Source organism: Nicotiana tomentosiformis, chromosome 4 (genome assembly GCF_000390325.3).
Source record: "Nicotiana tomentosiformis chromosome 4, ASM39032v3, whole genome shotgun sequence".
Taxonomy (NCBI): domain Eukaryota; kingdom Viridiplantae; phylum Streptophyta; class Magnoliopsida; order Solanales; family Solanaceae; genus Nicotiana; species Nicotiana tomentosiformis.
In genome coordinates, this window is record NC_090815.1 from 114,899,405 (window position 1) to 114,971,493 (window position 72,089).

General features: G+C 37.1%; 5 protein-coding genes and 1 long non-coding RNA gene across 6 annotated transcripts; all 6 read right to left on the reverse strand.

Annotated features, from left to right (window-relative positions):
• Positions 1 to 25,489: 25,489 nt before the first annotated feature.
• On the reverse strand, positions 25,490 to 25,966 carry LOC138910388 (uncharacterized mitochondrial protein AtMg00810-like). The gene is made up of 2 exons (XM_070201625.1): positions 25,816 to 25,966; positions 25,490 to 25,698 (listed from the first exon to the last, which is right to left on the reverse strand). Exons 1-2 carry the CDS (start codon positions 25,964 to 25,966, stop codon positions 25,490 to 25,492), a joined length of 360 nt encoding a protein of 119 aa, XP_070057726.1.
• Positions 25,967 to 31,182: 5,216 nt separating this feature from the next.
• LOC138910389 (uncharacterized) lies at positions 31,183 to 32,579 on the reverse strand. Its single transcript, XM_070201626.1, has 4 exons — positions 32,301 to 32,579; positions 31,910 to 32,252; positions 31,655 to 31,850; positions 31,183 to 31,546 (listed from the first exon to the last, which is right to left on the reverse strand). The coding sequence occupies exons 1-4, from the start codon at positions 32,577 to 32,579 to the stop codon at positions 31,183 to 31,185; spliced, it is 1,182 nt and encodes a 393-aa protein (XP_070057727.1).
• A 1,507-nt stretch (positions 32,580 to 34,086) lies between these two features.
• On the reverse strand, positions 34,087 to 34,563 carry LOC138910390 (secreted RxLR effector protein 161-like). Its single transcript, XM_070201627.1, has one exon. The coding sequence runs from the start codon at positions 34,561 to 34,563 to the stop codon at positions 34,087 to 34,089; it is 477 nt and encodes a 158-aa protein (XP_070057728.1).
• A 5,989-nt stretch (positions 34,564 to 40,552) lies between these two features.
• On the reverse strand, positions 40,553 to 43,268 carry LOC104093742 (probable strigolactone esterase DAD2). Its single transcript, XM_009599547.4, has 2 exons — positions 42,732 to 43,268; positions 40,553 to 41,453 (listed from the first exon to the last, which is right to left on the reverse strand). Exons 1-2 carry the CDS (start codon positions 43,100 to 43,102, stop codon positions 41,018 to 41,020), a joined length of 807 nt encoding a protein of 268 aa, XP_009597842.1. The 5' UTR covers positions 43,103 to 43,268; the 3' UTR covers positions 40,553 to 41,017.
• A 5,917-nt stretch (positions 43,269 to 49,185) lies between these two features.
• On the reverse strand, positions 49,186 to 55,046 carry LOC104093743 (uncharacterized). Its single transcript, XR_685709.4, has 3 exons — positions 54,883 to 55,046; positions 54,692 to 54,815; positions 49,186 to 50,304 (listed from the first exon to the last, which is right to left on the reverse strand). It is a non-coding gene; the product is annotated as an uncharacterized lncRNA (long non-coding RNA).
• A 2,405-nt stretch (positions 55,047 to 57,451) lies between these two features.
• On the reverse strand, positions 57,452 to 71,292 carry LOC138910391 (uncharacterized mitochondrial protein AtMg00810-like). Its single transcript, XM_070201628.1, has 4 exons — positions 71,236 to 71,292; positions 71,075 to 71,152; positions 57,884 to 58,081; positions 57,452 to 57,736 (listed from the first exon to the last, which is right to left on the reverse strand). Exons 1-4 carry the CDS (start codon positions 71,290 to 71,292, stop codon positions 57,452 to 57,454), a joined length of 618 nt encoding a protein of 205 aa, XP_070057729.1.
• Between the last annotated feature and the right edge of the window lie 797 nt (positions 71,293 to 72,089).

Here is a 72,089-nt window from a genome sequence, read left to right on the forward strand (position 1 = left end):
AAACGTTAATTTACGGTAATTTTCGGCCTCTTCTATGGCCTTTTCCCCTAAATATTTGAAAAGGTATAGTTATAGTTGTATCATAATTAATGTGAAGTATTTATGTAAGGTAAACTCTTCATTGATTTTTAAATTTAGTTTTTTTAGAGTTTAAATAAGAAAAATATAATAAATAGAATTTTAGTTGGTGTAAAAGTCCTAAATATTACGAAGATAAGTAAAATAATAATTTTATTCAATGTAAAATCTATTTTTAAAGGATAAAAAAGGCGAACGACATTTCGCTAAGGGCCTTCGTGCTTTTAATATATATATATATATATATATATTATTCTGTATCTTATATACAAAAAATTATATAAAATTTTATATACTTTTTCGACTATCAAATGTAAATAGTTTCTGGCGCGGGCTAAAAGTGAAAAAATCCGAAATGAACCTTAAGATGACGTATAGCTGTCACGACCCCAAATTCCCTCCGTAGGATGTCGTGATGACACCTAATCTCTAAGACTAGGTAAGCCTATCAATGCGGAATAATAATAAATATCTGAAATAAATAAACTACAATTCAAACAATTTCAACTCCCAAAACCCGGTAGAAATAAGTCACAAGCTTCTAAGAATTTATTTCCAATGTCTCTATATGTCAAGGTCTAAACAAAATATAAGGAAGCAACATAAAATGATAGAAGGGGACTCCGGAGTCTGCAGACGCTGGCAGATATACCTCGAACTCTCCGTGCGCAGGTAACTCACTAATGTCTAGGCTGGTAAAATGTACCTGGATCTGCACAAAAAGATGTGCAGAAGCGTAATATGAGTACACCACAGCGGTACCCAGTAAGTGCCAAGCCTAACCTCGGTAGAGTAGTGACGAGGTCAGGTGAGGCCCTACTGGAATATAATAATGGCATGGTAAAATGTTTATCAATGTAGTAAAATAAAATGACATTGGAAATAAATCAAATAGTATGTCACATTTAATGAATCAAATAATTACAAATAATATCTCGTGGAATCAAAACAGAATTTCCTTCAACTTTATGAAAATCACAACAATTAATCGAAAGCAACTATGGCCATAAATCAATATCAACAAGGGCACTCACGAGGTACCGCCTCGTAGTCCCAAATCATAAATAAATTCACAATATCTCATTTCCTTATATCACCGCGGGAGCCTTCACAATTTATTTAAAGAAAATATTTTTTTCCGAAATAGCATCCCGCGTTTTAGCCACCCTTATCACACCGCATGACTTCTAGTAGTTTCCTACTAGCCACGCGTATCAAGCCACCCTTATCTCACCGCATGCGTTTCAACACCCAGACCTTATACCACCGCATGCGTATCAATATCACAATATATCATAATTTGCACCACAAGTGCTCAAATAATTTAACTTGCCAAAATAATTCAACAACAATATTTTTTCACAATAAAGAGCTCATGGCTCCCTCACAATGAGTATAAAAAAAACATTCAGGAGTAAATAATTTAGGAAAATAATATTTCAAAATTTTTACTACGTTGCTTCAATATCAAGTTTAAAAATGTCAAATACTTCATATTAATAATATTTAATTTAAAGAAAATCAACCTTCAAATAATGCACAGAATAAAAGAAATCAAGTTTCAACTAAACATGTAAAACAATTAGTAGGAAAAGGTCGAACAAATTTGAAGTATATATCTCATATCATTGATGAAAAATATAACAAGATAAAATAATTTAATAAATGCGCAACAACGATCTACATAATTTAAAAATATAATCTTTCATATTTAGCCCGTGTACACACTCGTCACCTCGTGTACACGACTTTCAATACATTTCAATAATCACATTCATATTAATTCTAGGAGAAATTTTCCCCACACAAGGTTAGACAAGTCACTTACCTCGACTTGCTCCAATTTAACTAAGTATTATGCTTTTTCCTCGAATTTCTGACTCCGATCGACTTGTATCTAGTCATAATTAATTCGATACAGTCATCAAGAATTATAGTAATCAATTTAATAAGAAAATATTACGTTTTCATTAAAATCCGAAATTAGCTCAAAATTTGCCCGTGGGGATCACATCTCGGAATCCGGCGAAACTTATAAAATCCGATAACCCATTCAATTACGAGTCCACCCATACTAATTTTACCAAAATCCGATAACAACTCGACCTCCAAATCTTAAATTTTCGTTTCTATGAGATTTTCTAAAATTTTCCAAATTTCAATCTCAAAACACTAATTAAATGGTGAAAATAATGATATATTCGTGTATATTGACCAAATCCGAGTTAGAATCACTTATCCCAATATTTTTCCTTGAAAATATATCAAATATCGCTTCTGCTCAAGCTCCAAGTTGTTAAAAATGGCGAAATGGACGAAGCCTCCCTGTTTTTATAACTTACAGATCTGTCCAGGGTGACCTCGATCATGGAGTCCGATCATGGAGTCCGATCATGGGGAGTCCGATCATAGGGAGTCCGATCATGGGCTGCCTCGATTTGTAAGGGACCTCGATTTGTAAGGGACCTCGATTTGTTGTGGACCTCGATTTGTAAGGGACCTCGATTTTGTCAGGGACCTCGATTTTGTCAGGGATCTCGATTTGTAAGGGACCTTGATTTGTCATGGACCTCGATTTGTAAGGGACCTCGATTTGTAAGGGACCTCGAGTTCTTAGGGACCTCGATTTATAAGGGACCTCAATTTCTTAGGGACGTCGATTTGTCATGGACCTCGATTTGTTATGGACCTCGATTTGTAAGAGACCTCGATTTGTTATGGATCTCGATTTGTCATGTACCTCGATTTGTTATGGACCTCGATTTGTCATGGACCTCGATTTGTCATGGACCTCGATTTGTTAGGGACCTCGATTTTGTCAGGGACCTCGATTTTGTTAGGGACCTTGATTTTGACAGGGACCTCGATTTTGATAGCAGCCCGATTTTTGACAGCATTTCCAACAGAAAAATTGCAGCAGCTTTTGCAGTAGCTAAGTCCCACTTTTGATTCGTTAACCATCCAAAACTCACCCGAGGCCCTCGGGACCTCAACCCAAAATACCAACAAATCCTAAAACATCATACGAACTTATTTGAAATCTCAAATCACATCAAACAATGCTAAAATCACGAATCATGCTCCAATTCAATCTTAATGAAACTTAGAATTTTTAACTTCTACATTCGATGTCGAAACCTATCAAATCAAGTCCGAATAACTTTAAATTTTGCACACAAGTCATAAATGACATAACGGAGCTGTGAAAATTTTCAGAACTGAATTCCGAGCCCGATATCAAAAAGTCAACTCCCCGGTCAAACTTTCAAACTTTAAATTCCTATTTTAGCCACTTCAAGCCTAATTTTACTACGGACTTCCAAATAAAATTCTGATCACGCTCCTAAGTCCAAAATCACCATACGGAGATGTTGGAATCATCAAAACTCTATTCCGGGGTCATTTGCACATAATTCGACATCCGGTTACTATTTGAACTTAATCTTTAAATTTTTCATCAAAATTCCATATCTCGGGCTAGGGACCTCGGAATTTGATTCCGGGCATACGCCCAAGTTCCAAATCATGATACAGACCTACTGGAGCTGTCTAAATACTGATCCGAGTTTGTTTTCTCAAAATATTGACCAAAGTCAACTCAATTGAGTTTTAAACATCAAATTCACATTTTAATCTATTTTTCACCTGAAAACTTTCCGAATTTAAAGATGGTAATGATTCGAGTAATGGTAAATAGTGCTTAGATCACATAATTAATCATTAAATTTAAAAATGACATTTTGGGTCATCACATTCTCCACCTCTAAAACAAACGTTCGTCCTCGAATGGAGTTAGAAAAAGTACCTGAGTTGGTGAATAAGTGTGGATAACAGCTGCGTAAATCATGCTCGACCTCCCAAGTCGCCTCCTCGACTGGATGACCCCTCCACTGAACCTTTACGGAAGCAATGTTCTTTGACCTCAGCTTTCGAACCTGCCTATCTAAAATAGCCACTGGTTCCTCAACATAAGATAGATCATTGTCCAACTGAACCGAACTGAAGTCTAACACATGAGACGGATCGCCGTGATATTTCCGAAGCATAGAAACATGGAATACCGGATGAACCGCAGAAAGACTAGGTGGTAGTGCAAGTCTATAAGCCACCTCTCCAACTCTCTCAAGAATCTCAAAAGGCCCAATATACCTAGGGCTCAACTTGCCCTTCTTCCCGAACCTCATCACACCCTTCATAGGCGAAACCCGTAGCAATACCCGCTCACCAATCATGAATGCAATATCACGAAACTTCCGATCCGCATAACTCTTCTGTCTAGATTAGGCTGTACGAAGTCGATCCTGAATCAACTTAACGTTTTCCAAGGCATCCTGAACCAAATCTGTACCCAAAAGTCTAGCCTCGCCTGGTTCGAACCAACCCACTGGGGACCTACACCGCCTGCCATACAAGGCCTCATACAGAGCCATCTGGATGCTTGACTGGTAACTGTTGTTGTAAGCAAACTCCACAAGTGGTAAGAACTGATCCCAAGCACCCCCAAAATCTATTACACACGCACGAAGCATATCCTCCAGTATCTGAATAGTGCGTTCGGACTACCCGTCCGTCTGAGGGTGAAATGTTATACTCAACTCTACCCGAGTACCCAACTCACACTGTACTGCCCTCCAAAACCATGAGGTAAACTGTGTACCCCGGTCAGAGATGATAGATACTGGTACACCGTGAAGTCTGACAATCTCGCGAATATATACCTGAGCCAGCTGCTCTGAAGAGTAAGTAGTAATCACAAGAATGAAATGAGCTGATTTGGTCAGCCTATCCACAATCACCCAAACTGCATCAAACTTCCGTTGAGTCCGTGGGAGCCCAACAACGAAATCCATAGTGATCCGCTCCCATTTCCATTCTGGAATCTCTAACTTCTGAAGTAATCCACCCGATCGTTGATGCTCATAATTCACCTATTGACAATTTAGACATCGAGATACATACCCCACTATGTCTTTCTTCATCTGTCTCCACCAATAGTGTTGTCTCAAGTCCTGATACATCTTTGCAGCACCCGGATGAATGGAGTACCGCGAACTGTGAGCCTCCTGGAGAATCAACTCACGCAAGCCATCAACATTAGGCACACATAGCCTGCCCTGCATACGTAATACATCGTCATCTCCAATAGTGACTTCCTTGGCATCACCGTGCTGAACTGTATCCTTAAGGACAAGCAGAGTAAGTAGTCATCATACTGGCGTTCCCTGATACGATCATAAAGAGAAGACTGAGAAACCACGTAAGCTAAAACTCGACTCGGCTCGGAAACATCCAATCTAACAAACTGGTTGGCCAAGGCTTGAACATCCAAGGCCAAAGGTCTCTCTGCTACCGGTAAATATGCTAAGCTGCCCAAACTCTCCGCCTTACGACTCAAGGCATCAGCCACCACATTGGCTTCCCAGGATGATAGAGAATGGTGATATCATAATCCTTAAGCAACTCCAACCATCTCCGCTGTCGCAAATTAAGATCCTTCTATTTAAACAGATGTTGTAGACTCCGGTGATCGGTGTAGATTTCACAATGAACACCGTACTAATAATGCCGCCAAATTTTTAAGGCATGAACAATAGTTGCTAACTCCAGGTCATGTACATGATAATTCTTCTCATGCACCTTTAACTATCTGGACACATAGGCAATCACCCTACCGTCTTGCATCAACACTGCACCGAGACCAATACACGACGCGTCACAATACACAGTATAAGATCTTGTACCTGTAGGTAATACCAATACTGGTGTTGTAGTCAAAGCTGTCTTGAGCTTTTGGAAGCTTTCCTCACATTCCTCGGTCCACCTGAACGGAGCACCCTTCTGGGTCAATTTGGTCATAGATGCAGCAATAGAAGAGAAACCATTTACAAATCGGCGATAATACCCAGCCAAACCAAGGAAACTCCGGATTTTCGTAACTGAGGACAGTCTGGACCAACTCTGCACTGCTTCAATCTTCTTTAGATCCACCTTGATCCCCTCACACGAAACTATATGACCCAAAACTCCCACTGAATTAAGCCAGAATTCACACTTTGAAAATTTTGCATATAACTTCTTTTCTCTCAAAATCTGAAGCACAGTCCTCAGGTGTTGTTCATGATCTTCCTGACTTCGGGAATACACCAGAATGTAATCAATAAACATAATGAAGAAGGAATCAAGATAGGGCTGAAATACACTATTCATTAAGTGCATAAATGCTCCTGGGGCGTTGGTCAGCCCAAAAGACATCACAAGGAACTCATAATGATCGTAACGAGTCCTAAAAGCAGTCTTCGGGATATCTGGATCTCGAATCTTCAACTGATGATAGCCTGAACGCAAGTCAATTTTTGAGAATACCCTGGCACCCTGAAGCTGATCAAATAGGTCATCAATACGTGGTAATGGATACCTGTTCTTCACTGTAATCTTGTTCAACTGACGGTAATCAATACACATCTGCATAGAACTATCCTTCTTCTTTACAAATAATACAGGAGCACTCCAAGGCGATACACTGGGCCGAATGAAACCCTTATCAAGCAACTCCTGTAACTGTTCTTTTAATTCTTTCAACTCTGCTGGGGCAATACGATATGGTGGAATAGAAATGGGCTGGATGCCCGGTAACAAATCAATTCCAAAGTCAACATCTCTATCGGGCAGCATACCCGGAAGATCCGCTGGAAATACATTAGGAAAATCCATTACTACAGGAACTGACTCCACATTAGGAGTATCAATACTAACATCTCTCACATAGGCTAGATACACATCACACTCCTTCTCAACCATTTGTTGAGCTTTAAGAAATGAAACAACCCTACTAGGAACATGATCTGAGGTACCTCTCCACTCTAGCCGCGGTAGACCTGGCATAGCCAACGTCACCGTCTTGGCGTAACAATCAAGAATAGCGTGATAGGGCGACAACCAGTCCATGCCCAAAATAATATCAAAATCCACCATACTGAGCAATAATAAATTAGCTCTGGTCTCAAAACCACTAATAATAATTAAACACGACCGATACACACGATCCACAATAATAGATTCGCCCACGGGTGTAGATACATAAACAGAAGAACTCAGGGAATCACGTGATACGCCCAAATACGGGGCAAAATAAGATGACACATAAGAATAAGTGGAGCCTGGATCAAATAAGACTGACGCATCTCGATGACAGACCGGAATAATACCTGTGATAACAGAATCGGATGCAACAACATCTGTCCTAGCAGGAAGGGCATAATATCTGGCCTGGCCTCCCCATCTAGGGCGGCCTCTACCTGCACGACCTCCACCTCTAGCTGGCTGTGCAGGTGGAGTGGCAACTGGTGCAGAAATCATGGCCTGAGAAGACTGAGGACCCTGTGGAATAGGTGGGGCCTGAGAAATCTGTGGAGGTGCACCCCTCCTAAATCTGGGGCAATCTCTCATAATATGGCGAGTGTCACCACACTCAAAACAAGCTCTCAGAGGACGTGGCTGCTGGGACTGGCTCGGGCCTGATCGACTAGACTGTCCGCTGAAAGCACCCCGTACAGGAGGTACAGAAGACACGGGTGGTGCATAATATGGAACCTGAGGTCTGGGAGTAGTAGGAATACCACTGGAAGCTGGAAGTGCTGAATGAATAGGACGACCCACATAACCTCTACCATGTCGGGCTGCAACTGGGGCACGAAAATTATTATATGTGCCAGAATCTCGGGGTCTCTAAACTTCCCTCACTTCCCTCTCTCGAGTCTGCATACCTTCCAATCTTCTAGCAATTGACACCACCTGTTGGTATGTGATGTCCATCTCTAGCTCTCGGGCCATACTGTATCTGATACTAGGGTGAAGACCCTCAATAAACCTACGAACCCGCTCTCGAACAGTAGCAACTAAGGCTGGTGCATGCCTAGCCAAATCACTTAATCGGACCGCATATTCTGACACGGTCATAGAACCCTAGCGCAGCTGCTCAAACTCTGCGCGCCAAGCATCCCTAAGACTCTGAGGAACATACTCCCTCAAGAACATATCTGAAAATTGAGTCCAAGTACGTGAAGCTGCCTCAGCCGGACTATCCAACTCATATGCCCGCCACAACTGGTAGGCTGCTCCTCTAAACTGGAATGCCGTGAAAGAAACTCCACTAGAATCCACAATACCCATAGTACGAAGGATACGGTGACATTCCTACAGGAAACCCTGAGCATCCTCTGAAGCTAGACCGTTGAAAGTGGGAGAGTAGTACTTCTTATACCTCTCGAGCCTGAGCCGCTCTCCCTCTAAAACTGTTGTCCTAATCTCAGGCCGAACTGGGACAACTGGTTGCACTGGTATAACTTCTGGGGCATGGTCAACTTGGGCACGTGGCTCTGGAGTATGGGCGGCAGGAGTCTGCGCTCCTCCCCCAGCCTGAGATGTGGCAGGAGCAAGTGGAATTAATCCTGCCTGAGCTAAAGTGCCAAACATGCTCAAAACCTGGGCAAGAGTCTCCTGAAGTGCAGGAGTAGTAACAGGCGTCTCAGGTGCCTGCTCTCCAACTGGAGCTACTGGTGGCTCTGGTACAGCAGTTCGTGCAGATGCTCTGGCTGCACCACGTGGTCTTTCTCGGCCTCTGGCTCGGCCTCTGTCCCGACCCTGGCCTCTTGTGGCTCCAACAGGGGGCGCGGGTGTCTGATCATCAGATCCAGTTGTGTGTGTCCTCACCATCTGTGAGAGAATAGAAAGACAATTGTTAAGAACTTTGAAATCAACAAAGGCGCACGATAAGGAATCAAAAAAAGTAAATAATTCGTAACAGTTCCATAGCCTCTCGAAGATAAGTACAGACGTCTCCGTACCGATTCGCAAGACTCTACTAAACTTGCTTGTGACTCATAACACCTATGAACCTAGTGCTCTGATACCAACTTGTCACGACTCCAAATTCCCTCCGTAGGATGTCGTGATGGCACCTAGTCTCTAAGACTAGGTAAGCCTATCAATGCGGAATAATAATAAATATCTGAAATAAATAAACTACAATTCAAACAATTTCAACTCCCAAAACTCGATAGAAATAAGTCACAAGCTTCTAAGAATTTATTCCCAATGTCTCTATATGTCAAGGTCTAAATAAAATATAAGGAAGCAACATAAAATGATAGAAGGGGACTCCGGAGTCTGCGGACGCTGGCAGATATACCTCGAAGTCTCCGTGCGCGGTAACTCACTAACGTCTAGGCTGGTAAAATGTACCTGGATCTGCACAAAAAGATGTGCAGAAGCGTAGTATGAGTACACCACAGCGGTACCCAATAAGTGCCAAGCCTAACCTCGGTAGAGTAGTGACGAGGTCAGGTGAGGCCCTACTGGAATATAATAATGGCATGGTAAAATGTTTATCAATGTAGTAAAATAAAATGACATTGGAAATGAATCAAATAGTATGTCACATTTAATGAAATTAAATAATTACAAATAATATCTCGTGGAATCAAAACAGAATTTTCTTCAACTTTATGAAAATCACAACAATTAATCGAAACCAACTATGGCCATAAATCAATATCAACAAGGGCACTCACGAGGTACCGCCTCGTAGTCCCAAATCATAAATAAATTCACAATATCTCATTTCCTTATATCACCGCGGGAGCCTTCATAATTTATTTAAAGAAAATATTTTTTTCCGAAATAGCATCCCGCGTTTTAGCCACCCTTATCATACCGCATGACTTCTAGTAGTTTTTCTACTAGCCACGCGTATCAAGCCACCCTTATCTCACCGCATGCGTTTCAACACCCAGACCTTATACCACCGCATGCGTATCAATATCACAATATATCATAATTTGCACCACAAGTGCTCAAATAATTTAACTTGCCAAAATAATTCAACAACAATATTTTTTCACAATAAAGAGCTCACGGCTCCCTCATAATGAGTATAAAAAACAAACATTCAGGAGTAAATAATTTAGGAAAATAATATTTCAAAATCTTTACTACGTTGCTTCAATATCAAGTTTAAAAATGTCAAATACTTCATATTAATAATATTTAATTTAAAGAAAATCAACCTTCAAATAATGCATAGAATAAAAGAAACCAAGTTTCAACTAAACATATAAAACAATTAGTAGGAAAAGGTCGAACAAATTTGAAGTATATATCTCATATCATTGATGAAGAATATAACAAGATAAAATAATTTAATAAATGCGCAACAAAGATCTACACAATTTAAAAATATAATCTTTCACATTTAGCCCGTGTACACACTCGTCACCTCGTGTACACGACTTTCAACACATTTCAATAATCACATTCATATTAATTCTAGGGGAAATTTCCCCCACACAAGGTTAAACAAGTCACTTACCTCGACTTGCTCCAATTTAACTAAGTATTATGCTTTTTCCTCGACTTTCTAACTCCGATCGACTTGTATCTAGTCATAATTAATTCGATACAGTCAACAAAAATTATAGTAATCAATTTCATAAGAAAATATTACGTTTTCATTAAAATCCGAAATTAGCTCAAAATTTGCCCGTGGGGATCACATCTCGGAATCCGGCGAAACTTATAAAATCCGATAACTCATTCAATTACGAGTCCACCCATACCAATTTTACCAAAATCCGATAACAACTCGACCTCCAAATCTTAAATTTTCGTTTCTATGAGATTTTCTAAAATTTTCCAAATTTCAATCTCAAAATACTAATTAAATGGTGAAAACAATGGTATATTCATGTATATTGACCAAATCCGAGTTAGAATCACTTACCCCAATATTTTTCCTAGAAAATATATCAAATATCGCTTCTGCTCAAGCTCCAAGTTGTTAAAAATGGCGAAATGGACGAAGCCTCCCTGTTTTTATAACTTACAGATCTGTCCAGGGTGACCTCGATCATGGAGTCCGATCATGGAGTCCGATCATGGGGAGTCCGATCATAGGGAGTCCGATCATGGAGTCCGATCATGGGCTGCCTCGATCATGGGCTGCCTCGATTTGTAAGGGACGTCGATTTTGTAAGGGACCTCGATTGTTATGGACCTCTATTTGTAAGGGACCTCGATTTGTTATGGACCTCGATTTGTAAGGGACCTCGATTTGTTATGGACATCGATTTGTAAGGGATCTCGATTTTGTCAGGGACTTCGATTTTGTCAGGGACCTCGATTTGTAAGGGACCTCGATTTGTCATGGACCTCGATTTGTAAGGGACCTCGATTTCTTAGGGACCTCGATTTGTAAGGGACCTCGATTTGTATGGGACCTCGATTTCTTAGGGACCTCGATTTGTAAGGGACCTCGATTTGTCATGGACCTCGATTTGTTATGGACCTCGATTTGTAAGAGACCTCGATTTGTTATGGACCTCGATTTGTTATGGACCTCGATTTGTCACGTACCTCGATTTGTTAGGGACCTCGATTTGTTATGAACCTCGATTTGTTAGGGACCTCGATTTTGTCAGGGACCTCGATTTTGTCAGGGACCTCAATTTTGACAGGGACCTTGATTTTGACAGCAGCCCGATTTTTGACAGCATTTCCAGCAGAAAAATTGCAGCAGCTTTTGCAGCAGCTAAGTCCCACTTTTGATTCGTTAACCATCCGAAACTCACCCGAGGCCCTCGGAACCTCAACCCAAAATACCAACAAATCCTAAAATATCATACGAACTTATTTGAAATATCAAATCACATCAAACAACGCTAAAATCACGAATCATGCTCCAATTCAATCTTAATGAAACTTAGAATTTCCAACTTCTACATTAGATGTCGAAACCTATCAAATCAAGTCCGAATGACTTCAAATTTTGCACACAAGTCATAAATGACATAACGGAGCTATAAAAATTTTCAGAACTGAATTCCGAGCCCGATATCAAAAAGTCAACTCCCCGGTCAAACTTCCAAACTTTAAATTCCTATTTTAGCCACTTCAAACCTAATTTTATTACGGACTTCCAAATAAAATTCCGATCACGCTCCTAAGTCCAAAATCACCATACGGAGATGTTGAAATCATCAAAACTCTATTCCGAGGTCATTTGCACATAATTCGACATCCGATCACTATTTGAACTTAATCTTTAATTTTTTCATCAAAATTTCATATCTCGGGCTAGGGACCTCGAAATTTGATTCCGGGCATACGCCCAAGTCCCAAATCACGATACGGACCTACTGGAGCTGTCAAAATACTGATCTGAGTCCGTTTGCTCAAAATATTGACCAAAGTCAACTCAATTGAGTTTTAAACATCAAATTCACATTTTAATCCATTTTTCACCTGAAAACTTTCCGAATTTAAAGATGATAATGATTCGAGTAATGGTAAATAGTGCTTAGATCACATAATTAATCATTAAATTTAAAGATGACATTTTGGGTCATCACAATAGCATAATTAAAACTTGTTCCTAGCTTTTAAAAGAACTTGTTCATAGCTTAAAATATATGTGAATTTTTCTAATTAAAAGAATGACACATATAAGGATATGAGAACTAAAAGAAATGAACATCAATGCACACTGATAAATAGAGCATACCTTTCTATTCCTTCACCTTATTTGGTCATTTGTTTTCATAGTTTACATTGATTACTTACAATCGGTGATTGGCTATTATATGACAAAAATATTTAAAGCTATTAATTAATAATTACTTTAGAAAAGATGGTTCCTGATTCATCAACTAATAGTAACTTATTTCAGCATATAAAAAATAATATATCATAATCCATAGTAAGCTGGCCGAAAAGTGGCGAATGAATCACAAGTTTGTTGACGAAAAATAAATAATAGTATCGGTTTAACGCTCTTTGTAGAAAGCTCTCAATTTGTTTTAGCGAAAATATCAAAATCCATAAGGGACAAAACGCATCAAATGGAGAAAAATTCCTTGGGATAATCACTTTTTGGGCCGGCTATGAGATTTTAGCTACAATTTGATAACTAATAGGAAAATAGCCATATTTTCATGCGAAAATAAAGTTTGAACAAAAATACCGTCACCTACTTAAAACATGGAAGAACCCCATGAATCGGTAACAGGGTTTGAACTTATAAACCCTCGAATTCAAGAAATTGTTCTTGGAGTTTGGAATTCCAGTAAATTTTACATACTTAGTTGTGAAATTTTTGAACCCCATGAGTCTTTCATGAGGTTTAAACTTATAAAGTTTCGAACTCTTGCAATTGTTGTTGGAATTTGAAACAATGAAACTCCAGCATATTTTCACACTCAGTTGTGAAACTTTTAAACCCCATGAATCGTTTATGGAATCCAACAAATTTCATATATCCTTCGAACTCTAACAATTGTTCTTGGGATTTGAAGCTCGAGCAAATTTTCATATTTAGTTTTGGAATTGAAGTCCTAATCTATGTAGAAGTTAGAAATTGTATACTTACAGAGTTAGTTATTGAATTCTGTAGTCCATCTATCTATGTATAAAAGAGAGAAAAGTTGCTGGAAAGAGCAGAGGCAGTTGAATAAAATTTGTTGCTTCTTATTTAGTTTTAGTTCGTGTAACTTTTTTGTGCCCAGTGGAATTTTTGAACCCATGAATCGTTCATGGGCTTTGAACTTATAAAACTTCAAGTTCGAGCAAATTTTCTCACATAGTTGTGAAATTTTTGAACCCCCAGAACCATTTATGGGACTTTTGCCCCAATTTGTTTCGTGTAATTTTTGGTCACTTTCTAACAAGGCCACAAAATTGACCAAAGAGAGGAGAGGGAGTTATAGGAAGAGAGAATAAATAAAGAAATAGGTCTTTTTGGGATTTGACTATCCAATATCAATTTATTTTGGACTGTCTTAGCCCATAATCTAAGACTAAGATTTTGGCAATTCCTAATATATCTCATCACTCAGTGTCAATTTCCCTTACTTTTGAGCCTCCTTCACTTTATTCGTCGAGTTACAAAATGCAATAAATGAGCTTAAACATTAGCCTGATATGCAAAGAGAATTGAAGCCCATAGATTTTAAGCTAGATTTCTTTCTTATTTGTTAAATTTGTTGAGAAAATTCTGTTGATCGCAAAAATATGTCATAAGATGGTGAGTTAGGATGAGGCACAATGTAGATGCCAATTTCTACTAATGACTACAGAAATTAGTGCTCATGTGTTTTTTAAGTGCTTCTTATTCAATTTCTAATCCGGAAAAAGGTCAAAAATGTCCTTGAATTATTTAAAATAGTTCAAAAATGCCATCCATTTATTTTTGGTACCAAAAATATCTCTGTCGTCTATGTTTTGAACCACAAATGCCCTTAAACCGTTAGCATTGCCATTGAAGGTGACATGGCAGTCCAACTTTGTCACCTTCAATGGCAAAACTAACGGTTTAAGGGCATTTGTGGTCCAAAATATATACGGCAGAGATATTTTTGGTACCAAAAATAAATATAGGACATTTTTGAGCTATTTCAAATTATTCAAGGGCATTTTTAGCCCTTTTCCGATTTTTAATCTCCTAATCCAATTGGCTAATAACACGCTTGTTAACAACTTATTGTTGCCTGTGTAAAAATACCACCAATCACCAAAAACAAAAAAGAGAAATACAAGAATAATGGGTCGATTGTATACCTAAAATTTTCAAAGAACCGTTATTTTTTATTATTAAGCATCAATGTTCTTTGGAAAAAAAAGGCTCGGTACTACAATTATTATATGTTGATTATTAATTATTAATTTAATCCTTAAGCAAAAATAATATTACAGTTACGCTTTTTCTCTCTCTTCTCTCTCTAAACAGACCCATAACGGCTATTTTCTAACCGCAATTCCACCACACGCTCCAGTCTATGGACCCGCCGGACGGCATCGCTCCGGCGCGTCTGGAAGGTCAATCAACCCCAAATCCATCAGCGAACCAGTCTACTGAGTTTACAGATGGAAAGTTGTCTTATGCTACAAAAGTCATCACTTCCTCGAATGTGCCGATTCCCCCAAATCGCCATGGCAGAGATTGAGTTGTTGCTACTCACACCACTCACAATGGGATGCCGGCGGTGCCCTTCAAAGCATCGGATTACTACGGTATTATGGCAGAAGAATGCAAGCTTTCAATTGTTGGGCGATTTCTCAAACCACGGCCACAAATTGACAAAATTAGGTCAAAATTCAAGGAATTAATCTCGATTAAGGATTCTGCCAAAATTGGGGTTTATAACAATTATAATATTTTTCTGGACTTCACCAACGAAGAAGACTTTAATTCAGTTTGGTTTAGAAGGGTTATTGAAATTGAAGGCCAACAGATGTGGCTGCAAAAATGGTCCCCTAATTTCAAACCTGAAGAGGATCTGCCTATTGCTCCGGTAGGGGTCCTTTTTCCTGGTTTACCTTTTCATATGCACACATGGAACTATGTTAAACAAGTGATGAGTGCAATTGATACCCCCCTCCCCTCCCTCCCCGAAATGGATTTGGCTACTGGAGGAAGGACGAGGCCAAGCATGGCAAAAGTTAGAGTCGAAATCGACCTGCTTAAAGACCAACTAGACTCTGTTTATGTGGGACAAATATACGAGAATGCTCCTCAGAAAGGTTTTGTTCAAAAGTTGGAGTTTGAAGGTGTTCCAAAATATTGTAAGTTTTGTAGAAAGTTGGGTCATAATATGATCAATTGTAGAGCTCTAGAAAGGAAGGAAACTGCTGAAACTAGACAATTGGAAGCTCAAAAAGCTCTGGCAAATCAGAATGAAGAAGCAAATGGAAATGAAAAAGACAACAAACTGGATGAATCAGAAAATGGTATTGCTATAGATAATGCTCAAACTAGTGCCAATATGATAAAGAATCAATTGTACCAAAAGAATGGTGCTGAACTGGAGAATATCATACAAAGGTTATCAAGAAATATCAAAGACAGAACCAACAGAAAGATTAAGAAGCACAAACAGAAGAAACTTCCCAAGAAGAAGGCTAAAGTAATTTTCAAGCCCATTATCAAATCCATCAGAAGTTACAAACAAGGACAAGAAGAACAACAGAGAGATATGGCTTTACAAGATATAGATCAGGGAAGTGAACATATTGAGACCAAGGATAAATAGAGGCATCCGAGCAACAATAGAGAGGGGGAAGGTCACAGTCAGGATACATTAATTAGAAATCGAAGAAATAATGAAAACACTGGAACTCCAAATCACAATGAAGCCAAAGAAGACTATTAGGAATCAATACAAGAAAATGGTGATCAAAATGAAAATGGAGATCAAGAGGAAAGACAAGCAGGAAAGAAAGCTCTTACAATGAAAGACTACGCCAATGAATCAACTAGTATATCCTCTGAGATCAGAAACCTTCCTGGGATTAATGTGGTAGTCGATCTCAATCTTGAATCCAATCTAAAACAGGACAAACATGTTACAAGCCAACAAAGTGAAGTGACTTTCCCTAATAGGGTGACAATCATGATTCTGGATTACCAACTTCAAACAAAATCGAAGGAAGGATCTTTCCAGGTTATAGGAGGCAAAGAAAAGGGGAAGAAAAAAGGAAAAAAGAACAAAAACAAAGATACTACACCTCCTAAAGGAGGAAACTCGTGCTAACTCTCTGATTTTTCCATGATAAGTGCAATATTCTAGAACATTAGAGGAGTCAATACCAAAAAAGCCTTGCCAAGGTTAAAAACATCGATTACCATCTATAAGGTGAAACTTGTTACCATTCTGGAACCTTTTGCCAGTACCAATCAATTGAAAAGTGCAGGAGATTCCTTGGATATCATCATTGTATCTCCAATACTAATGGCCGGATTTGGATCATGTGGTCAGGTAACAACATGACCACCGTTTTGAACAATCATGAGCAACAACTTAGTGTCAAATTGCACTATGGGGCTGCTAATAGTGATCTCTATATCACAACAGTTTATGCTAAGTGCACTCCTGAAGAAAGGAGAGATCTATGGAGTAGCTTAGAGTGCACTCATCTCCAGGTGAATGGTCCATGGTGCATCGGGGGTGATTTCAATGTCATCCTAGACCCCAATGAGAAAAAAGGTGACATGCCACATAGAATGAATAAAAATCTCGATTTCAATACTTGTATGGATAACTGTGGAGTGATGGATTTGGGATTTGTTGGGCCAAAGTATACATGGTGTAACAATTGGGAACCTAAAAGAAGAATCTAGAAGAGGCTTGACAGTGTGTTTATCAATGATCAATGGTCTCAGGTTTTTCAAAATGACACAGTCAATCACTTGGCTAGAATTGGGTCTGATCATAGGCCTATTCTAATTCAATGTCATGATCCTAACCAACAGGGGACTAAATATTTTAAGTTTCTCGATTTCTGGACTAATCAACCATCATTTTTGCAGGTAGTAGAAGAAGTTTAGAGTAATCAAGTTCAAGGTAACCCTTTGTGGAGACTTCAACAAAAGCTCAAAATGCTTAGTAGAAGGCTGACTCAATGGTCTAAAGAAGACATTGGCGATGTCTTTGATCAAGTCCAGTATTGGAAAAACAAAATGCAAGACCTTGAGAAAAGTGATCTAAATAACAGTAATGATCACTCTAGGATTGAATTGAATAAAGGCCAAGTTGAATACATTAGATGGATGGGGATGCAGGATGCCATTCTCAGGCAGAAAGCTAAGGTGAATTGGTTTGAAGAAGGTGGCGCTAATACTAAATATTTCCATAGCACCATTAGAGATAGAAGGAGAAGATTACAAATTCACAGAATTAAAGACCACAGAGGTCAATGGATTAAAGGAGATTCTAACATTGGCAAAGCAGCTGTTCACCACTTTCAACAGTTCTTTAATATCAAACACCACTTCAAGGATCAAGATATCATCAATTGTATCCCTCAATGTATTAATGATGATGATAATGAAACCCTTACTGCCATTCCTGATATTGAAGAGATTAGAGATGTTGTATTCAACATAAGTCCTACTAGTGCAGCTGGGCCGGATGGCTATAATGGGAAATTCTTTCAAACATGTTGGGACATCATTAAGGACTGATTTTGTTTAAGATGTCTTCAATGGTAGAATACTTTATAAGTTCTTTTCTCATACATGCCTTGCTCTTATTCCTAAAGTGGACTCTCCTAGTAGTTTCTCAGATTTGAGACCTATTAGTTTGAGTAACTCTACGGCCAAGATTATCTCCAAAATACTATCTAGAAGACTGAATCCTATACTAGGGAAGCTCATATCCGAGAATCAGGGTGGCTTTGTCAAAGGTAGATTGATCATTGAAAATATTCTTCTAGCCCAGGAGATTGCTCAAGGTGTGAACAAAAAGAACAGAGGGGGAAATGTTATTATAAAGCTTGACATGGCAAAAGCCTACGACATAATTTCATGGACCTTCCTGATGGCAGTAATGAGGAAATTTGGCTTCTCCGAAAATTAGATTGACCTTATTTGGAGACTTCTACAGGGAGTCTGGTACTCCATCATTATCAATGGTGCAAGAACTGGTTTCTTCACATCTACTCAGGGCCTCAAACAAGGGGACCCTCTATCCCCTTCTTTGTTTATTATTGGAGCCGAGGTTCTTTCCAGATCTCTCAATGAGCTGAATGATTTTATTAGCTTTACTCCTTTTAGCATGGATCACAGAGGGCCAATTATTAACTATTTAACTTATGCAAATGATATTGTTATTTTCTGTGAAGATAACAATATGACTATCAAGATTATTAAAAAGGTTATTGATAGATATGAAAAGGCATCTGGGCAAAAAGTTAACAATGACAAGAGTTTCTTTATCATAGCTCCTCACACTTGTGCCAACAGAATCAATAGAATTAGAAATGCAATTGGTTTTATGGATAAGTCTTTCCCATTTACTTATTTGGGATGCCCTATATATTATGGGAGAAAGACAAGCAGTCTCTTTGATGATATGCTCTCTAGAATTATCAAAAAGCTCAATGGATGGCAGGCCAATATGATGTCTCCTGGGGGGAGAATGATCTTGATCAAAGTGTTCTGCAGTCTCTTCCCACCTATACATTGTCTTCTATGAATCCTCCTAAAGGTATTACTAAGCTCATGGAGAAACACTTTGCTAATTTCTTTTGGGGCTCCAATAAAGGTAGAAATAAATATCATTGGTCTTCATGGAACAATCTTTGTCTCCCTAAAGATAAGGGAGGAGCTGGTGTTAGGAAAATGGAGGACATCATTGACACACTTAGCATCAAAAGGTGGTAGAGATTCAGAACTCAACCTTCCCTATGGGCCACCTTTCTCAAGAATAAATACTGCAAAAGAGCTCATCCGGTGAACAAAGGACTAAGTCCAGCTGACTCTCATATATGGAGAAATATGTTAAAGACCAGAGACAAAGCAGAGCATAACATTAGATGGGGAGTTCAAAAATTTAATTGCAGCTTCTGGTGGGACAACTAGACCGGCAAAGGTGCATTAGCCAATCTCTCACAAGGTGGTGGTAGGTCTGCTAAAGTACAGGTGAAGCAGTTCTTGAATAATGGAGGATGGAATATTGACAAACTTAATGAAGTTCTCCTTGTTCATCTTACTGATTGCATTATTTAATTGGACATTGGTGATCCGAATGAAGATGACTTTCCTGTTTGGATTATTTCTAATAATGGGCATTTTTCTTTTAATTTAGTATGGCAATCTATTAGATTTAAAAAGCAAAAGAATGATTTTATAAACAAAATATGGCATAACTTTATCCCTTTTAAAATTTCTTTTATCACTTGGAGGTTTTTTAAAAATAGATTGTCGTTTGATGATGTTATAGGCAAATTTGGCACTAATATCATTTCTAGATATTCCTGTTGTTCTTCTGCGCATGTGGAGACAGTGCAATATGTTTTCAATAGTAGTGATGCAGCCAATTTCGTTTGGAATTTCATTGGGAATTCACTTTGAATCAAGCACCAACAAGAACCTATAATTGCTACATTCAAGAGATGGTGGGAGACAAGCGCCAATAATAGAGAGCATAAGCAAATCCTACAGATAGCTCCTATGGTCATATGTTGGGTACTTTGGAAGCAGAGAAATGCGTGTAGATATGGAAAGCAAAAAAAGTTTCAACTAAACACCATGAGACATCAAAGCATTTGGACCTTAAAAGCAGCAATTTCCAAACATGTTCTTGGCGACTATACTCATCTGGAATGGCCCTTATTATGCGAAAAAATGGAGAGACTCAGGCCATCGCAAAAATGGATGCAAGTTATATGGGAACCCCCTTTGCCGGGAACTGTCAAGGTTAATACTGATGGTAGATTTTGCAAGGAAAGTGTAAAAGCGGCTATCAGTGGGGTGGTTAGGGACTGCCATAGTGATCTCATTATGGCCTTTTCTATCCCCGTCAATTGTGATAGTAACAATATGGCGGAGGCAAAACCAGCTGAGTTTTGAGGGAAATAGTGTAGCCAAAATGGATACACTAATTTTTCTCTTGAACTTGACTCAATGGTTATTGCTGATATGCTTAAAGAAAGAGAACCAACAATTTGAAGATCAAGTTGGTGACTGATAGAGCCTTCAACATTGTTAAACATGCTAGAGTTAATGTTAAGCATTGCTTCAGAGAAGGTAATCAGATAGCAGATTGTCTTGCAAAATTGGCTACCACCACAAGTCAGAGGAGAGTGTTCCATTCATTCCAACAACTGCCCAATAGTGCTAAAGGACCTTTCCTCTTAGATAAACGACAGCTTCCTAGTATAAGGACGAAGTATGAAAAATCTAATTTCTTCGTTAGTTAATATGTTCATAGTTTCTCACGAAGGAGAGCTTATATATGAACCTCCTTTCCTGTTATTGTTATTGGGGTGATGGTATCACCGTTGTTGTATTTTTCTAAGGTAAGGTCTAGTCCCCCTCTTGCGCTTTTTTGAATACAACACAATCTAGACGGCTGTCTTGGAAATGTTATAAAAAAAATAATTCTTAAAAAAAAAATTAATTTAAAGAATCAATAGTTGCAACTTGCAAAAGGCTGCGAGGTGAACAAAGAAAAATAAATAGAAAAGCCTGATATTTTATATGCCAATGCCACACAAGAGGGGGGTAATTTATGTGGTGTCCAATTTTTGCGTGCACTGATTATAGAAGGACTTAGTTCTTCTAAATGTTTCTTATACTACTGTTGCAAAAATAGTGAATGCAGAAAGTAAAGAATACAAGTATTTTTACGTGGAAAACACTCTGCTCAAAAGATAAAAAAAACCACGACCTACTACTCAGTAGAATTTTTTCCAACACTTCACTAAATCAATGAGTCAAAACAGCATTTACAAAACTCTTTGTAAACCTAAGGTTAACTCTAATCCCGTTGTGGTAGCTAGCCTCTAACTGTTGCGACAACTTTCAAGTTAACTCTAACTTGAATACTCAGAGTACCTAATACAATTACTTCTAGATAAAGCTGAAAGGTACAATTTAAAATTCACCTACTACAATGAAACTAGAATAAAAAAAAGACACTTGGAACTACTTCTTCTATCTGGTTCATGTAGCTTCAGCTTCGCACACTTGAATCACACAAGAATTTCTTGCAAAATGCCTTGCTATTTTGCTCTCAATTCACGTTTAACTTCAGCATTTGTGCGTACATGTAGAATAAGAACACCCTGTAATATGTAGAGTTAATAGAATAAGAAATAACTAGAGTTCTATTGCTATTCTTCCTTGGTGGAAGAGTTCTAGTTAACTTCAACTTCTAACTCCTTCCTTATCTTGGATAGTGTTCTCTTTGAGTAAGGAGTCCTTCTCCTTATCAATTATGCAACCTTTTCGATCAGGAGATATCATATATACCAAGTTAAGCTTATCTCCTTCACGTGCATTCCTCATGCTCGAATCTTCCCGTGTCTGTGTACACAGGGGATGGACCTGGTTCATGCCTGAGTTCCTTTGTTAATCTTCAAAACAAACTTCACTTGGCCCAACAAGTTTCCCCTTTTTGATGAGACAAACTCTGTGCTTTTCATAAGCGTAGGCCCCGTTTCAACTTATCTCAACATCAACACAATGTTAGAACATTTTACCTTTTTTAAAGTCGCTTATCATCAAGGACCAGGTTCATTAGGTTATAAACATCACAGTCCAAAGTAAAAGCACAACATAATTCCCCATTTTGGCATCATCGAAAAGTTACATAATAATGTTAGATAACCAGATATTAAATAGAAATTACTCATGGCCAATAGGCTATTTAAAATGCAATCATGGAGTCAATCATCATCTATCAATCTAAGGATATTAGCCATCTAAGAAATATTACAAACAATTAGAGAAAAAAGCAGTGAATTTCATTTATTGATAAGATCCTACCACAAAGCATAAGAAGAAATAAAAACAGTGGATCATGAGCAAAAGAAGCAAAAATAATCCCGAACTAGGTCACTGGTTGATCTACACTATGCTAGGAAGCTTAAGGCTGGGAAGGACTAGGTTCTTGGTTTTTGGTTTGGAGCAGTTTCGGCATATCCTGAAGAATGCCAACATTCTTGTCCTTTTCTTTTGCCAGCTCAGCTCTGAGAGTATCTCTCTTAGCCTCCACCTCTGCCAACCTCTTCTTCAGCCTATCAATCTCAGCATCCTTAGCTCCACTTTCTTGCACCAAAGCTCGCACTTTGCTGTTTACAGGTACCTTTTTGATGAACCGGGTTCTTTGGGAGTTGTGTGTACTTCATAGTCATAAGCAGTCAACGTATTTGCTCCAAAGTGATCCTTGGTTGTACCAACCTCCCATTTCTCTATGGGTACCTTGAAGTGTGCAAGTACAGCCGTGAGAATGAAGCCATAGGGTATGGCATGAGTTTTGGTGCCAGTTAGAACCCTATCAAAAAGTTGAATAATGAATCCAGGCCAATTGATTTTCCTCCCACTGTCCAAACATTCCATAAGGACCAGGTCCATGAATATGGCAATGTGCATCCTTTCTTTCCTAGGTAGGACAACTTTGTTAACAAATTCGAATAGCACTTTGTGGGGAGGCTTCATATCACTTTTATACATAGCCTTTGGCTCAAGCTCTTCATCATTGTCACCAAATATTCTTGTAATTGCAAGGACAGTAGGGAGATTCTCTAGACTTGGCCATTGAAGCTTCTTATAATCATTTTACCTTTCAGCAGGTACACCTAAGATCTCTCCCAATTCTTTATTATCAAAACGCACTTTCACCCCCTTTACCATACTGGTGACCCTACTATTTTTGATCTCACAATTTGCCATGAACTCCACAATTTCAGTCCTAGCCAGCTTTCCATCCACCTGAAGGACCATGTCCTTCCATCCTTGCAATTGTAACTTCTCCGGCAGCATTATCATACGTGATTCCTTCAAGTCCCTGAGGAGTCTACCTTTCAAGATGGTTCTTTTCCCAAACTTAACTATCTTATCCTTCTCAGCATCAGATTTTTCTTCTTATTCTCCACTCCATTCCTCTTTCTCCACTATTTTTACTTTTCTTGGTTTCAATACAGACCTAGTTCTTTTTTCCAAAGTATATGGCTCCGCAGACTTAGCTTTTGAAACAAACTTCTTTGTGTAAGTCTTGGCTTTATTTTCCTTTGGAGTTACAACCTTCATTTCCTCTGTCTGCTCTTCATCTCAAAGGACTAGGTCCATCTCATCAATTTCAACAAGCTCAACCACCTTCTTTTTTCCTTTAGATACAGCTTTTCTCTTACTTTCTACTAAGGCTTTTTCTAGTTCAGCCTCACTCTGCTTCTTCTGACTCCTTGTAGCTCTTCCTCTTGTAGGAGGAATCTCTACAGGGATAGAAGAGGCAACCTTTCTCTTCTTGTTTGCCCTAGAAATGTCAGGAACTTTGACTCCTGAACTCCTTTTCTTTTTGGGATTGTAACTATGAGTCACCCTTTTCAGTAGGTATGCGAGGGTAACCTGGTCAGAAGGAACAGGTTCTTGAGCATCTTTCCCTAATTGAACCAACCCTTCAGTAGCTTCTCCAGACCCACTTCCCTTTGATTCTCTCACACTCTCTTCTTCTCCAATGGATTCCTCACTCCAAACTACCATAGCACTTGATTCTTTAGTTAAAATAACATGAGTAGGTGAAGAATCCACCACTCCTTTTCCCATACCCCTCACAGCACTTTGAGCACCCTCACTCTCCTTTTCTTTTTATTTTTCATTTTTACCATCAACCTTTCCAGACTCAGTAGTTTCAACACCTACCATAGTTCCTACCAGAACAAACCTAGTTTCCAGATTTATAGCAACCTCATATATGATTTCAGTAGTAATTTTAGGGCCATATGTTACATGTTCTATCTTAGAAGAAACTGTTTCTTCCCCCTCAGTAGCATACTTGAATGATTCATCAGATTACTGGGGGTTTTCTTCCCTACCCGCTTTTAATTTTTCATTTATTTTCTTGATTTGTTCTCTACCTGCAACAACCTTGCGAGCAAGCATCTTGACTCTACTTTTATTAGAGGTGGCCATGGTTGAAGATGTGGTAGATGGTGTGGGTGTGATTTCTTTAGGTGGTGATGAGGGATTCTCAGAAGGGTTTGCCATTTCTGTATTTGGGAATTTTGAAAACTGGTTTGTTTGAGCTTCGAAGATGAGAGAAGAGAGGAATTCTCGACGGCTTGAGAATTGAAAAGTGAGAAAGCAACTGAGGCCTAATCAATTTAAAGTGAAAGTCTTTGGATGGGTAAAGGCAGCCTATACAGAAGTCTAATCAAACTGAAATTCAATTTGAAAAGACCTTGAAGAGTGTCCCTAGAATCTAGGCACTTAATGTGGTTTGGACTCTGTTTGAATGAAACCGATCCATTTCGTAACTGATAAGATCGAGGGGTTTAGCATTGAATGATTCTCTCCTTTTGATAAAAATCCAAATATAATTATTCCAAATTATGCAGAGTGGAGAATACGTACCAAGTAATCTTGATGAATTAGGTTCTCCACTGAGAAATCTCTTGTGTAAGTCTGAATTTTCTAAGAGAATAGAGATAATATCATTAGAGATTAATAACTCATTTTAGCACATGGCACAAGGGTATACTGATGAAAGTATGAGACTGAGTAAAATCTAATCTAATTATGTACAATATTTACAAATTTTCTAACCAATTATTTTCATTTTTTTTCAATTATGAATTTGAACTGGTCCTTTTAGGTGATCTTAATCATCCCTAATTCTAACTTGTTCCTTTCAAAGTGATCTTTACTTAGAACTTTTGTGAAGATGCCCGCTATTTGCTTGTTAGTAGCACAAAACTCCACATAAATCAAACCATTTTTATAGTTATCCCTCAAAAAGTGATGCCTCACATCTATATGCTTAGTCCTTTTGTGATGAACCGGGTTCTTGGTCATACTAATTGCACTAATGTTATCACAAAATATGGGGATACAGCCTACATCAATCCCAAAGTCCATTAATTGTTATTTGATCCATAGTAATTGAGCACAAAGTGAAGCAGCGGCAACATACTCAGCTTCATCAGTAGATAAGGCCACATAATTTTGCTTTTTGGTGGCCCAAGATACAAGACATGAGCCAAGAAAGTATGCCATACCTGAGGTGCTCTTTCTATCCGCAAGAAAACCTGTATAATCAGCATCAGCATATCCCACTAGATTGAAATTACTATCTTTTGGATACCATAGACACAGGCCAGTAGTGCCTTTTAGGTATCTCAAGATCCTCTTGACAGTAGTGAAGTGATACTCATTTGGATTTGCCTAAAATCTAGCACAAAGGCCTATACTAAAAATAATGTCAGGTCTGCTAGCAGTGAGATACGATAAAGAGCCCATCATTCCCCTATATAACTTCTGATCAACAGATGAACCGGGTTCATCTATATCCAATTTTATGGCTGTTGCTATAGGAGTGTCAATTTCTTTGGAATCTTCCATTTTAAACCTTTTAAGCAACTCTTTCACATAATTCTGCTTATGGATCATAGTTCCATTTGAGTTCTATTTAATTTATAAGCCTAAAAAGAAATTAAGCTCACCCATCATACTCATTTCAAATTCAGTTCCCATTAGTTTAGCAAATGTTTTACTTAACTTATCAGTAGTTTCTCCAAAGATTATATCATCAACGTATATCTGAACTACCAAGAGATATTTACCTTTTTCTTTCAAGAATAAAGTATTGTCAATTTTATCTCTCTTGTAGCCATGCTCAAGAAAAGTTTTTGATAATATTTCATACCATTCTCTTGGAGCCTGCTTGAGCCCATAAAGTGTCTTGTCAAACTTGTAGACATGATCAGGACATTCCTTATTTTCAAAGCCCGAAGGTTACTTGACAAACACTTCTTCCTTTAGATAGCCATTGAGGAAGGCACTCTTGACATCCATCTTATGGAGGGTGAATTCCATGTAAGCAGCAAAGGCTATAAGGAGTCTAATTGCTTCAAATCTTGCAACTGGAGCAAAAGTCTCATCATAGTCTATGCCCTCCTCTTGACTATATCCTTGAACCACCAATCTTGCCTTGTTCCTTGTAACTGTTCCATCTTCATCAAGTTTGTTTCTAAAGACCCATTTAGTGCCAATTACTGATCTGTCCTTGGGTCTTGGTACCAGATGCCAAACTTGACTTTTCTCAAATTGGTTGAGTTCATCTTGCATTGCATTCACACAGTCTGCATCCTGCAAAGCCTCAACTACAGTTTTAGGTTCAATAAGAGATAGAAAAGCATCAAAAGCACAAATATTCTTTGAAGAAGATCTGGTTTTGATTCCAGAGGTTGGATCAGTAATTATGTTCTCAACGGGATGAGAACTTTGGTACTTATATGGTTTCCCTTAGATGTTCCTTCAGTATTTTGTTGCTGAGGAACAGGTTCCCTCATGGTTTGAGGATCAGTTCTTCTTTGTTCAGTTTCCCCTGTCAGGTTGCCCTGGGTAGAAGCACATGTTCTATCACCTCTTCCTTCCTTTGGTGCAGCTTCAGTTTGGGTTGTGGTTTCATTTGAGTTTCTAACCAGCCCAATTGCTTCATCTTCATATTCCTATCTCTCAGAAAGTATGTTAGTTTCATCAAAAACTACATGTATACTTTATTCTACATATATAATTCTTTTGTTATAAATCTTGTAAGCTTTACTATGTGAAGAATATCCCAAGAATACTCCCTCATCACTTTTGGGATCAAGCTTACCTAGAGAGTCTTTACCATTATTGTGCACAAAGCACTTGCATCCAAATGCCCTAAGATGGGATATGTTTGGCTTTCTCCCTTTAAGTAACTCATAGGGAGTCTTCTCTACAAGAGGTCTAGTCATGCACCTATTTATGATGTAACATGCAGTGTTCACAGCTTCTGCCCAGAAATTATGAGGTAGTTTACTTGAAAGAAGCATAGTCCTAGCCATATCTTCAAGTGTCCTATTCTTTCTTTTAACTATTCCATTTTGTTGCGGAGTCCTAGGAGCAGAAAAGTAATGATCTATGCCATGTTCATCACAAAATTCAACAAATTTAGCATTATCAAATTCGGTACCATGATCAGACCTAATTGATGCAAGTTGCTTACCTAGTTGTTTCTGAGTTTTTCTAACAAACAAAGTGAACATGTCAAATGCTTCATCTTTAGATGTTAAAAATAATGTCCAAGTAAACCTAGAGTAATCATCAACAAGCACCATCACATATATATTACCACATCTGCTTAATGTTCTCCTTAGTCTACAAAGATCCATATGGACCAGTTCTATAGTCCTGTGGTTCTTACCACTTTCTTGCTTTTAAAAGAGGATCTTACCTGCTTCCCCCTTGTACAAGCCTCACAAACCTTATCTTCCTTGAACTTAATGTCAGGCAGTCCTATGACCAAGTCCTTGGAGACAAGTTTGTTGAGTTGACTTAGACTGGCATGTACAAGTCTCTTGTGCCAAATGAGGGGATCATTATCCAACACACTTATGCAAGTGAGTTCATTTCTGAAAGTGTGTATAGATCTACAACATATATATTGTTCACTCTTTTTTCTTGCAAAACTATCTTCTCAGTGGTAAGATTAATCATAAAGCATTTGGTAGATGTGAATTCTACCATGTTATCTCTATCACACAATTGTGATACACTTATTAGACTGTACTTTAGTCCATCTATCAAGTAGACGTTCTCAATAGAATGAGAATCATTCTTACCTACCTTTCCAACCCCAAATATCTCACCTTTCTTCCCATTTCCAAAGGAGACATTACCTCATTTAAGGTCCTCAAGTGAAAGGAACTGGTTCTTGTTTCCTGTCATGTGCTTTGAGCAACCACTATCCATGTACCATATTTGACTACTCTCCTTCACTTGGACCTGCAAAAAGAAATCAGGGGTTAGTCTTAGGAACCCAAACTAGTTTGGGTCCCTTTTTATAGGCAAAAGAATAAATTAAATTCTTTTTAGCCCAACTTGATAGCCTATTTTTCCCTTGAACAAATTCTTTGTTCTTTTGACTTGCCTTTTTTGCAGTGCATTCACTTCTATAGTGACCTGTTTTACCACAGTGTGTGCAAATCTTATTCTCAGGAAGTGTGAGGTACTTGCTTTTGGGATCCCATTTAGGTGCCAGGTTCCCAAAGCCAAATCCTCTTCTGTTGCTACTATGATGTTCCTGTAGCAATGAAAGTGCATCGGAGGACCTGTTCCATTTACAAGTTCTGTCTAGCTCATGCTTGACCTTGCTTAAATCCTCCATTAGGATTCTTACCTGCTCCTTCCTTTTATACAACTCATCTTTCATTTTTCTATATTTTCTTCTAAAGTGAGTTGTGTGTGATCAGCTGTCTTTTTGCCTGTTCCTAATTTTAGTTTTAGATTTTCAGATCTAAGCTCTAGGACAGTTAAGTCAAGTGCATGAACCTGGTTCTTCAAAATAGTATTTTCACTTACAGTTTCACTAATCCTAATTTCCAGGTTTTTGCACTTAGCCTTCAAAATCACTCATTATTTAGAAAACTGTTCCTTTTCATTGTTTACATCCTCAGATTCATCAATTAGTTATAGAAGTAACTAAGATAATCTTTCTTTAGACAACAATTTAATCTTGTCTTCGAGATGAATTACACTTACCTCAGTTTCCTCATCAGATTCTCCAATGGCCATAAGTGTTTGTTCATCCCCATCATCATCATCTGAGATTTCATCTGAGCTTTCTCCCCAAGCAGCGACCACAGCCTTGGTTGATCCTTTGCTTTTCTTGGGTTGAACCTGTTCCTTCTTCATGTTCCTTCATTCAGCTCTTTCCTTCTTCCATTCAATTTCCCATTGGGGATAGTTTTTTTATGTGGTGATCAGTCTTTCCACACTTGTAGCATCCATTATTTGTTTGCTTCTTAGGAACTTTTGATATACTATAGTTTTCACTTCTTGAAGGACCCTTTCCTCTCCTCAAGTACTTCTTGAAATCCTTGGTGATCATAGCCATTTCATCATCTTCTACATCAGAACCTTCAGTGATGTTGAGTGCCTGGCTCCTTTCCTTCTTAGGTGCATCCATTTTCATAGTTTGTCTCCTAAGTTCATAAGCAGTGAGATTTACAATTAATTCATCCATTGGGAGGGTGGCAATTTTCTTTGATTCCTGAATAGCAATGATTTTGCTCTCCCAAGTAATAGGCAGAACCCTTATCAATATTTTCTCGACACTATCTTCTTCAAAAATAATCCTTCCAAGAGACTTTAGTTAATTTGTCAATGTAGTGAATCATGTGTACATATCTTGAATAGTTTCTCCTTCCTTCATAGTAAAGCTCTCATATTAAGAATATGGTAGAGTTCCTCTGGATCTCTTCACCTGAGGTGTTCCTTTGTGAGCCACTTGCAGAGTGTCCCAGATTTCCTTGGCAGTGGTACAACTTTGGATTCTGCTATACTCATCTGACCAAGATCACAAACAAGCCATTTTTTGGCTTTAGCATTCTTCTCATATTTCTTCAGGTCCTCAGCAGTGCAATCAGCTCTTGTCTTTGGAACATCTTCTCCTTTAGCAATTTTCTTCCAAGTAGCCAGTGGACCATCGGTGACAATGTCCCATAGCTCATAGTCCTCTCCTATGATGTGATATCTCATCCTGTTTTTCCATCAAGAGTAATATTGGCCGTTGAAGAGTGGTGTCCTAGCAGCTGATTGCCCTTCCCAGTTTCCAGGTGGTGCACTCATCTTGATCTTCTCCTAAGGTGTTAGCCTCTTCAAGGATAACCCGCTCTAATACCAATTGATATTTTATATGTCAATGCCACACAACAGGGGGTGATTTGTGTGGTGTCCAATTTTCGCGTGCACTGATTATAGAAGGACCTGGTTCTTCTAAGTGTTCCTTACACTACTGTTGCGAAAATAGTGAATGCGAGAAGTAAAGAATACAAGTATTTTTACGTGAAAAAAACCCGGCTCAAAAGATGGAAAAAAACCACGACCTACTACTCAGTAGAATTTTTCTCAACACTTCACTAAATCAATGAGCCAAAACAGCATTTACAAAACTCTTTGTAAACCTAAGGGTTAACTCTAATCCTGTTGTGGCAGCTAGCCTCTAACTGTTGCGACAACTTCAAGTTAACTCTAACTTGAATACTCAGAGTACCTAATACAATTGCTTTTAGATAAAGCTGAAAGGTACAATTTAAAATCCACATACTACAATGAAACTAGAATAAAAGAAAGACACTTGAAACTGGTTCTTCTATCTTGTTCATGTAGCTTCAGGTTTGCACTCTTGAATCACACAAGTATTGCTTGCAAAATGCCTTGCTATTTTGCTCTCAATTCACGTTTAACTTCAGCATTTGTGCGTACATGTAGAATGAGAACATCTTGTACTATATAGAGTTCTTAGTATAAAAAATAACTAGAGTTCTAATGCTACTCTTCTTTGGTAGAAGAGTTCTAGTTAACTTCAACTTCTAACTCCTTCCTTATCTTGGATAGTGTTCTCTTTGAGTAAGGAGTCCTTCTCCTTATCAATTATGCAACATTTTCGATCAGGAGATATCAGATATACCAAGTTAAGATTATCTCCTTCACGTGCATCCCTCATGCCCGAATTTGCCCGTGTCTGTGTACACAGGGGATGGACCTGGTTCATGCCCGAGTTCCTTTGTCAATCTTCAAAACAAACTTCACTTGGTCCAACAAATTCCCCCATCATTCTTCTCCTTTTCTTTTTCCAGCTCAGCTCTGAGAGTATCTCTCTCAGCCTCCACCTCTGCCAACCTCTTCTTCAGCCTATTAATCTCCGCATCCTTAGCCCCATTTTCTTGCACCAAAGCTAGCACTTTGCTGTTCACAGGTACATTTTTGGATGAACCAGGTTCTTTGGGAGTTGTGTGTACTTCATAGTCACAAGCAGTCAACGTATTTTCCCCAAAGCGATCCTTGCTTGTACCAACCTCCCATTGCTTTATGTGTACCTTGAAGTGTGCAAGTACAACCATGAGAATGAAGCCATAGGGTATGGCATAAGTTTTGGTTCCAGTTAGAACCCTATCAAGAAGTTGAATAATGAATCTAGGCCAATTGATTTTTCACCCACTGTCCAAACATTCCATAAGGACCAAGTCAATGAATGTGGTAATGTGCCTCTTTTCCTACTTAGGTAGGACAACTTTGTTAACAAATTCTAATAGCACTTTAAGGGGAGGCTTCATATCACTTTTATACACAGTCTTTGGCTCAAGCTCTTCATCATTGTCACCAAATTTTCTTGTAATTGCAAATTTAGTAGGGAGATTATCTAGACTTGTCCATTTAAGCTTCTTATAATCATTATACCCTTCAGCAGGTACACCTAAGATATCTCCCAATTCTTTATCATCAAAACTCACTTTCACCCCCCTTTTACCTCACTGGCAACCCTACCATTTTTGATCTCATAATTTGCCATGAACTCCATAATTTTAGTCTTGGCCAGCTTTCCATCCATTTGAAGGACCATGTTCTTCCATCCTTGCAATTGTAACTTCTCCAGCAGCATTACCATACCTGATTCCTCTAAGTCCATGAGGAGTCTACCTTTCAAGATGGTTCTCTTCCCAAATTTAACCATCTTATCCTTCTCAGCATCCGATTCTCCTTCTTCTTCTTTTTCTTCTTCTTCTTCTCTACTCCATTCCTCTTCTTCCACTATTTTCACTTTTCTTGGTTTCAATGCAAACCTGGTTCTTTTTGCCAAAGTAGATGGCTCCGCAGACTTAGCGTTTCAAACAATCTTCTTTGTGGAAGTCTTGGCTTTCTTTGCCTTCGGAGTCACAACCTCCATTTCCTCTGTCTCCTCTTCATCTCGAAGGACCAAGTCCATCTCATCAATTTCAACAAGCTCAACCACCTTCTTTTTTCCTTTAGCAACAACTTTTCTCTTATTTTCTGCTAAGGCCTTTTCTAGTTCAGCCTCACTCTGCTTCTTCTGACTCTTTGTAGCTCTTCCTCTTGTAGGAGGAATCTCTACAGGGATAGAAGAGGCAGCCTTTCTCTTCTTGTTTTCCCTAACAGTGCTAGGAACTTTGACTCCTGAACTCATTTTTTTTGGGATTGTAACTATCAGTCACCATTTTTAGTAGGTCTGCGAGAGTTTCCTGGTCAGATAGAACAAGTTCTTGAGCATCCTTTCTTAATCGAACCAACCCTTCAGCAGCTTTTCCAGACCCACTTCCCTTTGATTCTTTCACACTCTCTTCTTCTCCAATGGATTCCTCACTCCAAACTACCATAGCACTTGATTCTTTAGTTAAACTAACAGTAGTTTCTTTAGTAAAAATGATTCGTTTCATTTTTACCTCCAACCTTTCCAGACTCAGTAGTTTCAACACCTGCGACAGTTCCTATCAGAATAAACCTAGTTTTCAGATTTGTAGCAACCTCATATATGATTTCAGGAGTAACTTTAGGGCCATATGTTACCTGTTCTATCTTAGAAGAAACCGTTTCTTCCCCCTCAGTAGAAGACTTGAATGATTCATCAGATTACTGGGGTTCTTCTTCCCTACCCGCTTTCAATTTTTCATTTATTTTCTTGATTTTTTCTCTACCCGCAACAACCTTGCGAGCAAGCATATTGACTATACTTTTCTTAGAGGTGGGCATGGTTGAAGATGTGGTAGATGGTGTGCGTATGATTTCTTTGGGTGGTGATGAGGGATTCTCAAAAGGGTTTGCCATTTTTGTATTTGGGAATTTTGAAAACTGGGTTTGTTTGAGCTTGGAAGATGAGAGAAGAGAGAAATTCTTGACGGCTTGAGGATTGAAAATTGAGGAAGAAACTGAGGCCTAATAAATTTAAAGTGGAAGTCTTTGGTTGGGTAACAACAGCCTATACAGAAGTCTAATCAAACTGAAATTCAGTTTGAAAAGACCTTGAAGAGTGTCCGTATAATCTAGGCATTTAATGTGGTTTGGACTCTGTTTGAATGAAACCGGTCATTTCGTAATTGATAAGAGCGAGGGCTTTAGGATTGAATGGCACTCTCCTTTTGATCAAAATCCAAATATAATTATTCCAAATTATGCAGAGTGGAGAATGCGTACCAAGTAGTCTTGATGAACCATGTTCTTCACTTAGAAATCTCTTGTGTAAGTCTAAATTTTTCAATAAAATAGAGATAATATCATTAGAGATTAATGAGTTATTTTAGTACATGGCACAAGAGTATACTGATGAAAGTATGAGACTAAGCAAAATCTAATCTAATTATGTACAAAATTTACAGATTTTCTAACCATTTTTTTTTTCGATTATGAATTTGAACTGGTCCTTTTAGATGATCTTAATCATCCCTAAATTCTAACTTGTTCCTTTCAAAGTGATCTCTACTTAAATATTTTGTGAAGATATCAGTTATTTGCTTGTCAGTAGCACAAAACTCCACATAAATCGAACCCTTTTCATAGTTATCCCTCAAAAAGTGATGCCTCACATCTATGTGCTTAGTCCTTTTGTGATGAACCGGGTTCTTGGTTATACTAGTTGTACTAGTGTTATCATAAAAGATGGGAATACAACCTACATTAATCCCAAAGTCCATTAATTATTATTTGATCCACATCAATTGAGCACAGCATGAAGCGGCAGCAACATACCCAGCTTCAGCAGTAGATAAGGCCACAAAAGATTTCTTTTTGGTGGCCCAAAACACAAGACATGAGCCAAGAAAGTGTGCCATATCTGAGGTGCTCTTTCTATCCACAAGAAAACCTATATAATCAGCATCAGCATATCCCACTAGATTGAAATTACTACCTTTCGGATACCATAGACACAAGTCAGTAGTGCCTTTTAGGTATCTCAATATCCTCTTGACAGTAGTGAAGTGAGACTCATTTGGATTTGCCTGAAATCTAGCACAAAGGCCTACACTAAAAATAATGTCAGGTCTGCTAGCAGTGAGATACGATAAAGAGCCCATCATTCCCCTATACAACTTCTGATCAACAGATGAACCGGGTTCATCTATATCCAATTTTGTGGCTGTTGCTATAGGAGTGTCAATTTTTTTGGAATCTTCCATTTTAAACCTTTTAAGCAACTCTTTTACATAATTCTGCTTATGGATCATATTTTCATTTGAGTTCTATTTAATTTATAAGCCTAAAAAGAAATTAAGCTCACCCATCATACTCATTTCAAATTCAGTTCCCATTAGTTTAGCAAATATTTTACTTAACTTATCAGTAGTTTCTCCAAAGATTATATCATCAACGTATATCTGAACTACCAAGATATCTTTACCTTTTTCTTTCAAGAATAAAGTATTGTCAATTTTACCTCTCTTGTAGCCATGCTCAAGAAATTTTTTTGATAATCTTTCATACCATGCTCTTGGAGCCTGCTTGAGCCCATAAAGTGCCTTGTCAAGCTTGTACACATGATCAGGACATTCCTTGCTTTCAAAGCCCAAAGGTTACTTAACAAACACTTCTTCCTTTAGATAGCCATTGAGGAAAGCATTCTTGACATCCATCTGATGGAAAGTGAATTCCATGTAAGCAGTAAAGGCTATAAGGAGTCTAATTGCTTCCAATCTTGCAATTGGAGCAAAAGTCTCGTCATAGTCTAAGCCCTACTCTTGACTATATCCTTGAACCACCAATCTTGCTTTGTTCCTTGTAACAGTTCCATCTTTATCAAGTTTGTTTCTGAAGACCAATTTAGTATTAATTACTGATATGTCCTTGGGTCTTGGTACCAGATGCCAAACTTGACTTCTCTCAAATTGGTTGAGTTCATCTTGCATTGCATTCACCTAGTCTGCATCCTGCAAAGCCTCAGCAATATTTTTAGGTTCAATAAGAGATAGAAAAGCATCAAAAGCACAAATATTCTTCAAAGAAGATCTGGTTGATTCCAGAGGTTGGATCAGTAATTATGTTCTCAATGGGATTAGAGCTTTGGTACTTATAAGGTTTCACAACCAGCTGGTTTCCCTTAGATGCTCCTTCAGTGTTTTGTTGCTGAGGAACATGTTCCCTCAAGGTTTGAGGATCAGTTCTTCTTTGTTTAGTTCCCCCTGTTAGGTTCCCCTGGGTAGAAGGACATGTTCCATCACATGTTCCTTCCTTTGGAGAAGCTTCAGTCTGGGCTGTGGTTTCATTTGAGTTTCTAACCAACCCAATTATTTCATCTTCATATTCCTGTCTCTCAGAAAGAATGTTAGTTTCATCAAAAACTACATGTACACTTTCTTCTACACACATATTTCTTTTGTTATAAATCTTGTAAGCTTTACTATGTGAAGAATATCCCAAGAATCCTCCCTCATCACTTCTGGGATCAAACTTACCTAGAGAGTCTTTACCATTATTGTGCACAAAGCATTTGCATCCAAATTCCCTAATATGGGATATGTTTGGCTTTCTCCCTTTAAGTAACTCATAGGGAGTCTTCTCTACAAGAGTTCTAGTCATACACCTATTTATGATGTAACATGCAGTGTTCATAGCTTCTGCCTAGAAACTATGAGGTAGTTTACTAGAAAGAAGCATAGTCTTTAGCCCTTTCTATAGGCAAAAGGATGAATTAAATTCTTTTTATAGGCAAAAGGATGAATTAAATTCTTAGGAACCCAAACTAGTTTGGGTCCCTTTCTATAGGCAAAAGGATGAATTAAATTCTTTTTAGCCCAACTTGGTAGCCTATTTTTCCCTTGAACAGATTCTTTGTTCTTTTGACTTGCCTTTTTTTTGCAGTGCATTCACTTTTATAGTGACCTGTTTTACCACAATATGTGCAAATATTGTTCTCAGGAAGTGTGAGGTACTTGCTTTTGGGATCCCATTTAGGTGCCAGGTTCCCAAAGCCAAATCCTCTTCTGTTGCTACTATGATGTTCCTGTAGCAATGAAAGTGCATCGGAGGACATGTTCCATTTACAAGTTCTGTCTAGCTCAAGCATGACCTTGCTTAAATCCTCTTTTAGGATTCTTACCTGCTCATCTCTTTTATACAACTCATCTTCATTTTTCCTATATTTTCTTCTAGGGTGAGTTACGTGTGATCGACTGTCTTTTTACCTGTTCCTTATTTCAGTTTTAGATTTTTAGATCTAAGCTCTAGGATAGTTGAGTCAAGTGCATGAACTTGATTCTTCAAAATATTATTTTCACTTACAGTTTCACTAACCCTAAGTTCCAGGTTTTTGCACCTAGCTTTCAAAATCATACATTCTTTAGACAACTGTTCCTTTTCATTGTTTACATCCTCAGATTCATCAATTAGTTCTAGAAGTAACTCGGATAATCTTTCTTTAGACATCAATTTAATCTAGTCTTTGAGATGAATTACACTTACCTCAGTTTCCTCATCAGATTCTCCAATGGCCATAAATGCTTGTTCATCCCCATCATCATCATCTGAGCTTTCTCCCCAAGTAGCAACCATAGCCTTAGTTGATCCTTTGCTTTTTTTGGATTGAACCTATTCCTTCTTCCTGTTCCTTCGTTCAGCTATTTCTTTCTTCCATTCAATTTCCCATTGGGAACAGTTTTTGATGTGGTGATCAGTCTTTCCACACTTGTAGCATCCATCATTGGTTTGCTTCTTAGGAACTTTTGATTTACTATAGCTTCCACTTATTGAAGGACCATTTCCTCTCCGCAAGTACTTCTTGAAATCCTTGATGAACATAGCCATTTCGTCATCTTCTAGATCAGAACCTTCAGTGATTCTGAGTGCCAGGCTCCTTTCCTTCTTAGGTACATCCATTTTCATGGTTTGTCTCCTAAGTTCATAAGCAGTGAGATTTCCAATTAATTCATCCAGTGGGAGGGTGACAATGTTCTTTGATTCCTGAATGGCAGTGATTTTTTTCTCCCAAGTAACAGACAGAACCCTTGTCAATATTTACTCGACTTTATCTTCTTCAGAAATAATCCTTCCAAGAGACTTTAGTTCATTTGTCAATGTAGTGAACCTTGTGTACATCTCTTGAATGGTTTCTGCTTCCTTCATAGTAAAGTTCTCATATTGAGAATATAGTAGATTTCCTCTGGACCTTTTCACCTGAGGTGTTCCTTCGTGAGCCACTTGCAGGGTGTCCCAGATTTTCTTGGCAGTGGTTCAACTTTGGATTCTGCTATACTCATTTGGACCAAGTCCACAAATAAGCTATTTCTTGACTTTAGCGTTCTTCTCCCATTTCTTCAAGTCTTCAGCAGTGCAATCAGCTCTTGTCTTTGGCACATCTTCTCCTTCAGCATTTTTCTTCAAAGTAGCTAGTGGACCATCAGTGACAATGTCCTATAGCTCATAGTCCTCTCCTATAATGTGATCTCTCATCCTATTTTTTCACCAAGAGTAATACTGGTCATTGAAGAGTGGTGGCCTAGCAGTGGATTACCGTTCCCAGTTTCTAGGTGGTGCACTCATCTTGATCTCCTCCTAAGGTGTTAGCCTATTCAAGGATAACCCGCTCTGATACCAATTGATATGTTATATGTCAATGTCATACAAGAGGGGGAGTGATTTGTGTGTTGTCTAATTTTCGCATGCACTGATTATAGAAGGACCTAATTCTTCTAAGTGTTCCTTATACTACTGTTGCGAAAATAGTGAATGCGGAAAGTAAAGAACACAAGTATTTTTACGTGAAAAATACCCGACTCAAAAGGTGAGAAAAACGATGACCTACTACTCAGTAGGATTTTTCCCAACACTTCACTAAATCAATGAGCCAAAACAGCATTTACAAAACTCTTTGTAAACCTAAGGATTAACTCTAATCCTGTTGTGGCAGCCAACCTCTAACTGTTGCAACAACTTCAAATTAACTCTAACTTAAATACTCAGAGTACCTAATACAATTGCTTCTAGATAAAGCTGAAAGGTATACTTTGAAATTCACCTACTACAATGAAACTAGAATAAAAGAAAGACACGTGGAACTAGTTCTTCTATCCGGTTCATGTAGCTTCAGGTTCGCACACTTGAATCACACAAGAATTGCTTGCAAAATACCTTGCTATTTTGCTCTCAATTTACGTTTAACTTCAGCGTTTGTGCGTACATATAGAATGAGAACATCCTGCAATATATAGAGTTAGTAGAATAAGAAATAACTAGAGTTCTAATGCTACTCTTCCTTGTTGGAAGAGTTCTAGTTAACCTCAACTTCTAACTCCTTCCTTATCTTGGATAGTATTCTCTTTGAGTAAGGAGTCCTTCTCCTTATCAATTATGCAACCTTTTCGATCAGGAGATATTATACCAAGTTAAGCTTATCTCCTTCACGTGCATCCCTCATGCTCGAATCTGCTCGTGTCTGTGTACACAGGGGATGGACCTGGTTCATACCTGAATTCCTTTGTCAATCTTCAAAACAAACTTCACTTGGGCAACAAAGCCATTTTGGGGTCACAATATCCAGTAGAAAGACTCTTCAAAATGATTGAATTGGACTAAATGGTGGGTCATACAAACATTGTGAACAACAAAACAAGTAGTGGGTACTGCTCAGATTCTCTCAACAAAACATTGTATATACACTTCACACAGCTATGTTTCTTGAATTACAAAAAAATTACTACCACTACGTAACTTGATTTTTTCTTAAAAACAAAATCATATTGTTTATTCGAAAAATGGATAACAATTAAATTTATACGCGACTCTAAGGATACGTGATATAACTTGATACAAATCGAGAAAATATATAAGTATATATCAATACTAAAATTAGCTATAAAGAGATAAATGCAAACCAAATGAATCAATTAGCATTTGCCCTTGAATTCGGTCACCCTTAAAACAAATAAGGATTCAGCTTATATAAGAATAGAGTAACAAGATAATCGAGCTTTCAAAGAAGGTAATGTGTTGTTTTTATTGCCTCCCCATGTCCTCTACAAATGATCAAAAATCACATTTATATAGTGGGGAAGTCCTATTTTGTTTATAATTCTAAATACAAAAGGAATTCCATGATAGATTAACTAATTGGCCTCTCCTTGTTATGCGCCGGGATCCGCCAAGATTCTCGCCCTAATCACGGATATACCGGCTTTTTTATTTTCTAGCTCGATCTCAGTTTTGGCCGATTATGCACTTGATCGGTCTCTATTTTGCTCGGTCTCAATTTTGGCCGATCTCAACCGGTCTCTATTCTGCTCTGTCTCAATCTTGACCGATCTTGATCTTGGTGGGTCTCTGGGTTACGAGTTCGGCAACCTAACTTCGCATCATAGCTTGATATTACACAAATTTAAATTTTGATCTATCATGTTCCAGTCTCGATTGATTATATGAAGGTCAAACCCGATTTTAACTTGTATACATAAATATAACATACAATTCACACGAAATTGATTTGGCAAACAATAAAAAATTAATAATATTACAATTTTATCCGTTCAAGTCTTGATCAGCCATGTCCTCTATAATAATAGTAGAACAATATACGACCGTACTCTAAGAGCCATAATTTTGGCCTATCTCAAAATTCTAAAAAGGCCACACTTCTGCCTTGGACCACATGACTTTTGAAAGAAAAACAAATGTGGGGGTTGAAAAACCAACCCCAAATGCCAAAATATATAAAGATGAAAAAGGAAATGGTCTAGTGGGGAGGGACTCTCATCACGTGAAGTTCATGTGCAGATTCTTATCCTATCTTTTTTGGGTAATCATATCTCATAATAATAATAATGGATCGTTGCCTACCATTTCGCCTAGTGTCACCATCTCCTTCACCTTATTCCCTCACACTAAATTGGACCAAGAAAAGCAAAACCTCTTTTTTTTTTCCTATGAAATTTAAATAAAAGTAAAAAATAAGTCTTTGCAACAAAAATTTGAGGGAACAAAAATCTTTAAGCACAGTTTAAGAGCCCATTTGGACATAAAAAATTTTTTACTCTTTTTCGAAATTTTTTTACTTTTTTCGAAATTAGCGTTTGGTCATAAATTTTTTAATTTTCACTTGAAGATGCATTTTGAAATTTTTCGAAAATTTGAAAAACTCCAAAAAGCTATTTTTCAAAATTTTCACTCAGATCACTCACAAACTTGAAAAACAACCCAAAATTATATTCATGTCCCAACACAACAAATTTTCAAATACTAAAAAAAAAAATTCACTTTTTTTTTAGAATTTTACAATTCTTATCCAAACGCCCACTAAGTAACTCCCAATGCACAAAAAGAAAACACTCAATACTTGTGCATAGTTTGTGTGTTTCACATTTTTTGTAAGGACTGTTATTCTTGAATGCTCTCAACATCCTATTTGGTAAAAATCTTAACTTTCCTCAAATCCACACAGTGTATGAAGATTCAAAAACTAAACAAACCATGGTTCTTTTTTTCTTTTGGTTTGGTTGTGTGTCAGGTTGGGACGAGATGGATGTGGGGATGAAATTATATTGCTCGAACTTTTCAGAAATACTATCCGGTGTATGTCAAATCTTTCAAAATAGTACATTTTTTTTGGAGATCTAATACGAGAGCAACCGAAAAGTCGTAGAAATAGATTCACCTATGAGAAAGAGCTCTTCTAAGCTCTTGAGCCAATAAAGTAGGGGCACTAAGGTGGGGCAAATGACCTTCAATATTCAACCAATGCACTGTATTCCGACCACCTAGGTGGTTCTTTAGGTACGTAGCCACTGATGCAGGTACAGAGTGGTCCCTTGCTGTCTGAAATATATGGCATGGAACTTTCACAAGGCCTAAAACTCCCCTCATGTCACTGTTATAAAAAACTGTCCTTGACACAAACAATGTTATGTCCGGTCTCATATTAAACAATGTCCTGCTAAATTCTCGTACCGCAGCCGGAACATCTGCTCCGACAGCTAACGGAGCAAAACCATTGACCCATGCCTCGTAATTTGCCTCCATTGCTGAAAATACTTTCTCTATCTCTCCTTGTTCAAATCCACCGTGGTAGTCTTCATCATTCAAGAACCTAATAAGAGTAGTATTTTATTAAAGATTTGGTGGAGATAAAAAGAAAAAGAGATCGCTTTTTAGTTCAGATAAGGATTCTTTAACATGAAAAGTCAACTGAGTGATCATAACATTCCTAAGCAAAATCCATGAATTTTGTCAAACAACCTTAGGTTAGGAAAATAAGATAAGTTAGTTGACAAAAGTGCTCTAAACGTTATTGGGAATTGAGAAAAAGTAAAAGAAAACAATAAACTAAAAGACTACGTTAAATATTCCTATTTCTGAGTAGGCGCAACTCACTTTAACTTAGCTCTTATTTCTACTAAAATTAGCCGATCTAACTCGGTCGAATCATATTACATATACATAGGTAAAACGTCTAAATATGCTCTAGAATTAGTCATTCATGTATTGTTTGCTTCAAAAATGACTCGCCGTTAATGAGATGCATTACATATACAACAATAACAATATATCCGGTACAAATGGGGTCTAAGAATAATAGTATGTACGCAGACCTTACTCTTACCTTATGAAATATAGACGAAATCAGAAATTTCAATAAGGGTATTTAAGGTCTATTTTTTTACTAATAATAAGTAATAACATTTTACGCTATACGTAATTTAATTTTTCATCAAACGGTGTTTAGTTGACCACACATGATCATACATAGCTTCGCCTTGCAATGAAGGTAGAGACTATTTGAGGTAGAACTCGGTTCAAGAAAAGTACAACCACACCAATATAATAGTAATAAAGAACTATGGAAAAAAACCCAATAATGACAACCAGAAAAATAATAATCACCGCCGTTTAATTTTAGTTGTAATATTCTAAAAATAAATTTTTATTTTTACTTGTTACTTTTCTCGTATTAAGAGAAAATTAATTTATTTTTTTTATTTTGCCATTAGAATTAATTACTCATTCTAAATTATTTTTCAAATTTATTAAGACTATACCTAATTAATACGAGTATTATGATAAATTATAGATTTTATTTATTATTTTTTAAGAGGTGTGCAAAGACAAGTAAAAATGAACGGCGAGTAAAACGGAAGCAAACGAACATCACACATACTCTTAAATCTTAATCTCAAAAGGTGCTTCAACTGTCAAAATTATACATAAAAAAGTTATTTTAAATGCCATGAGGACTAAATTTACCACAACTATTGCCAATTTCTATTCATAACTTCCCCCTATTTCTACAAATTATACAATTTTACTTTGTAACTATTCCAAGTTGAAAGCTAAAGTAGTAAATTGGTAAAAAGTTAATGAATTTTACCTGGGAGAAGCACCGATGAGGATGAGTTTGGAGAAGAGTTCAGGGCGGCGAATGGAGGCGAGAATTCCGATCATGGCGGAGACAGAGTGGCCAACATAAGCACAACGATCAATACCAAGAGCATCAAGAATATGAAGGAGGTCATCGACATAAGGGTCAAGTGTAGTATAACGTCGGAAATCGAAGAAATCAGGATTCACACTGCCGGCACAGACAAGGTCGTAAAGAACAACACGGTAATCTCGGAGAAAAAAAGGAAGAATTCGATTCCAAGCTGATTGGTCTGTTCCAAAGCCATGAGCTAACACCAAAAATCTCTCACCTGAACCGACGACTCGTACGTTCAGAGCATCCAAAAGTGTCTGACCCATTTTGAGTTTGCCTTCTTTTTAATTGGAGGAAAATATGAAGAATATGTTTTGGGTTTTTGTAGGGGCTTGGAAACTCGAAAGACTGTACTTAAACTTTTGTACTCTTTTTTTTTTTTCCGCTTTTGTTAATGCTTGGCCAATTTTTGTTGGGTAGAAGTTGTGTGATGGAAAAGTCTTGCGGAGGGGGTGGTATTTATAACGGTACGAAGAGACAGCTACATTGGATGTATTTTTATGGATAATGGAAATTGACAAAAAATAGCACAATATTTGGATAGCAAATTAGTCCTATAAATATATACATTTAAGCAGTTTAAGATCTTATATCTATCGAAAAATTAAATACATTTTCTCCATTATATTTAAAAATTAAAACACAAGGTTATAGCTATAGTTAACGAAATTATCTTGTAAGAAACATGTAAGTTGTTTAAATTAAAAAGATCATTAAGACAGACTTTTTCCAATTTATTTCCTCTAATTCTTATCTTGAGAAAAACAAGATCAGCACCAGAAACAAACAACAAAAGTAAGATAATGAGAGACAAAAAATAACAACAACAAACCAAGTGTAATCCCATAAGTGGAGTATTGGGAGGGTAGAGTGTACGTAAATCTTGCCCCTGCCTTTAAAAAAGCAGAGAGGTTGTTTCCGGTAGACCCTCGGCTCAGGAAGGAAAAGGGAAGGGGCAATAATATGTAAACTGGCGAGCGCAAAACACACACTTAAATATGCTCGCTAGTCGAATATAGTATAATATAAATATCGTATCCACAGAGATTGGAGTTAAACAATATTCTCGTAGTTTGTAGCTAGATTGTTATCCAAGATAATCAACAGTTTAGAATTATGTGATTTAAAACTAAAATTAACTAAGAATCTAAAGCTAATTGACTAATGACAATCGAACAAAAGTAAGCAAGGAAGATATCAATGGGAGAAAATAGAGATTGATTGGATATGTGTAAGATAAATATATGGGATTTAAATATAGTTAATTCACTTCTAATGTTCAAGTGAATCTCTCGAATTCACTCAATTATTAGTTCAAACGTTTAGTAGAAACTCCTATCTCGATTAAGTCTCAACCTCACAATATGAACCAATTTAATCTTAGTGAAGATATGCAAGAATTCGTAGTGGATTGGTATTTAGGAGAACCTCTCTCGATTATCTTCCTAACTAAGTTTAAACAATAATTCAACTAGCCTTTTTCGATTACTAAAAAAAATTAATGAACTCACCCAAAAAGATAATGCAAAGATATCACAAGTTATGCTTCTCTCGATTACATGAACATGTGAATATAGATGCAACTATTAAAACATCCAAACTGATTCAATACATAAAACTAGAGTTATAATCCACAAACAAATATCAATATACCAAATCCATTAAACCCTAAAGAGAACTACTCCATAGTTATGGAGTAATTCATCACAAATATGTTTAAAGTAAAGAAAAATATAAAACGATCCAAACTCTTGTCTTAAATGAGGATTGAATGATGAATTCCTTGTGCTCTTGCTTCTCTAACTTTTCCTTAGCCTCCTTATGTCTTAGATATGTCAAAAAGAGTCGAGAAAATACCATTTTTCCATGTATATATACCAATTAGGGTCGGGCCCAAATGAACACACATTTTCCTACACGAAATAGGACAATTTTGGGATTGGAGGTGCGCGACCGCGCACCCGGAGGTGTGCTCGCGCACTTTGGACAGTGTTCTGCCCGACTTGCGCGCCCAGTGCACGCTCGCGCACCTGGGTGGTGTCCTGCTCAATTCTCTGTTTCTCTCGTTAAGTGCACTATTATCCGTTGATCCCCGAACACGATTCCAACTTAATCTTTGGGCTTTTACTCAGACTTCAAAGCTCCAGAATATCTTGAATTCATTCCAAAATATCTACATAGCTAGGAATCACTCCTACAAGGAATAAAACACACAATTAGTGCAAAACACTAGTGCTTAAATCTCAACTCAATCAAAATGAAGTAAATTAGAGCGTAATAGGTGACTAAAATACGAGATTATAGTCTACCATCAACACCCCACACTTAACCCATTACTAGTCCTCGAGTAATCAAACTACACTTTATAACAACACAACCTTTTTAAGCAACTCTCATAACTCATCATACCAAGAATATTTAAAAGCGACTAAGCACAATAGTGTAACATCCTAGCCTCAAGATTTGACTCACAAGCACCGCGCATTATTTATAACCCGCTCCATTACTCTAACATAGACGTCAATGACATTACCTTTCCTTCATGAATTAAGTGCCCTCACACAACAACCGAGAGTAGTTCCACACATAATAGAAATTAAGAACAATTAGGAACTCAAGATAGAAAGAATTTACTCACTCTTAGAAACAACATTCATATGCCACAAAAGATGCACCATAGACTTGTTTGTAGTATACTACTCTACTAATTCATTCAGTCAAGGATCAAGGAGGAATTTAATTGGTTATAATGTAGGCTGCGGAATGGGTAGGATACAATTTGGATATAAGAGTGATTACACCTCCATAAGAACTTTAATACATATAATTTACCTTTCAAAACCCCACACTTATGTCAAACCATAAATTCCACCTTCACATCAATATATATTAACTCCCTACTCATTTAAGCACAATTATATCAAGAGTCACCACTATCAAGGAATATTTTCAACAATACAACTATATTTTTATTTTATTTCAAGTGACTCTTACTTTTTCAATACATTGCACATTTCTCGCTATTTCATTAGTTCCACTCAAAAGCCAAACCAACCACCCCCCACTTTAACTTTTACAAAGTTCATAACAAATTCAAGTACTCATGAGAGATACAAGGTTCAAATAGATGGTCAATTCAAAAAAATGGGTGGTTTGTAATGTGGTTGCCAAAGGAACAAGATTACAGGCTCAAAGGGGTTAACTACGATACATAACAAATAGGTGGGTAAAAGTATATAACTGGCTCAACAAAGAAATGCCTATATCACTTTCAAGACTGGACATAACTATTATTTCGCTTTGCAAACACACGGGGTAAGTTCTAGACATCAAATGCAATTCAATGAATAATACAAAACCTCACACACACATGGAAAATAACTCACTCAGGATCAGACTATCAAGACACTCTAGTCAAAGCTGTTAAGCAAAGTTAAGATCATACAATTTAAGGTACTTATACAAGAGTTAAAAACTGAGCCTAAGCGTCACAACGAAAACATTCACTATTCTTAAGGCATGATAGACTCAAGAGATATTGCTTTCATTTCAAATCATAGCACAAGGTTTCCTACTACTAACTAAAATAAAAATTAACTACACCCAGTTCAAACAAAATCCTTGGAGAAAAACCGCGGCACAAAGAAAAACCAAGAAAAAATTATTACACTACCTACAAAAGAAAATCTTTTTGTCTTTTTCCTTCGACTAAATCCCTCAAGAAACCTGTCGAATGATATCCATCATCGGAAAAAATCGAAAATTTTAAAATTTTTATGTTTTTTCAATTTTATTTTTCTATCTCTAACCTACTAAACAAAAACTAAACTAACACACATACATACAACATACAGTTATCCCCCACTCCACACTTTAAGTCGTGGCATTTCCCCATGATACACAATTAAAAAGCAAGAGGTAAAGGAAACTTCCCTGAATTTTCTTCTTTTCCGAGAACTTATGAACTCTACCCCTAATTTTGAATTCATTCCTCGTTTTCGCTCCTTGAAATTTTTTGTGGAGCTCATTAAGACCAATTCTTCTGAGGATACCTGCAAGACCCGCTCTTTTTTTTCTTTCTTGTCCTCATCTTGAGCAGTGAATTTCTCTTTCATGATGATCCTTAACTTATTTCTGCATTCTTTCACAGGATCAATCCATACATATTCCTGTAAATTCCCAAAAATAAACTCCACATGATCAAGGTTAAAATAAGAAAACAAAGAAGAAAGGTAAAGTGAATATTCATCTGGTATGTCCCAGACCATTTGTTTCTCATTTTCTTCTACTAAAGATTGCAAGTGTGGAAAGGTGGATGGGGGTTTGAACTCTTCTTCCGTTGCTTCATATTCAACCAAAGCCTTATTTTCGATCATCTCAGTTGAATCAGAGTCTTCTTGTACCGTGGAAATCTCCCTCTGAACCAGCTCATCCTCTTGAGTAGGCTTATTCTCGTAGGGTATCACCTCCATATATTCATCATCACAACGCAAAGAGCTTTCTGAAAGTGTACTTATTATTTGACTTACTTGCTTTGTTAGGTTGTTAATGACTTAATCATCTTGTGTAAATCTCTCTTCCACCTTATTTATGAACTTATACACAAGCTCTTCTAAACTACCATTCTCCCATTGAGGTAGTTGTCTCACTTCATTTCTATTTCAGTTATAATAAGGGTATTCATCCCAATCAGAGTCAAGATTGTGCCCATATGAATCCTCATACATGTACGGACTAGAAACAGAGTGAGACTGTTCAAAATACGAATCATAGGAAGAATACATACCTACTTGACAGTCAACCCATAGATGATTTCTACCGCATTTAAAACACATAGCAGACCGCTGATAATATTCAACTACTAACTCTTCAACTGTTTTCTTAGGATGGTTGTACTCCATCTTCATAATATTTAAAGTTCAATATCTACAGTATCTTCCCTAACTTGTTAGGTACTACAAAATAAATCTTGAAAAGAAGTTAACTAATAAAGAAAATAAAATAGACAGGGAAAAAGAAAAGAAATTTGACGAAACCCTAATTCATGAATTAACACTACAAACTATTTCCAACACTATCCACGACAACGTCGCCAAATTTTGACGAGCGCAAAACACACACTTAAATATCCTCGCTAGTCGAATATAGTATAATATAATATTGTATCCACAGAGATTGGAGTTAAACAATATTATTGTAGTTTATAGCTAGATTCCTATCCAAGATAATCAATAATTTAGAGTTATGTGATTTAAAATTAAAATTAACTAAGAATCTAAAGCTAATTGACGAATGACAATCGAACAAAAGTAAGCAAGGAAGATATCAATGGGAGAAAATAGGGATTGATTGGATAGGTGCAAGATAAATGTCTGGGATTTAACTCTAGTTAATTCACTTCTAATATTCAAGTGAGTCTCTCGAATTCACTCAATTATTAATTCAAACATTTAGTAGAAACTCCAATCTTGATTAAGTCTCAACCTCACAATATGAACCAATTTAAGCTCAGTAAAAATATGTAAGAATTCGTAGTGGATTGGTCTTTAGGAGAACCTCTCTCGATTATACTCCTAACTAGGTTTAAACAATAATTCAACTAGCCTCTTTCGATTACTAAGAAGAATTAATAAACTCACCCAACAAGATAATGTAAAGATATCACAAGTTATGCCTCTCTCGATTACATGAACATATGAATATAGATGCAACTATTAAAACATTCAAAACTATTCAATACATAAAACTAGAGTTATAATCCACAAATAAATATCAATACACCAAATCCATCAAACCCTAAAGAGAACTACTCCACATATATGGTATTAGTCACAAATATGTTTAAAGTAAAGAAAAACATAAAACGATCCAAAATCTTGTCTTGAGTGAGGATTGAATAATGAATTCCTTGTGCTCTTGCTTCTCCAACTTCTTTTTAGCCTCCTTAGGTCTTAGATGTGTCAAAAAAAGTTTAGAAAATACCGTTTTCCAGTATATATATCAATTAGGGTCGGGCCCAAATGAACACACATTTTCATACGCGAAATAGGACAATTCCGGGATTGGACGTGCACGGCCACGCACCTGGAGGTGTGCTCGCGCATATGGCCGCGCACTTTGGACAATGTCTTGCCTAACTTGCGCGCCCAGTGCGCGCTCGCGCACCTGGGTAGCGTCCTGCTCAATTCTTCATTTCTCCCGTTAAGTGCACTATATTCTGTTGATCCACGAACACGATCTCAACTTAATCCTTGGGCTTTTACTCAGACTTCAAAGTTCCAGAATAGCTTGAATTCATTCCAAAACATCTACATAGCTAGGAATCACTCCTACAAGGCATAAAACACACAATTAGTGCAAAACACTAGTGATTAAAGCTCAACTCAATCAAAGTATAGTAAATTAGAGTGCAATAGGTGACTAAAATATAAGATTATAGCTTACCATCATAAACCAATCTGACAACCGAAGTGAAATTACAAAACTAACACTAAGTAATACAATCAAAAAGCCAAAACAAGGCAGCAACAAGTAATAACAACAATCTAGGGATAAAACACGAAGGACACTAAGTGACGTATCGACGCTACTATGACAAATAAGGACAACACTCGGCTACCTAACCCTCTACCTTTATCTCAACCTCCACACCTTCTATCCATGGTCATGTCCTCAGTCAGCTGGAGCAATGCCATATCTCGCCTAATCATCTCTCTCCAATATTTTTTCAGCCTGCCTCTACCTCTTTGTTTGCCCTCCAACGCTAGCCTCTCACACCTCCTCATCGGGCATCAATGCCTCTCCTCTTAACATACTCGAACCATCTAAGTCTCACCTCCTACATCATATCCTCCACAGGGGCCACACCCACCTTGTCCCTAATAACTTCATTTCTAATTCTATCTTATCTGGTATGCCGGCACATCCATCTCAATATCCTCATTTCAGTCACCTTCATCTTCTGTACATGAAAGTTCTTGACTGGCCAACACTCCGTCCCATACAGAATAGACGATCTGACCACCGCTCTATAAAACGTATCTTTAAATTTTGGTGGCACATTCTTGTTACACAGAATACTGAAAGCAAGCCTCCTATCACGACCCAAAAATCCCTCCAAGGAAGTCATGATGGCACCTAGTATCTAAGACTAGGTAAGCCTAACATATACTAATCACTAGTGGAATTCAACTAAATTAACTACAATAATTTAAAAAGAAAATTCCGTAACAACATAGTCAAACCAACTTCAGTTACATAATCCCAAAACCGATAGTACAAGTCACAAGCCTTTCTAAGAGTAACTATAAATAAAGAGTAAGTCATTTTTCCGGAATAATAGGAGACAATGGAAATAAAATACAACACAAGGTGACTTCGGGCCCTGCGGACGTCGAACAAGTATACCTTGAAGTCTCCAGCAGCGCAGATATAAATCTTCAACCAATTCAATCATAAGTACCTGGATCTGCACCAAAATGTGCAGAAGCATAGCATGAGTATACCACATCGGTACCCAGTGAGTATCAAACCTAACATCTGTAGAGTAGTGACGAGGCCAGGTCAAGACACCTACCGGACATGAAAAGTTATGCAGGATATGACATAAAACTAATAAGGAAAGAATATCAATATAAGGCCAACAACAGAAAGATTTCAAATCACCATCAACATTGAAAATAAGGTGAGCACGGATGACAATGAGAATATCCAAGTAACTAAGCAACAACATAGTCAGGTACAAATAAAATATAAATGTGTTCAAGTAAGGTAAACCAATGACAACTTAATCAATTAAATCATTCCAAATGCACAAATTTCAATAAGAATTACCTCGAGTATCACATCTTGTAAATCTTATATTATAAATCACAACTTCCAAACCTCACACACATGTCAACTTGTGCCTATATTTTTCAAATCACTTTCGCACGATAAAATTCACGTGCTACCATGTACCTTGTACCCGTATCAAATACTACTTTTAAATATCCAGGAAATTTAATCTCATTCATTAAAGCATAAAAACAAACAGGTATAAAGTAGGAAATCAATTGAGAAGAATGAGTTTATTTTAGAAATCATTTGGATCAAGGAAATAATATTTTCAATTAAAATAAAGCACCGGATAACCACTGGATTAAATTTAGAGTTTGTTAAATAAAAACATAACAATGATCCATATGTAAATAAAATCATCAGATAGGATGAGGAGTTTAATTTGGGAAATCAATTAAAGTGAAATGCGTCAACTGTTAAGAATAGTAAAGTACGTTAAAAATTCTTTAACTTAAAAACCAATGTGTTACCAATAATTCAATCCTCGAAATCAATAAATCCAAAAATATCCGTCCTCAGAATTTTATATAATAAATACTGGAAGCTTACACAATACAACAGTGAATACAACATACACAATCCATTGCGGCGCACAACCCGATCCAAAATATAAAGTTTAAACAAATCTGTTGCAGTACGCAACCCGACCCCTCCATATAATCACCGATCCCTCCATATAATTATCTGTCAATATCATAATCCATCCTTATTCCACCATTCCATCATTTTCATTATTGTTGCGGCGTGCAACCCAATCTTACATATATTATCATTTTTATTACTGTTGCGGCGTGCAACCCGATCCCATACAGATCATCATTTTCATTATTGTTGCGGCGTACAACCTGATCCCACATATATTATCATTTTCAATACTGTTGCGGCGTGCAACCCGCTCACCAAGCAACATAATTTAAGCAAATAATTTACAACCAACTACGGCGTATCACAAAATCAAAAGGAATAACAAGGCTACACAAAGAAGTCACAACTGATGAGAAAGTTATACGATAACTCACGAAATCATTAGCAAGGAATGACAATCCATAAATCAAGACACAATTTCTGAGAATCAATTAACAGTTAAGGCATGTAGCAGATAACACATGAATTCAACAAATAATTAAAATCATCAATTAACAAATAAGGATGAACTTCACCATGAAAGATGGAACATGTACTAATAACTTCAAGTAAAGCACGTAAGGGCAATCCTAACGACAAAAAATATAACATGAAACGATAAGTACAATTAATTGTATGAAAGAAGCCTAACGGTCTTATCCGGTCACATACCACATATAAGTAAGTGTACACACTCGTCATCTTGTGTACACGCTTTTCGCATAATTCAAACAATATCATCAATTCAAAGCCTAAGGGGTAATTTTCCCAACACAAAGTTAGGCAAGATACTTACCTTTATGAAGTTAGGCCGATACTCTAAATTGGCCTTCTCGCGTGAAACGGCCTCCGGATAGCTCAAATCTAACCAAAATAATTTCATAAAATAAATAAAATTCATAGGAAATAATTCCGGATAATAAACGTCGACTTTTAATTTTACACTAAAAAGTCAACCCGGGGCTCGCATCTTGGAATCCGATAAATTTTTACGAAATTCGAACACCCACTCCGATACGAGTTCAACCGTATCAAAACTATCAAATTCCGATATCAAATCACCCTTCAAATCTTCATTATACATTTTTGAAAGATTTTCCAAAATTTTGTTTTCTTCCATCCGATTCACAAATTTAATGACATAAATACGTATAAAGTCATGAAATACAATCCCTTTCAGTTAAGGAACACTTACCAAAATTAAACTCGTGAAGAATCCCTCCAGAATCGCCCAAAATCGAAGTTTAAAACTCCAAAAATGAGTAAATATGGCAACCTCTAATCCTTAAATGTTTCTGCCCAGTTTTTGTACCTGCGGACAATTAGCTGCTTCTGCGGCGTCGCTTATGCCACATAATTGTCGTTGATGCGAAACAATTGTCGCTTCTGCGGAATCCACTGCCCAGTTGAGTTCTCGCACCTGTAGAAAGAATTTCGCTTATGCGCAATCACAGGTGCGACCAGAAATTGTGCTTCTACACTTGCTTCGTTTTTGCATCCCCAGGCACCGCATCCATGATCACGCAGGTGCAGAAAATACTTCCCACCTGCGACCATTGTCCAACCTTTCCATTTTCACTTCTGCGATCACTGTCTCTCCTATGCGGTCTCGCACCTACGGCCAAATCCATCGCAGGCGCGATGGCACCAGTCCAGAATTCCTCATAATTTTCCTAAGTCCAAAATTTGATTTGTTAACCATCTGGAATCCACTCGAGGCCCCCGGGACCTCAAACCAAATGTACCAACACGTCCTAAAACACAACACGAATTTATTCGAGGCTTCGAATCACATCAAACAACGTCAAAATTATGAATTGCACCTCGAATGGAACTTATGAATTTTCAAATCTTCCAACTTCTATAATTTGCGCCAAAACATATCAAATCAATCCAGAATGACTTCAAATTTTGTGCATAAGTCATAAATGACATAATAGAGCTAGTCAAATTTCTGGAATAGAAATCCGAGCCTGATATCAACAAAGTCAACTCCTGATCAAACTTATGAATATTTCAAAACTCCAACTTTCTGATATTTTTTGACAAAATACTTCAAATTATTCTACAGACATCCAAATTCAAATCGGGACACACGTCTAAGTTTATAATCACCATACGAAGTTATTGGAACCACTAAAACTCCATTTCGGAGTCATTTACACAAAAGTCAAACTCTGTTCAACTCTTTTCACTTAAACTTTTAAAACAAGAATTGTTCATCAAAATTGATCTCAAATCATCCGAAAACCAAACTCGACCACACACGCAAGTCATAATACATTATACAAAGCTGCTTGAGGTCTTAAGCCACCGAACGAAATGCAAATTTCTAAAACTACCGGTTCGGTCGTTACATTCTCCCCCACTTAAACATACGTTCGTCCTCGAACGTGCCACGTGTCGTTCCAATGCCGTCGAATCACTGTGTAACCTTACCATGCACATACCCAGGGGTGATCTCACGTAACCCTAACTCATGTAAGCCTGACCACACGATATAACTGATGATCATTATTTTGACTTTAGCCCATAAACCTTGGAACCAAGTTCCCAACATCCGAAATTCCTTACAACACTCGAAATTCCCTCCTATGAAAAGCTTCTCAGTATGCGGTATGCCATCCACAACCTCATCCAAGTCATCCCAGAAGCGTCTTTTAACCTCCTCGTCCAAGCCCAATTGGGGTGCGTACCCACTAATCATGTTTAAAGTAAAAAACCCAACGACTAGCTTAATGCTCATCAGTCTGTCACTCACCCTCCTAACCTCCACCACTAGCTCTTGAAAGTCCCTATCAACCAAAATGCCTACTCCGTTCTTGCCCCTCACGTGTTCAGAGTACCATAGTTTAAACCCGTCTACATCCCTTGCATTATCTCCTTTCCATCCAGTCTCCTAGAGACAAGCTATATTGATCTTTCTCTTATGGAGAATCTTTGTTAACTCTATATTGACTTCCCCATCAAGGTCACTATGTTCCAGGACCCAACTCTCAGCCTGAATGCACCCTTACCACCCCTACCCCCATGAGGACCCTCCCGAAAACATGACCTTACCCTACCATTGTTCAATATAGCCATTATAATCAAGACACACTAAGACTTCGAGAATACAGTACGAAACTATAAAGCACAAAAATAGGGAAAATCACAGGTACTAAGAAAGATAATAGCTGCAAGATAAGTAAAAATAAGAACCCTAAACGATGCTAATAGGCCCAAAAGCAAATACAAGTGGTCTAAGCAATACGAATGAATGAACAAACAAATGATCTAAACAAATAAACCACGGATAAAGCACAATAATTGATAGAGAATACCCTAAGAGCAAAGAACAAATTTAAACAAAATCTAACGAAACAGAGTTTAACCAAACAAGAATGTAGAACCTGGTTAAAGATCTGCCCGGAGTTGCTGGGTGACGACTTAAGAGGCTTGAAGACATGTCTGATGGTTCCCACATGCCGGCAACTAATCCAGATCTCGTCGGAATTGAGCTGCCTTGTTTCACACCTGAAAAAGAGAAAGAAGCGCCAATAATGAAAAGTGCTATTGATTTTTTTCAATTTAGACAGCTTACATGCTTTTCACGTGCTAATTTGCGCCACTTATGTGCTTCCTATGCAAATTATGTAAAATATAACGGTTATGTGTTTAAACAAAATAGAAACCAAAGTGTTCATTGTGGATAAACGTAATGACTAAAATTGTTTAAGTGTATGTTTTAATTTTTAAAGGATAATTTAAGGCCAATCCCAAACACAAAATTGTTTGTCATTTTCTCTATTTTTCTGCTAATGTGACAAGGGAACATTTTATTTGAGAAGATAACAGCTAAATCTAGCATGTGACACCTTTTAAGTGGACGTCCGTAATATGGTTGTACTTTATAAATTCTGGGTCTATGCCTTGGGTTGTTGTATGATGTCAGTGACTTGTCTCTTGGCTACAAATTAGTCCAGTGTACCTTTGTTTATTCTGGACCTTAAACATTAGATTTTTCATTTTTGAAAGCTGGACAAGGAGTAAGTCAAGAATTTTGTCTTTTACTTTTAGGACAGTTCAACTGTTACTTTCTTTGAATAATTGAATCTTAAGATTAGAAATCTATTTTAAGAACTTCTAAATTTATCTTTATGACATTCTACTGTAATAAACATTATATCTGAATTCACATTTTATAAGCACAATGACTTCAGAACTCACAACATTAGAGATTGAAACAATTAAATTTAAATTCTGAATTCGCATTTAACTCAATCATCTTTCATCAGTGAGCAGTGACGAAATCAGAAATTTTTTCAAGGGTGTTCAAACTAAAAGTAGTAAAAAAAAATTCCGACAAAGGGTATTCAATATATGTAATATACCTCAAAAACTTGATATTCTATCTATATACATAGTATAATTTTCCGACAAAGGATGGTCAATTACCAAAGCGTAGCTTCGCTCGTGTCAGTGAGAGAAAGAAAGTAAACAGTAAATAAGAAATAACAACATCAAAAACAACAACAATAATAACAATAACAACAACATATCTAATGTGATTTCACATGTAACGTCGAGGACGGTAAAGTATCCGTAAATTTTACCCCTATCTTAGATGAGGAATATAAAAAAAAAACAAATACTCCTAAATATTAGTGTGGAAAGATAGAGCCAAATACTACAAATCTTTTTGTGACTCATTGATGTAGATAATGCATAAAGACCACGAGGTGTGTGCTGTCATTTATCAATACCAACTATATTGTCTACATCCAGCAGCTTCCTCATAAATTAGCATTGCATTCACTCTTTCTCACACCAAACAAACATGTCATTTTTTTCCAAAATATGCCCGTAAATAGGGCTAAAGGACAATAGTGGAGTGGTCCCAAGAGAATACTTATCTACAAAAAATGTCAATATCTCGTCTTCACAATCCTTTGTATTGATTGATGAAATCTACCACTCAAAGCTAGTCATAGGACTTGCCCCAACACAAACTTGGCCTTACAAGTAAGAATGCATTCATTAGTACTACTATACTGTACTATGCTTTTTTCTGCTTCTTCACCTCCTTATTTACTACAGTGCTTGTGTCAATTCTTAGGGGCACGTGGACTGGACCAATCTCAGTCATCTCTTTAATTAGCTGGTTTCTCGCCAAATTCTCATAAAATATAACTTTGATATGAAAACTTCATGTTGTAATTTAAGTTTTTTATTCTCAAAGAAAGTTATATTTTTGTGTCGGTGATTAGAGTATTTTCTCTCACAATGACATTTCAGCGAACAAGAGGTTACAATTTGAACTGTAATGTCACAAGCTCGAATATCATAGACCATAATTTGAACTTTGAATATATAAAGAGGTTTGATTTAAAAGGTAATCCGATACACGAAGTATTCTGCGTTCATGTAAGATTCTGGGAAGCCCGCACCCCAAGGGAGTATAATGTATGCAGCTTATCCTGATGCAAGCAATATTAGTAAATTTCACGATTCGAATCCGTAACTTATATGTCATACAGAGATAACCTTATAGTTGCTCAACGCTCCCTTCCGGCCTATTAGCTATGTAAAACAAAGAGGACCGCATTAAAGGTTTAACATACTAGCTATCAGGCCAACTTATACATGTCCACTTCCATGTATGCTTGCTTCTTGTGCGCCTTCTAAACCTTATTTACTAACAACGTTTATGTCCATTCTTATGAGTTAGTAGCATATAGCTAGCGAGGACCAATCTCGTTTTATGTCTTTAGCTGGTTTGTAATTACCACATTCTCGTAAGATATTAGTAGTAACTATCATCATGATCGTAGTTAATCATCCTCGTAAATTAGGTTGAAATTTATGAAACAAGTAATATTTCTTGATGAACATTGTTACAGATACAATGAGCTTTTATAGTTACATGTTGATCTAGAAGATAAACATTATATCTAAGTACAATAATATTTTAAAATTCAAAATTTACATTACATATTTATCACACCCCCTCAAGCGATGCATGGTCTGGAAGAATGCAGAGCTTATTGCGCAAAAACAATAATCGCGGTGAAGGAAGTACCTTGGTTTATAAATCTGCAAGTTGATCTTGACTAAGGACATAATGAACTCAAAAAATACCAGCGGCAACTTTTTCACGAACAAAATGAATATCAATCTCGACATGCTTGGCACGAGCGTGTTGAACAGGATTCTAAATATATGCTGCTAATATTGTCACAGAAAATTGTGGAAGGTGAAGAAGAAGAAACACGAAGTTCCTTTAAAAGAGAATGCAACCATGTGATTTCGGCAGCCGCGTGAGCAACTGCACGATATTCAGCTTCAGCACTTGATCGGGAAACAACAATCTGCTTCTTGGAGGACCATGAAATAAGATTCGGACCAAGGAAGATACAGTAGGCCGAAGTGGATTGACGAGTTATAGAGCAACTAGCCTAATGGGCATTACTATAACAGTGTAAACTGTCAATAGAACCACCGAAAATAAATAAACCGTGACTCAATGAACCATGCAAATATCGCAAAATTCTTTTGACAGCAGTATATTGGATGTCTAAGGGAGAATGCATAAATTGAGATACTTGATTAATTGCAACTGCAATGTCTGGACGGGTAAATATCAAGTATTGAAGACCACCAACAAGACTTCTATAAAGTGTGCGATCAGAAAAAGGGGAAGAATCATCCGAATGCAGTAAAGACTTAGGAGAAAGAGGAGTTGAAGCTGGTTTGGAAGAAAGCAAATTTGCATGACCAAGGAGTTGTTTCACGTATTTGGACTGAGATAGAAAATAACCTCCATCACGAGCAGTTATAGAAACACCAAGAAATTAATTACCCAATCCTAAGTCATTCATTGAAAATTCGGACTTAAGAATCTGAATTAAATATTGAAGTAAAGTAGTAAAAGAGGCAGTGACGAGAATATCATCAACATATAGTAGAAGAATAGCAATGTCTGAGTTATGTTTATAAATAAAAAGAGAGGGATCAGACAAGCTATTTTGAAATTCAGTACTTAGATTAAAAGAAGTGAACCGATGGAACCATGCCCTAAGGGCTTGCTTTAAGCCATAAAGAGCTTTGTTCAACCGACAAACATGATGAGGAAATTGTGGATGAACAAAGCCAACATGTTGTTTCATGTATACCAGTTCGTTAAGATTTCCATGCAAGAAGGGGTTCTTAACGTCTAATTGATGAACATGCCATTGCTTAGATGCAGCAAGCGCAAGCATAGTACGAATGGTTACTGGTTTCACCACAGGACTAAATTTTTGATCATAATATAGTCCTTGTTGTTGTTTGTAGCCTTAGGCCACAAGACAAACGCTCTAGAGAACCATCAGATTTTTGTTTAATACGATAAACCTAACGACAACCAATAACATTGGTAGTAGGTGGTGCAGGCACAAGATCCCAAGTGCGGTTGGCTATAAGAGCATTGTATTCTTCGGCCATTGCACGTCTCCAATAAGATGATTTGTTAGCTTCCGTAAAAGAAGTTGGTTCTGGTAAAAGTGATGAAATGTGAGAGATTAAGGATGGGAGAATGTGAGGCTTAAGAGAGCATGTTTGCTTGCGAGTGATCATGTGATGTGTTTTTGTATTAGAGGAAGATATGTGTGGAATTTGAGATTGAGAAACAGAAGAGTCAAGGCGTTGAATTAGAGATATGTTGGTGGTTATAATGGGTGAACGTGAGATGGTATGGTTAGGTGTCACGACCAAAAATCCTAACCTGTCGTGATGGCTCCTATCGATGGTACTAGGCAAGCCGATTCTCAAAAATCTTCCAATGTTTCACAAAAGATAAATCAAAAGCTTTTCCATGATAGAGTTTTCGTAAAACCAGGAGTTAAACTAAACATACAGTGCAGAAAAATAGCCCCAAACATCGGGTGTCACCAAGTCATGAGCATCTAAACAACCAGTCTAGGAGGGAAAACTTCCATCAATAAAGCCATAAACACCATGAACTTTGAAGACGGGTAAGAAAAGCTCTCTCCATAACATATAGTTTGTATAGTCAAGAACTATAGGGACAAGATTTTTAATGTTTGAGACGGAAATAGCTGTGGGAGATGATGGAATAATGAAGGAAGCATTAGTGATTGAGACCGGGGAAGGAGGATATGATTCGGTAGAGGTGTTGGAAGCCATGAGTCAACAAAGGAGAGAAAACCTAGACTTCTGATACCATGAAACAAGTAATATTTTGTTGATGAATATTGTTACAGATACAATAAGCTTTATAGTTATATGTTGATCTAGAAGATAAACATTATCTCTAAGTACAATAATGATTTAAAATTCAAAATTTACATTACATATTTATTGTTGGGATAAAAGATTGGTGAATGAAAAATTGAGGGAAGAAAGTGGAGGAAAAGTGAGCTCCCTTTTACTTTAGAAAGAGTAAAGTATCCCTCATTGGTAGTGGAAAGAAAAGTGAATGTGCTTATATTGAGAAAGCACTTCTCTTGGTGTTAAATGGATTGGAAAAAAGTAAGCCTCGCATTGTCATCGTTGCTCGCTCGGCTTCGGCTTCGGCTTCGGATTCGGATTCGGTCAAAGATTAATTGATTAATCTTTTTGGACAAAATTTCTTTTAATTATTTAATTAATAATTTAATTAATTAACAAAAATTCAATCCGAAATAACCCAGGACCCGCGACCTGCTTTTTGGACAAAATTTCTTTTAATTATTTAATTAATTAATTTAATTAATTAACAAAAATTCAATCCGAAATAACCCAGGACCCGCGACCTGACCCGGTCCGGTTCGTTTTCTTTCTCGGATTATTTAAAATTCTTTTTCCCATGATATTTCAAACAGCTTGTTTCAACAGCCATGGCTATAAAACAGATTGTTCAAACAACTATTTCTGAAAGGTTGGAAACCTTTTCAGAAACAGTGCGAGAAAGTCTATAAATATGCTTTGAATCCAAGAATTTTTCCTTACGAAATTCTCTGATCTTCTTCTTATTCTTCTTCTTCTTCTTCTTCTGCATAAAATCTTCAGTGTGTTTTACAGCCTTCGAGTGGTTCGTTGTTTCAACGACGTTTTTGGTACCAACACTCCGGTGAGTTAAATTGTTCTATCCTGGGAGGATAATATTCCAGCAGCTCGGGTACTTGAGGGAAATAATTTCTTTAAGGATACATTGTGCATTCAGTGGGCTCAATTTATTCCGAAATTATTTTTCAGAAATTATTTCGACATTCTGTTGTTGCTAACTTTCTGTTTCTGTTTTTCCTATTTTAGAAAGTTTACTGTTTCATTATTTATAGTAATACATATTGACAAATATTTATCCATTTAATTTTTCTTTATTCTCGAAGAACGTCTTTTTTCTATTAGTAATTAAAAGTAGGGGTGGGCATAAAATCTGAAAAAACTGAATTCCGAACCGGACCGAATTAATTCGGTATTTCGGTTACGATTTTTTTGGTATTTCGGTATAATTGGTATTAAATTTTCGATATTTCGGTATAACGGTACGGTCCTCGGTATTAAAATCTTGAAATTTTAGTATACTGAAATATCGAATTTTTAAAGAATTTCATGTGCTTCCTACATTGCCCAGCCCAACCCAAAATTTTAATGTTGTATCTCTACTCTCTAGCCCAATAAGATTAGGCCCAACTTCCTTACCCTCTTTCCCTAGTTTCACTATAAGAATTAGTAATTAGAAACAGATTGGCTATGAGAGAGAGGTGAGAACTGAGAAACCTAATTAGATTTGAGAAACAGTTCGACTGCGGTATGGCCGTCTGGGAGTGCGATAGAGACGGCGTCATGGCGACTTCACGACCTCGGCGCCGACAACTCTCAAGTGTGACTGCTGGTTTTCTCATTTTTTAACTTTATTCTTCAATCTTCAATTCTTCAACAGGTTCATAACTTTTCATTCTTCAATCTTCAGTTTTTTATAATAATTTATGGTAGATTAATTAGTAATTCTTGGAATAAGAAAAACTCTTTGTGGATCTAAGTTTTTCTTTTTCACATTGTTTGTTGATCTACTTGGTCACTGCAAACATTTAGAGCTCAGTTGTGTATTTTTCCGATTCAAATTGTATGAATAGGTTGATTACATGAGCTTCATCCCTTCCTCTTCTGGCATATTTTGATAGTTAGGAGTTTTATCCCTTTCTCGGCGTATGCATTCCAGTGCCATAATGAGAAATATTTTGCATATTCGAACTTCATATACTCATGACCACTAGTTATCTCTATATGTGGATATATGTATAGGTTGATTAAAGAAATTTGATCACGATGTTCTGTCACTTATTTTTTTTAATGGCTAATCTTTTCATAAACAAGTTCTGGAATAAGTGGTTGGATCTCTCACATAGTTTAGCCCTTCTCTCTTTTGTGTGCTTATATATATGTGTGCACTTTTATGTAAAGTTCCTCACAGGAATTTAAGGAGTATTTCATTCATCTACTACTTATTATTGATTCCAAGAGTATCATTAACTCAGTAATTAGAGTGTAAATTAAAGAGAGGAATTGATCTTATAAGAGAAAGATATATATAATGGGAAAGTGTTCAATTCTATGAGCAAGTTCTTAATTTGTTAGCATTAGTCTCAATTTGTGTTTATATTTGTTTTAATTTTGTATAGATGGTAGATGAAAGTAAAGTAAGTGATGCCGGTTCAACTGAAAGTTTACCTATTAGTGAAGATAGCAACACCAACACAATTGATAGCAACACCAACACAATAGATTTTTATAAGTTTTGTTTATAGATTCTTTTAATGTCTGAACATACGTAAATACACTAACTGTAACGTATATTTGTTGATTATATCATTGAGAATAGCATATTGCAACTAAATAGTTCTCTTACTTCTTGGCATCATTTTGAAGAATATAAAGTGGAAAGAAACTTTTAGATGCTGAGTCTTGGATTCATTTTGTTTTTAAAGCATTTAAACAAAGATTCAAAATTTTGCAAGCCTGTCAGATGTATTGGAGTTGCTAAGTTTGTCGCCAACTTTGTTGCGCCTAAAACACATCTATTGCAGCATGGTGCTGTCTTCAATGGAGGCTTAAAGTTCGGCATACAATGCTGTGTTCAAAGAGCAGCCTTATTTTGATTGTTTTAGTTTCAATCTCATAAGATCAATTTGTTTGATGTTCCAAACAACTAAAGTTATATATTACTGTCTGCCTTTTTCTTTAGATTCAATTCTCATGTTGTTTATCTAATGGTTCCCATTCTGTATTTCTGTTTGTCGCCAAATGGCAGATTGTTAGGCATGGCAGATTATTAAACCGAAATCGTACCGAACCAAAATAAGAAATACCGAAATACTTTGGTACAGTATTTGGTATAGACAATTGATAAATCGAATACCGAACCGGAATTCTTAAATACCGAACCGAAATACCGAATGCCCACCCCTAATTAAAAGTTATTTTTGTCTAAACAAGACCTTTCATTGTATAATAGGTCATCATAGAACACACTTTGAATTTCAACCAGTATAACAACAATAACAACAACAACAACCCAATAGAATTTTACTAATGGGGTTTGGGGAGGGTAGTGTGTACGCAGACCTTACCCCTACCCCAAAGGAGTAGAGAAACTGTTTCCGAAAGACCCTCGACTCAAGAAAATAAAAAGACAAAACGACATAAGGAAACAGTATAAAGAGTAGAAATCGCAAATATGTACTATTGCGAAACACGGAGGGTAAAGAGAAAAGAAAAGAAAGTACTCCTCATCAGGCCAACTTGTACACTTCCACTCCCAATTAATTCCATCAAATTGTGACAAACCATCAGCTATTTAGTTCAAGTGACTGTAACATTACATTTGGTACCTAGACTGACACATTATTCTCAAAGAAGAATTTTCTTTTAGTTTTGTAATGTGATTGAACAAAGTTATCCGAGAGAGACGTGGACGTACATGGTAAGAAAAGGGGTCACAAGCACCTACAAATTTCGGTAAAAACTCTCTCAATATATATATATATATATATACTTGTAAATATTTTCAAGAAATAATTAAATATTAAAATCTTTATGAGCATAAACTTATATTGACCGTCCAATCTTGCACCTGCTTCTAATCCGAGAGTAGCACGAAATTAATGAGGATTGAGTACATCAACAAGTCCAGAAAGAAATGGGCTATGAATGCGGCAATAAGAAAACAAGATGGACCATAGAGTATATTCTCATTTCTTCTTTTGGAGGGACCTATACATATAATTTGAAGACAACCTCGAATATATATAGTGAAAATTGCAGTTGAATCAGATTCTTGTTTGTATGAACTCCAGCTCTTTCTCTTTATCTGTTGCTTATACATATCTCCGATTGGAGAATCTTCATGTCGAAAATGATACATCAATCATAAATCCATCTTCGTCTTCTTTTAGCCTTTTCTAGCCCTGATTTTGTCACTTCTCACAATTTGATCAAATTATCCTTTTTTGGAATAAAAGTGAGCTCTTTAATTTTTGACAGGTGGGCATCGTATATGGATAAGTGTGACATTGATCTAAAGAAATTCTAGGATAAGAATAAAATAAGAAATTGAAATATATATATAAATAATTTATATAGTGGATTCTAAACTAGTTTAGAATTAGAAAACAAAGTTAGCCAATTGAAGAAGGTTAGCTGTTCTACCTATAACTTTGTGCTGCAACTATGTTAGTGCTATTACTCCAATAGATTTATTTTCGTGTCCTGAAAAACGAAAATAAAGAAAAAGAATAGGCTAATAGCTAGTCATACTGTATAAGTGTGTGTGAAGTTGGCAGGGACCATTTCATGTTGAGTGGCGTATCTCTTTCTTTTGTTTGGTTGTGAATTGTGATGCCACGTGTCCCTTATCTATTTCAAGAAATTGCATTTTCTACTAAATTCTCGATTTAGCTTATACAGTAAGCAATTACATCAGCTTGCTTTAGCTCTGCTGATCTCATCATCCCTTCAAAAAACTATCATTAAGTGGGTGTTTGGACATAAGAATTGTAAAATTCCAAAATGGAGAAAATATTTTTACGTGAAAATGGTATTTGAAATTTAGAATTGTGTTTGGACATGAATATAATTTTGGATTGTTTTTGAAATTTTGTGAGTGATTTGATTGAAAAATTTGAAAAACAGTTTTTTGGAGTTTTTCAAATTTTTGAAAATTTCCAAAATGCATGTTGAAGTGAAAATTAAAAATTTTATGAACAAACGTTGATTTCGAAATAAAATAAAAAATCTTAGAAAAAAAGAAAAAAATTCTTATGTCCAAACGGTCTCTAAATTAGAACGATACAAAAAAAGTTCATTATTCACCATATATTTCACGCTTATTTTTACTAACTTAAGTTGATTAATGAAGGGGTTACTAAATGTTATCCCCCCCCCCAAGTTTATGATTCAGTAATTTTGTGATTAACCAAAAGAAAGAGTTTCACATTAAAAAGAAGAAATTCTACACCTACAAATTTTGGATTAACAATTAAGTACAGTAGTCAGCTACTTAGCTGTTTTTAAGGAACTTCTATCGTTTCTTAATTGAGTTAGTAGAATTTTATTCGAAAAAGAAATTTATTCTGCCCCCTTTTCTTTATTTTGATCCTTATATTTCTACACCTTTTTTATTACTTCATTTTATTTTTATCCTGCAGGTAATTCGAATCTTACCGACAACCTCTCCTCCTCAGTTTTTGTATTAGCAGCAAAATCAATAGTTGGTAATATATTTCTCGAAACACTAATACATTGAAAGCGTCTACAATATTTTGACTTTTAGTAATATTTTTCATAATTTTTTCTATCACTCAATTACTGAAGGCAGTAATGTGTATATATATATATCATTAAATTTGAAATTGTTGTTATCGGATTTCAATAATTACCGTCACTCACATCAACCCTAGATTGATTCTTTATCTAATTATATTTCTAATTTTTAATGCTTTTATTTAACTTTTCTTAGTATCATAAAATCTTTAACTTCCCCTTATCTTTTTATCCTAGTATGGAAATTAGGAAGTACAGATACATAAGGCAAAAACATCATATCATTATCTAAACGTTGAATGTTATTTCTTTTTTTAGTGGCATGCGCGGGAGCTATCTCCATTAATTCACGAGTGCATTGAGTGGGTGCTTCTCATGCTTAGTTAGAATGTCACAATGCTAATAATACGTTATTGATATAGATGGACTGGATAAGGTGAAGCAGACTTCACACCGGATATGATTGCGTTTATTATTTTCAACTCGAATCATATATTAATTTTCCTATGTTCATGCATATGTATAAGCAGAGGCGAATTCATGATTTTAAAAGGATGAGTACACTATTATGAAGAGGTGGATCTAGAATGAGATTTGAACCGGCAATTTCACTTGTAGAGGTGCACCCAATAATAATTGCACTATAATAGTCTTTGAGCATGGGTTCACGCACATATATTTAAATAATTTTGAAAAAATATAACATTATTATACATGATTTAGAGAGAGGAGTATGGGTTCACATGTACTCATACCGCTAAACTTGGATACGCCTAATGTATGTGTTTAAAATGAGAGAAAAACAAAATGACTGTATAGGTTATTATGACTGATTTTAACTTTTTTGATATTAAGGCACATTCAATTAATTGATATATATATAGAGAGAGAGAGTCATTTTCCCAAATTATTTGGGTTGGTGCAAGAAATAAAATTCAGACAGAGCTTTTTTTATATGTTTCAGAAAGTGTGTTAATCCAAACAGGCCTAATTCGAAGTACAGTGCTTGAAAGACAACGACAAGTTATTGGTGGAGAATGAATTGAAATTGAAAAGTCAAAAGCTTAAGCTTAATTAGGATAGAGACATAATGAGTAGAAATAATCATATAGGTAATAATTGTTTCTAAGGGTGTGTTTGGTACGAAGGAAAACGATTGCTTTATTTTTAACTTTTTCTTGGGGCATAGAAGGAGTTGATCCTGGTCGTGCTTCGCTGTAGCCAAACTTACTACTAGCCTATTGGCTAGAGCCATGCTTCGACCGCGACTGAGATCGAATTCCTCCCAGAAATACACGAAACAAAGATATGAATGGGGTAAATAGAAATGAAAAAGAGATGGTTGCATAATGGAAAAAGAGACATTTATTGGGAGTTATTAGGGAACCTATAACCTAGGAACTTACAAAATACCGAACTTGGATAATCGGTAGTCTTAGTACGTGCACTCCGACTTAGGGCTTTTCAATGATTTCGATCAGACAGAAGCTGAGAGTGGTGCTCTAGCTCCCACAATGTTTTTCAATTTTTCTATTGTCACGACCCAAAATTCAACTAGTCCCATTTAGAATTTACAAGTTGGTATGAAATAAGGTACATCATCTGTTTGAAATGTAAATAAACAGAACTCGAATCTAATGCTACCAAGGATTAGTGATGGCCATAACTGGAGCGCAGGTACATCTTCCGATCCAGCTCCCTCCGTACGTAACAACATCAGCATCCAACATCTGCACGCAAGGTGCAGAAGTGTAGTATGAGTACAACCGACCCCATCTACTCAATAAGTAACAAACCAAACCTTACGTTCAAAGTAGTGACGAGTTGGGACAAGGGTCAGGGTCCAACTCCAATAACCAGCCGCAACTCATAACAATATAATAAAAGTGATACAAGAAAATAACTCGGAGATAAGATGCTCAACTCGTTCACATTTACGAAAAATAGGCATGATTTTCAAGTATAACAGTAAATCCCAAATCTTTCGCCGAAACAACAAAAACATATGAGTAAGTTTGAAAACTGTGATTTTTCCCAAAAATCTTTCAACAATAAATAAGATGTTTCATTTTCAGATAAAATGAGGAAAATACATCTCCATGCTTACATGTTAATATACAGGTAAAATCATGAATGTCACCAAAACTGGGTAGCAGAAGGAAATGCATCTATATGCATGTATCTCACGTACGCATGCCAAATGCAATGCATCACAGTGATGAACTCATATACTCACACTCCCATAGTAGTCAATCTCACTGTCTCACAGTTTTCACTCATCACGCTCAATCACTTGACACACTCAGTCACTCAGTACTGTACAGGGCAGATCCAGCCCAAACATAATAACTACTAGCAATTGCGCCCACTATAGATATGTAGACTCCGGAGGGGCCGATCCAGTCCAAGCGCTATAATAAGCCAAATCATGGCATGAATCAATAAATCATGATCAGCACGGACAACTCACGTGCCATAATATCAATATATGTATATGCACGGATAACTCACGTGCTGCACGGACAACTCAAGTGCTATAGTACCAATATCTGGATTCGCACGGACAACTCACGTGCTATAGTATCAATATCTGGATTAGCATGGATAACTCATGTACTGCACGGACAACTCGCGTGCTATAGTATCAATATCCTCACAATCAGGCCCTAGGTCTCACTCAGTCACCAATCTCCCTAGTCTCTCGGGCTCACAATGTCATAAAAAATCAGCCTAAAATGATAATGTGATATGTGATGTATCAATAAATGGTATCAGAGACTGAGATATGACATGCAATGGAATGCGTATGACTGAGTACGTAATTGCAATGTAAACAAATAACTTTACAACAGAAATGACCTCAGTGGGCCCCAACAGGATAAGCATATAGCCTAGACATGATTTCTAGCATAAATTACAGCTCGAGTGCTCTAACACATAGAGTTCAGTAAAAATGTTCAAATAAGATAGCTACATAGTTCCATGGAATCGACTAAATCACAATTCACATAGTGCACGCCCGTCACCTAGCATGCGCGTCACCTCGACATCAATCACAAAACACATAATTGGGGTTTCATACCCTCAACACCAAGTTTAGAAGTGTTACTTACCTCGAACAAGCCAAACGATGCCCAAAAATGCCATCTCGCGCGTACTGACCTCTGAACGGCTCGAAACTAGCCAAAAGCAACTCAAATACATCAAATAATGTCTAAGAAAATAATTCCAAATGATAAAGGTCAAATCTTTAATCAAAAGTCCAAAGTCAACACTTATAAAATCCGATAAAACTTACAAAATCCAACAACCCAATCTATTACAAGTCCAACCATAATACTTTCACTCAAATCCGACTCTGAATCGATGTTCAAAACTCAAAAATTCACTCTATGAAACTTTAGATAAAATCTCCCAATTTCTCTCTTGAAATCCTCAATTAAAACGAAGATAGATTCATGAAATAAAATCGAAACCGAGTAGAGAACACTTACCCCAATCCATGTGATAAAAATCGCCTAAAAATCGCTAAATCCGAAGGTCCCCAGCTCAAAATATGAATAAATGGCTCAAAGGTTCGAAATTGGACATTAAATCCACTGCTCAAGCTTCCTTCTTCGCGATCGCCAACATTCCTTCGCGATCGCGATGAACAAATTCTTCAACAACGATTTCCAAACTCTTCCCTAATAGTCTATAATATAATGGTCATAACATTTTGTATAAATCTCCAAATGACAAATGGTTTAACTTTCTGACTACTAGATATCAAGGCCTACAACTTTCATTTTTGGATAATCTCCAAATTTCTTATAGATTTCAAGATATAAGCTTCCAAAATCAACCATGTGCAACAGAAATTTCTCCGATGCGATATCGAAAAGGCTTACGCGATCGCGAATCACAAGGCCCCAAACAGCAATTTGCTCTTTGCTAACGTGACCAAATGTTCGTAGCACATCCCTGTAGCCAAAAACCAGCAACTGAAAATGGCCTAAAAATGATCCGAAATCATCCCAAAACTCACTTGAGCCCTCGGGGCTCCACGCCAAACATCCACACAAGTATTGAAGCATCATGCGAACTTGCTCACGCGATCAAATCACCAAAATAACATCTGAAACCATGAATCGGATATCAACACGCATGAAATTTGAAGGGAGAACTTAAGAACTTCTAGAATTACAACAACAATTTCCTTTGAAGTTTTTTATGCTTTGGACTAACCAATTTAGGTATTCGGTCGAGGTTAAATTTGACGATTAGGTCTGAAAGCACGTGTTGCACTCTTTTTTCCTTGGGCCAGTTTTTCCCAAAGTGGGTTTTACTGCAAGATTTTTAACGAGGCAACAGTAAAACATGCTACTCTAGTTTTGAAGACGGGCCTGAGGCCGGGAATGTTGATCACCCGTACTGGATTGATAGTATTCGAGCCCTCACGAGCTCAGTCTCGAATACTGGGGGAGCCATTACGCCCTAAATCAGGATTCTCGAATAAGGGTCAAACGGTCAAACGAATCATGCCTATGTAGCTCATTCTTGCCATGACAGAAAGCTTTTGTGCCTTCGATCATGTACTCTACATGCAAAGTAATAAAACAAATTGCCCTATATATTTCATGACTTAACATTTGCACCAACGTTATTATTGTTAAGTTACTTAGAATAAATAATAGTTTCAAAACCCTAGATCCCAAGGGCCCCCCCGAGTCGGGGACTGCTGTCCGATAATAAAATCAAAAAACTCGGGCTATCGAATCCCGAAGGCACCGAGATTATTAGGCAGGGCCCGAACATTAAAGGCTATGACCAACTTAAAATGGCTCGGAGACGTTCAAGTCCGTACGTAGAAAGTAAGGTTTTTTGCACATGGTTAAAACCTATGAAAAAAATACTAGTTGGCTATTAAAACAAAAAGACCACCTTCGGCAAAACATCATCGTGTCCGGTTGAAATATTCAAGTATTTTAAAGACTTCATTTTTATCAGATATTTCGAAGCCAAAGCAACTCGGAGTTGTTATTTAAACCTGGCCTCATTCAGGCTCTAGGGGGAATGAACACTCTAAATTATGTACAATTCTATGCTAAGGCATTAATGATATTTTTCAAACAAAGAGTTGTAGGCGGATGCTGAAAAGTAAAAGACATAGTATAGCCGAAAAGTATTTACAGAGGCACTGCAAAACGACCCCAAAATAAACAACAAAACGAACAAAAGAAAACAAAAAATAAACTAAGGCATCTCTGCCTAGTCTTCACCAGAGCCCGATTCATTTCCTGAACCCTTGGGCTCGTATATCTCTTTCTCCTCGGGCTCGAGCCTCTTAGCCTATTCGATCTCGGCCGATAGATCGAACCACCGAGTGTGAATTTCCTCGAGGGTCTTCCTCCGGGATAGCCACTTTACATACTCGACCTTTGTTATTAAACGGGCCTCGAACACCTCCACGTTGTTCTTGTATTGGGCCACCATATGCTAGACCTTGGAGTACTTGTTCGAATCTACCTCCAACTTGGAGTTCAACGCGGTATACTCTCGACCGAGGGCATCCCGTTCCGAGACGGCCGAGTCCAGTTGTGCTTGGAGCTCATCATTCAGCCGAGACTACTTGTCAGATTTATCCTTCATCACCCTGAGCTGATCCTTGGCCGACGCCAACTACTCTTTAGTAGCCTCATTTTGCGAGGCCAAAAGATCCATCTTGCTCCTCAACGCCTCGACTGAGGCTTTGACCTCGTTCGTCTCGGCCTGAAGCTGGTCAATTAGGTCTATCTTCTCTTGGAACTATAAGGTTGCGACGTTAGCAGTTGCTCTTAGCCTCTTGTTATTAATCTCAAATACCCTTATCTTTTCGGCCAGAACGGCATGCTCCCGTTCACTGATGAGGCCTTCTTTTGAGCTTTTTCCAGCTTGGCTTGGAGGATGGGGAGGTTCTTTAGGGCCTCGTCTTTTTGCTTATTAAGAGCTTTGTACATATCCTTCTGTCATACCTGTTCCTTGAGCTTGAACTTAAGCTGGCTCACATCTATCTGAGACCGATGAATGCTCTCGTGATGAAGCACCGAGGACTGAGAAACAAAAATGATGAGATCATAAGAATATACTAAGGTTAAATGAACCCTTCAAGGGATACAAAGAAACAAAAACATACCTTGTTCAGCGTCTGTTGTGCCTCGTTGAAAAGGCTGGGTGCATCCACCTCGTTCATCTTTACTTGATCCTCTCTAGTCACCAAACAACGAAGGTAGCTGGCAAAGCCAACCGGCCCGGACAGCACTCAGGTATCCATCGGGATCGTAAACATGGACATTATTTTACAGTCGGGATCAAAGATCGGGGCAGGGAACTGCTTCACCAGCTTTGGGATCGAGCTCGGCCTGCCTGACTCTGGCACCACATCCTTTTTTGGGAGCTCCAGGTTAGCGAACCCGTATTAGTTCTCCAATACATCTATATCTATTCCTTCAAAGAACAGGTTGAGGGCCTCATCTGTGGCTTGTGATGTCTCGGTTGGTTTCTCTTTGATGACCTGAGCCTCGTCAAATAGAGACTCCGTATGAGACGATGACTCGAGGATGTCAATGACATCAGCAGCTTCTCTCGGAGCGGAAGTATCTTCTCGAGAGGCCGCAACCACTGGCTTTCCTTCAGGCTCCCGAGTCGAAGAGGGTTCGGCCTCCCGATCACTTCCCCCCGATGCTGCCCGTTGTGAGCACCTAATTTTTGACTATATTTGAATTTTTATCACCTTCTACTATGTAAATATTTTTAGAAAATTAGTATATATATTTTTTTAGCTTTGTTACATTTTTATTTATATAGGGTAAGAATTAAAAATAATTTAAAAGGTCAAATTATTACTATTAGTATTATTTTTATTTTTAAATTTATTTTAAAATAAAATAAATTTAAAAAGAAAACGAAAAAATTAAACATTTTTAAAATTTTCGGATGTGAATAAAATAATAGGAAAATGAAAAGTATGGAATAAAAAATTAAAAGTAA

Bases quoted from the DNA above. Each gene is read 5' to 3' on its own strand.
- LOC138910388 (XM_070201625.1), bottom strand. From the start codon at position 25,966: ATGGAAGATTCCAAAGAAATTGACACTCCTATAGCAACAGCCATAAAA. The intron at 25,699-25,815 runs GTATAGGCCTTT...GGTATCCAAAAG, and splicing joins CAGACCTGACATTATTTTTA to ATAGTAATTTCAATCTAGTG.
- LOC138910389 (XM_070201626.1), bottom strand. From the start codon at position 32,579: ATGAGTTCAGGAGTCAAAGTTCCTAGCACTGTTAGGGAAAACAAGAAG. The intron at 31,851-31,909 runs GTGAGGTAAAAG...GAGATATCTTAG, and splicing joins CAAAAATGGTAGGGTTGCCA to GTGTACCTGCTGAAGGGTAT. The intron at 31,547-31,654 runs GTAGGAAAAGAG...ACTTCTTGATAG, and splicing joins AACAAAGTTGTCCTACCTAA to GGTTCTAACTGGAACCAAAA.
- LOC138910390 (XM_070201627.1), bottom strand. From the start codon at position 34,563: ATGGAAGATTCCAAAAAAATTGACACTCCTATAGCAACAGCCACAAAA.
- LOC104093742 (XM_009599547.4), bottom strand. From the start codon at position 43,102: ATGGGTCAGACACTTTTGGATGCTCTGAACGTACGAGTCGTCGGTTCA. The intron at 41,454-42,731 runs GTAAAATTCATT...TACTCTTATTAG, and splicing joins CTCATCGGTGCTTCTCCCAG to GTTCTTGAATGATGAAGACT.
- LOC138910391 (XM_070201628.1), bottom strand. From the start codon at position 71,292: ATGAACGAGGTGGATGCACCCAGCCTTTTCAACGAGGCACAACAGACG. The intron at 71,153-71,235 runs GTATGTTTTTGT...TTTGTTTCTCAG, and splicing joins CACAACAGACGCTGAACAAG to TCCTCGGTGCTTCATCACGA. The intron at 57,737-57,883 runs GTATCTCAATTT...AATGCCCATTAG, and splicing joins TTGCAGTTGCAATTAATCAA to GCTAGTTGCTCTATAACTCG.